Consider the following 69,531-nt stretch of genomic DNA (forward strand, 5'->3'; position numbering starts at 1 on the left):
GCAAAGAAGCTGCAGTTCCTGGAGAGATCTCCAAAAGCTGCCACATTCCACAGTCTATGGGATGTTTCAGGAGGACTCTCAGTACTTCTCTGGTGTGGAGGAGGAGGACATGCTCCAAAGCAGGGCTTCTGTGCCGCACTGTCAGAGGCACAGGGCATGACAGCTGCCTTCTTCCAGGAATGTCCGAAGGGGTGTGAAGGTGGGTGTGGAGGCAGGGGTGCCCAGGGCCATCCTTCCGAGCAGGGTCCCTGCACCCCAGGGGCTGTGTGCTGGGACAGGGACTCTGTCACCTGCCAGGGTCAGCACTCAGCCTGCCTGGAGACCTCCCCATGTAGCTGCGGGGAGAAGCTGTGGGTGGAGGGAGTGACCCCTGTCAGGGCAGGGTCCTTCTGCTGTCGAGAGGGTGCTGTGTGGGTCAGGTTTGCTCTCAGCTCCAGCTTACCCCAGGCGTTTCTGAGGGAACTTTTCAAGATGGAGTTCCTGTAAAGGAAGGTGTCTGTCTTTTGAGGTTTCTCCTCTTGGTTGGCTGGGTGGGCTACAGATGGCACCAGCAGCACCTTTCCAGTCTCATCAGGGTTTGTGGGACCTGCTCTTTAGCCCTGCACACATGGAGAGGCTGCAGGGCAGAGCTGGGCACACAGGGTCTGAGATGGGGTCTGTGAGCACTGGCAGGGAAGAGACGTGGGGCCAGAGCAACAGCTCGTGGCAGGGACAGCTGCAGGCAGTAGAGACGGGCAGGAAAGGAAGGACCTGCTGATGGAAGCCCTCTTACAGGGGAGATCTGGGCACCTCCCGGCCACCCCTGCGATGTAGATGACTTCCCTGAGCAATCCCTTCATCTCTCCTCTCCCACCCAGCACAGCCCTCAGCCCTCACAACCATGGGGTCTCGGGTGGGAGTCACCTCTCTGTCCAGTAGACCAGCAGAAGAAGCAAGGGCATATCCCTCCTGCCACATCCCCATTTCCCACTGACTGGCAATTGGGCTGAGGGCAACTGTCCTGCATTCTCACTGTCTGGGACGTGGCGTGCACAGCTGGGTAAGGGTAACGCTGTCCTGAGTGTCCGTCTGCCTCCCCCCTTGCCTCTCTCAGCCAGACCCTCACTGTATTTTTCCTTGTTTCTCCACTTGCCCATTTTAAAGTCATCTATTTATTGCTGTCAGACTCCCTGGGGATGGGAATTTCAGCTGCAGAGTCACACACTGATCTTGTTTGTCCATTCATGCAGGCATGTCAATGGGAACAAGTGTCTCAGCTTTCCTCTAATCTGTGGGGCTGTGGGCAATGCAGCCTATGGGGCTGGGGAAGGAGTCAATTTTCTCTTCATGAGATGCCAACATTAAGACAATTGGCTATCATCTCCTTAGGGTGTCCTTCCAAGCTGTGAGCTGCCTTCCAGCATGCAAACCTGTCCCATAGCACCTTTGTGTTCTCTGGAAGCCCCACGGAGAAATGCAGAGACTCTATGGCTGAGGAAATGCTGTTGGGTTGGTGAAAGGAGGCATGCGTGTCCTGGGCTAGAAGTGGGGTGCTGAGACCGTGAGAAAGGCTGACATATTTAGTAGTCTGCACTGGATCCCTCTGCTCTCAGCAGTGTCTGGCTGTGTAACATAAGAGTGTGCTTGCCCTCCGTCTCATGAAGGTGCAAGCCCAAGGCAGCTGGGGACAAGACGGAGGGTGTGACCAGATCCCCTCACTGCACTGAGCCACAGGCAGTCGTCTTGCCTCACAGGGCTCACTCTGTTCTCCGTGAGAGCAGCAGAAATGCTGAGGGTTCCTGACATCCCAGGACAATCCTCAGGGGGGATGTGGGGCGCTGTAGAAAACCTCAAACCTCTCAAACTGCCTTCTGCTATGCCAGTTCCTTGGCACTGGCAGTGCAGACGCTGACAGGCCCTTCTGTGTTAGGTGTGGCTTCATCTGACAAAGCTGAAGACCAGGACTGGCCCCTGCCCCCACCATTCCCATGACCCCACTGCTGCAGAGCAGGACTGACTCCTCAGCATCCAGTGGGCAAGGACCCTGCTCCTAATGGCACATTCTGCCAGCACCAACCAGAGCTCCAGTCACAAAGCTGAAGGAAGGTCTCCTGGAAAATGAAAAGGGGGTGTGTGCAGCATGAGCAGAGTCTATGGCTTTGATTTTGCTCAGAGAAGTCTCTGCTAACATACTGTGTTTTCTTCCTTGAATAGTCCACATGCCAAAGTGAAAAAATGTCCAACAGCAGCTCCATCACCCAGTTCCTCCTCCTGGAATTCACAGACACACGGGAGCTGCAGCTCTTGCACTTCTGGCTCTTCCTGGCCATCTACCTGGCTGCCCTCCTGGGCAACGGCCTCATCATCACCGCCATAGCCTGTGACCACCACCTCCACACCCCCATGTACTTCTTCCTCCTCAACCTCTCCCTCCTTGACCTGGCCTCCATCTCCACCACTCTCCCCAAGTCCATGGCCAATGCCCTGTGGGACACCAGGGCCATTTCCTACCAAGGATGTGCTGCCCAGATCTTTATGCTCGCCTTCTTGATTGCAGCAGAGTTTTCTCTCCTCGCTGTCATGGCCTATGACCGCTACGTGGCCATCTGCAAACCCCTGCACTACGGGACCCTCCTGAGCAGCAGAGCGTGTGTCCACATGGCAGCAGCTGCCTGGGGCACTGGGTTTCTCAACTCTCTCTTGCACACTGCCAATACATTTTCACTACCCCTCTGCCAAGGCAATGTCCTGGACCAGTTCTTCTGTGAGATCCCCCAGATCCTCAAGCTCTCCTGCTCAGGTGCCTACCTCAGGGAAGTTGGGCTTCTTGTGGTCAGTGCCTGTTTAGTCTTTGGGTGTTTTGTTTTCCTTGTGGTGTCCTGTGTGCAGATCTTCAGGGCTGTGCTGAGGATCCCCTCTGAGCAGGGACAGCACAAAGCCTTTTCCACATGCCTCCCTCACATGGCTGTGGTCTCCTTGTTTGTTAGCACTGGTATATTTGCCTACCTGAAGCCCCCTGCCACCTCCTCCCCATTCCTGGATGTGGTGGTGGCAGTGCTGTATTCGGTGGTGCCTCCAGCAGTGAACCCGCTCATCTACAGCATGAGGAACCAGGAGCTCAAGGATGCCCTATGGAAACTGGCCCAACGGATGCTGTTTCAGCAACAATAACCTGCCTCCCATTCTCTGCACATTTCTCAGAGTTTCTCTTAGGCCACGAGTCTGCTGTTTCCTCTTATCATAATCCTGATTATAGATAATTTGCCGGGTTCATACTTCTTGTCTTGAGGCTTGATCTTATTGTCTCTGACTCCTGCAGAGCACTGTATGATATGTGGCATGCCCAATAGCATCTCTTCAATAAAACAGAATCTCCCAGGTCCAGTGCCTGAAGGCTGGGTTCTTCCTCCAAAGCTGCTGCCAATAAAATGCCCAAGGAATTAGTGTTTTAAGGAGTCTGTTCTCATTCTCTTCTCAATATTTTGGGAGTTAATCTCATGGTCACATTGGGTTCCACTGGGCCTCTGGATTTAAAAGCTCTCTTCTTGGTGTCCAATGGGAGGGGAGATGGCCCATGAGCTCCCATTCTCTCCTCAGGTTTCTTCATGTATGAAAGGACTGATGGCAAATATGAGATTCTTGGGAAATGAATTTGGAGGGGTGAGGAGAGCCTTTGTCCCCACCTTACCTGGGGGCTCTGGGCACTGCAGTGTGTGGGGCTGGCAATGAGCTGACCCTCACCTAAGGACTCCCTGTCTTCCGGACTTCTGACTCTTTCCCTGGGGGTGCTGCTGGGATGCAGGCTGTCCTCCAGAAGGGCACAGCTCTCCCATAGGCTCTCTGTGTCCCATGGAGAAGACAACTCAGTGCTAAGGCCATGGCAATGTGGCTCATCATCTGTGTGGGCAGCTGCAATGAGCCCTGTGTGTCCGTGGCTGGGAGGGGAGAGCTGAGATCCTGCTCAGGTACGATGAGATGGTGGGGAGGGGTTTGGAGATCTGCACTTGGGAACTGGATTCCTCCGCTCTCAGAAGTTTCCAGTTTCTTCTCAGGGGAACATCTGGTCATCATCCTCCAGCTCAAAGAGCTGCAAGGAAAAGGCAGCTGAGACCAGGGCTGATGGACGGACCAGCTCTCCACACCCTGCACTAAGGGACAGTCCCTTTGCCTGTCAACACCCACAACATGTCACTTGGAGTACAGCAGAAGTGCCAAGGATTTCTGCTTTACAAGCACTTCTCAGTTGTGGTGTGGCAACTAGAACAAGATAAAAAAAACAAAATCCCTTCGGCTCTGCTCTGCAGTGGGGTGAAATGGGAGCAACAATGCTGAAAGCTCATTGATACCCAAAGTGGATTTAATCTGAGATCACCCCACGTTGCTATTACCTATTGCTGTAGGACAGGACTGACACCTCCAGAGCCCACAGCAGAGCCCCCTGCTCCACATGGCACCCTCAGCCAGCACCAACCAGAGCTCATGAAAGGGACCTGCCAAAGGTGTCCCTGAAAGGTGCAAGGCAGTCTGGGGTGTTTCCATGAGAACTGCAATAGGCTTTGCTCGGAGAACTCTACCCTAACTTCTCACTGCCTTTACCTCCTTGGGCAGGTCCCCATGCAGAGAGGCAGATGTCCAACAGCAGTTCCATCATTGAGTTCCTTCTCCTGGCATTTGCAGACACGCGGGAGCTGCAGCTCTTGCACTTCTGGCTCTTCCTGGCCATCTACCTGGCTGCCCTCCTGGGCAACGGCCTCATCATCACCGCCATAGCCTGCGACCACCGCCTCCACACCCCCATGTACTTCTTCCTCCTCAACCTCTCCCTCCTCGACCTGGCCTCCATCTCCACTACTCTCCCCAAGTCCATGGCCAATGCCCTGTGGGACACCAGGGCCATTTCCTATGCAGGATGTGCTGCCCAGCTCTTTCTATTTGTCTTTTTCATTTCAGCAGAGTATTGTCTTCTCACTGTCATGGCCTACGACCGCTATGTGGCCATCTGCAAACCCCTGCACTATGGGACTCTGCTGGGCAGCAGAGCTTGTGTCCACATGGCAGCAGCTGCCTGGGGCACTGGGTTTGTCAATGCTGTCTTGCACACTGCCAATACATTTTCCTTACCCCTCTGCCGAGGCAATGCCCTGGAGCAGTTCTTCTGTGAACTTCCCCAGATCCTCAAGCTCTCCTGCTCAGATGCCTACCTCAGGGAATTTAAACTTCTTGTGTTTAGTACTTTTGTCTTTTTGGAGTGTTTTGTTTTCATTGTGGCGTCCTATGTGCAGATCCTCAGGGCCGTGCTGAGGATCCCCTCTGAGCAGGGACGCCACAAAGCCTTTTCCACGTGCCTCCCTCACCTGGCCGTGGTCTCCCTGTTTCTGAGCACTGCCACATTTGCCTACCTGAAGCCCCCCTCCACCTCCTCCCCATCCCTGAATCGAGTGGTTGCTGCCCTGTACTCGGTGATGCCTCCAGCAGTGAACCCCCTCATCTACAGCAGGAGGAACCAGGAGCTCAAGGAAGCAGTGTGGAAACTGATGACTGGATGTTCTCCAGGAGCTACAGAGTGTCCATCTTCTTCAACAGATGACTCATAATGTAACTCATAACAGGCCCAGCCTTTCTTGATTAATTTTTGTTGTCATTATTGTTGTTGGGTAAGTTTTTCCTTTTCTTGCTTTTTTAACTTGTGATAATGTTGTCCACAAAGACATGTGGACACCCCACTTCTACTTCATTATCTTCCTCACTAGTGTGACCCACCGACTGTGTAAATAAGGAGCTATACTCCTTCTCTAATTAAACAAAATAAATGTACTTGCATTGATTTGTCTGTCTGAGACCCAAGCAACTAAAACTGAACCAAATATTCATCCTCATAGGTGAAGAAAGGGCAATGGGGCTGTCATGGTTTAACCCCAGCCAGCAACTGTGAACCACACAGCCGCTCACTCACTCCCCCAAGGTGGGATGGGGGAGAGAATCAGAAGAGTAAAAGGGACAAAACTCGTGAGGGTTAAGATAAGGACGGTTTAATAGGGAATGCAAAAGCCACGTGCACAAGCAAAGCAAAGCAAGGAATTCATTCACTACTTCCTATCGGCAGGCAGGTGTTCAGCCATCCCCATGAAAGCAGGGCTCCATCATGCGTAACGGTTACTAGGGAAGACAAACGCCATCACGCCGAACGTCCCCCCCTTCCTTCTTCTTCCCCCAGCTTTACATACTAAGCATGATGTCATATGGTATGGAATAGCCCTTTGGCCAGTCTGGGTCAGCGCCCCCCTGGCTGTGCCCCCTCCCAGCTTCTTGTGCACCTGGCAGAGCATGGGAAGCTGAAAAGTCCTTGACTGGTGTAAACTCTGCTCAGCAAGAATGAAAACATCAGTGTGTTATCAACATTATTCTCATCCTAAATCCAAAGCACAGCACTATACCAGCTACTAAGAAGAAAATTTACTCTATCCCAGCTGAAACCAGGACAGGGGCCATGATGGAGTCCCCCATACGTACAGAATGGGGAACGTTCCCAGCCCTTAGGCAAATCTCTTCCCTCTCTCTCTCATGACCTGCATAGTGTTTGTGCTTGAGAAAACCCTCATCATCATGCACGTGGTGGCAAACCAGCATCTGCACACCCCCATGGGCTTCTTCTTGGGCTATTTGTCTTCCCTGGAGATCTTCTACGACCCACCACCTGCCCCAGCTGATGGCCAGCTGTGTGACTGGGGACAGCACCATCTCTGCTCATCACGGTGCTAGTATTGTTTCCTGCACTTTTTGCATGTACCGAGTGTTTACTACCCGTGATCACACCCTACGATCAGTACTGGGCTGTGTGCCACGCCCTGCTCTCTACAAGACTCATGAACCGGCAGGTCTGTCTCCAGAGGGCAGCTGCCCCTTCGCTAGGGGCATTTCTGTCATCTACAGTCATAATTTCAGTCGTGTCCCAGATACAGTTGTGTGGCCCCAGTGGAGTGGGCCACTTCTGTGATTTCACCCCATTGCTGGAGCTCTCACACAATGACACTGCGACACTCGTGCTCTTTGCTGTCATAACCTGCTTTTTAGATCCCATCCTCCCCTTCCTGTTCACATGGTCATCCTGTGTGCATCAGAGATGCCTCCCTGGGGCAGCTCTCCCATCCAGCGTGGGCAGGCAGAAAGCCTTCTCCACCTGCTCCTCTCACCTCACTAGTGCCACTCTTTTCTATGACACCCTCATCCTTGGGGGTGTGATGCCCAGAACAGCCCTCCTGAGACAGTTTGACAAAACCCTTTTTCTCCACCATCCTCACATCCCTGTTCAATCCCTTCATCTACAGCCTGTGGACTAGAAAGTTTGGGGGACACTGAGAAAAATGCTCAGGGAAGCTGTGAGCTGCGCAGAGACCCCACTGGAGCTGTGGGCCTGCAGGAAGAAATCACTTCTGGCTCTCTTCTGAGCTAGGCCAGAGGACCTGGACTGGCATGTGCTGTGTCCTGGGCACTCCCCTGGAAGGGTGGGATATGAAGAAGGCTTCTGGTGTGGGAAGGAGCAGAGAGGTGCTGGTGGAGCTGGCTGGTGTCATCATGAGACCTCTCTCAAACATCTTGGAAGGGGCAGAGAGATCAGGGAGGCTGCAAGGTCCTCAGAAAAGGCAAATATCAAACCCATCCTCAAGAAGGGCAAGAAGGAGGATTGGGAGTGTTACAGGTTGGTCAGCTTCACCTCCGTCCCTGGGAAGGTGGCAGGGCAAATGCTCTTGCAGCTATCTCCCATCACTTGAAGGACAAGAAAAGGATTGCTGAACCCATGTGGGAGGGGAAAGAAGGGCATGCTGTGTACCTGGACTTTTGCAACTCCTTGGATGTGGTTTCCCGTGGTCTCCCTAGAGCGGATTGTTGACATCTGGACTGAAGAAGTGGATGCTGCGGTGGGTGGGAAGTTGGCTGGACGATCAGGAACAAATCTGTCAGTGGTACAAAGTCCTCCGAGGAGCCAGATACTAGCAGCATCCCTCAGGGATCAGCAAAATTTCTTAAAAAGTCATGAAAAGCTGGAAATGAAGACTTTTTCAGCTATTACCTAGATTTCTTTTTCTGAACTCCTGCCAGTACAGACTGAGACCAGTCCCAGTACAAACTGGAAGCCTTTAACCCCTCTCAGTACAGACTGACCCCCCTCCAAGCAGAAACTGCGTCCATTTAACCACTCCCAGTACAGACTGGGCCCTGTCACATTATAAACTGGATCCTGTTAACCCCTCATAGTACAGAATGGACCCCATCCGAGTCCAAACTGGTTCCTTTAACCCCTCCCAGTACAGACTGGGCCCCCTCCCAATACAAAGTGGATCCTTCAAACACCTCCCAGTACAGAATGGGGCCTCTCCCAGTGCAAACTGGACACATTTAATACCTGCCAGTACAGACTGGGCCCTGTTCCACTACAAACTGGATCCATTTAACGCCTCCCAGCACAGACTTTGCCCTGTCCCAGTGTAAACTGGAGCCCTTGGTCCCCTTCCCAGCACAGACTGGGCCTCATCCCAGTACAAACTGGATCCCTTTCACATTGCCCAGCTCAGACTGGGCCCTGTCCCAGGACAAACTGCATCCTTTTATCCTTTTCCATTACAGACTGGGCACGTCCTAGTACAAAATGGATCCCATGATCCCTTCCCAGTACAGGCTGTGTCCCGTCACAGTCCAGCCTAGATCCCTTTAACTCCTGCCAGTACAGCCTGGGCCCCATCCCAGTACAAACTGGATCCCCTGGCCCCATCCCAGTAGAGACTGGGCCCTGTCCCCTGTCCCTGTACAAACTGGATCTCTTTAACCTTATAGACTGGGTCTCATCCCTGTACAGACCCCTAACTGCCCCCCAGATCCCTAAGGGCCCCCATGGACCACTAAGTGCAACCTTGGCACCCCTAAGTGTGTCCGTTGTCCATACCCCTCCCTCCCTTCCCTCCAATATGCCATGCTCCATGTGTCCTCTGGCCCCAGCTGCAGCCCCGCTTCTTGACCTTCACCTTGCTGTGGGCCAGCCTCACCTCCCCCAGTGCCTTCAGCCCTTGGCTGAGACTCCCCCTCACCTCATCCAGCCTTCCTTGGAGGGAAGCCTCTGCCCAGGCCTTCACCTGAGCTTGGGTGGGCTCAAGGCTTGTCCTCCTCCGCTGGTGCCGGGTGGCCATTAGATCTTTAGAAGGTCTCAAGCTCAACCTTGGGTGTTGACTAAGAAGACAACCACTCCAGTGGAGACATCAGAAATCCTGCGATAGCTTCAAGGTCAAATCCAAGAGGAAGAAGAGAGGTTGTAGGTGCTGGAGATCATCTAGTCAAAGCCCACCTTAGAGTGGAGACCACCCCTGGAGATACCCAACGCACGAGCGGTGTCCCTCAGGGGTCCATACTGGGACCAGTACTGTTGAATATCTTTATCAAGGACATGAATAGTGCAACTGAGTGCAAGTTTTGAAATGCCACCAAGCTGAGTGGGGCAGGTGACACTCCCGAGGGACAGGGTGCCATCCAGAGGGACCTGAACAAGCTTGAGAAGGAGGCCCATGTGAACCTCGTGAGGTTCAACAAGGCCAAGTGCAAGGTCCTGCACCTGGGTCAGGGCAACCCCTGGTGTCAATACAGGCTGGGGGATGAAGGGATGGAGAGCAGCCCTGAGGAGAAGGACTTGGGGGCACTGGTAGATGAAAAGCTGGACATGAGCAGGCAATGTGCTCTCACAGTCCAGAAAGCCAACTGTATCCTGGGCTGCATGAAAAGAAGCGTGGCCAGCAGGTCGAGGGAGGGGATTCTGCCCCTCTACTCTGCTCTGGTGAGACCCTACATGGAGTACTGCGTCCAGCTCTGGAGTCCTCGGTACAGGGAGGACATGGACCTGTTGGAGTGGGTCCAGAAGAGGGGCACAAAAATGATCCGAGGGATGGAAAACCTCTGCTGTGAGGAAAGGCTGAAAGAGCTGGGGGTGTTCAGCCTGGAGAAGAGAAGGCTGCTGTAGGAGGGTAGATTTAGATTGAACACAAGGAAAAATTTTTCCCAATGAGGGGAGTGAAACACTTGAATGCGTTTCCCAGAGAGGTGGTAGATGCCGCATCCTTGGAAACATTCAAGGACAGGCTAGATGGGGCTCTGAGCAACCTGATCTGGTTGTAGAAGTCCCTGCCCATTGCAGGGGGTTTAACTAGACGACCACTAAAGATCCCTTCGCACCCAAACCATTCTATGATTCTATGATTCTATGATTCTATGAATGCTATGACCAGGACTAGAGGGGGCACTGCCTCCAGCCAGGTGGAGGAAAGGGACAACCGGGTTTACTGGATTGTATGGATTTGATGGCCTGGAACAGGAGACCCGCAGGATTATAAGGCTCTAATGCACACTGGTACACAATGTACCCTACTGCCATCAAGCTATAAAGGGGAAGAACCCTCTGGATTTCTGGAGTGACAGGGGGATGACCATGGCACTGTAGTAAAAGGAGTGCAGGTGCCTATTTGTAACAGACGCCATGACCGAAGCAAGAGCAATCCCACCTCCTGGGGGTTTGTGGCAGGCAAGGGAGGGAGCTGAGGTCCCTTCCAGCCCCGGCACTACAAATCCAGCATGAGATGCCTCCATTGCCTCAGCTGATTGCCTTCCCTCAGCGTGGCTGAAGGAGATGCCTCCCTGGCAGTGTCCAGGTGTCCTGCCTCATGATGGGCCAAGGCAGGGGGATTCTCAGACCTAACTGTGTCTGGGAGAGGAGAAAGGCCACTGCTGCAAAGAAACGTCTCTGCAGAGGTGAGACAGGCAACATCGGTGATTCCTTCAGTCTCTTCCCAAGCAGGTTCCTGGAGAGCCGCAGGGAGACCTGGAGGGAGCGCCGAGTGGGGTGGGGGGCAGAGAAAGTGACGTCTTGGGCAGGTGCCCTCCTCCGGGGCTGAGACAGGCTCCTGGGGTGGAGGGAGCTCCTGGGAAGCAGGCAGCAGTGCAGAGAGATAGCTCTGCCAAGGAGCAACTCCTCTGCCAAGCGCAGCAGGGCTCTGGGCAAAGGAGTAGGGCAGAGCGAGATTAAAGGCAGGCTGGAGTGGGAGGAGAGAGGAGCGCTGCAAGGGAAGAAACCTTTCCAGCCCTTGACACGGGAAGTCTCTTGGTGCAGGGCAATGCAGCTGCCGTTGCGGAAAGGGTCTCCGAAAGTGTTCATAGCCTCCAGGGTCTGTCAGGAGGCCTCCCAGCCCAGGGGCTCATGTTAGACAAGGGGGAAGGGGTGAAGGCAGGGTGTGCAGCCAGAGCTGCCCAGGGCATTTCAGAGGGGGCTTTTGCAGAGGAAGAGCAAGGCAGGGGATACCTTAAAGGTAAAGAGCTCTCCTGAGGCCATGCTTCCAGTTTCCTGCTGTTTCGGGACAAAGGGAAAAGGTGCTGCTGCATTTGGCGAGGGAGCCTGAGAGTCCTGAGCTGCCATGCTGAGAGATCAGTAGGTCTGGTAGGAGCCAAGGCAACTGCTTCCATCCCCTCCTCTACCTCCAGAGAGCACCAGCATCACCTTTGCTGGCCTCAGCAGGGTTTGTCTGACCTGCTCCTCACTGCCTGCAAACTGGGAGTACCTCTAGAGAGTGGCTGGAACCGGGAGGTTTCATCAGGTCAGAGCTGAGCAGACAGGAGTGGGTGATGGGGTTGGTGATCCCTGACAGGGAAAAACTGGAGGGCAGAGAAACATTTCCCAGCAGGGATAGCTCCAGGCAGCAGAGACATGGGCAGAGAGCTCTAGGAAACTCCAACCCCAAATGGCATGGGAGGCAGAATTTGGGAAGCTCCCTGTCATGCCCTCCAATGCAGACACCTTCCTCTGCACAAGACCCCTGCTCTCGTCTCCCACCCAGCACAGCCTCTGCCCTCAAGGCTGTGTGGTCCAGGGCAGGAGTTGCCTCCTCTGCAGCCAGAGCTCTGGCACAGCAGAGGGGCATCTCTCCTGACACGTGGCCGCTTCCCTCTGCAGGGCAAAGGGGCTGAGAGCGACTGCCCTGCGCTTTTGCTAACTGGGAGGTGCTGTGCTCTGCTGGGTAAGGAGAAGGCTTTCCTGAGTGCCCGGCCGCCTCTCCTCTCCTTGCTTCCTTTAGGAGGAGAGTCACAGCGTTCTTCTTTGTTCCTCCCCCTGCTTGTGCTGCTCTTCTTCCTGCTCGTGGGGTCCCTGGCAGTAACGGTGGTGGTGTGGGGCAAGGGGTGGGGGTGTGGAGTGCCTGCTCTGGCCCTGACCTGGAGGGCGCTGCCCTGGAGGTGTTTCCATGGGACCAAGGTGCCCAAGCCCTCTCTTCATTTTCCAGGCTCCAGACACTGCACTCAGTGCTTGGGCAATGAGGCACTGCTTCCCTTAGCAGACCTCACCTTAAGACACCTGATTATGCTGGACAGGGAGTCCTGCGGGGCTGTGAGCATCCCTCCAGCAGGACACAGCTCTCCTGCAGGACCTAGGAGATGTCTGAGAGCACCCGATCTGCCCATGCCAATCAGCATCCTTGCCCTGTCCTCTTCCTCATACTCCGCAGAGCTGTGCTGGAAAGGAGAGGTGTTTTGAACTCTGCACCTGGAACAGGACCCCTCTGCTCCCAGGACACTCCAGTGCCTTTTCCAGAGCAACGTCTGGGTGCAGTCGTCCTGCAGCTGAGAGCGGTGCAAGCCCAGAGCAGCTGGGCACCAGGCTGATGGACAGAGCAGCCCTCCTGCATGGGAGCACTGACGAAGGTTTGCACTGAGAGCAACGGGGCAATGGGGGAATGTGACCCCTTCCAAGACCATTTCCCAAGTGGGATGGGCGTGTCTGAATACTAAAACACAGTATAACGCAACATATTTGCTGCACCTCATCTCCCACCTTCCTCTGGGGAAGAAAGCGTCCTTCTGGGCTTTTTGCCCTCCGCTCTAGTGCAGCACAGGGAACTCCTCCCCAGGAAGCCTCCCTCCAAACACCCGGGGCTGTTGCTGCCTCCATGGGTCCTTGCTGGAAAGCAGGGCTGACCCTTCCGGAGCCCCTGGGGAGAGGGCACGGCTCTGCACAGCACACTCAGCCAGCACAAACCAGAGCTGAAGCCTCGGAGCTCTGTAACAGTCCCCCAGGAAAGAAAAACACCCTTAGGTATTGCACAATGAATGAATGAAATTTGGCTCAGAGAAGCTTCTCTGAATTTTTCTTTTTTATCTCCTTTGGCAGTTTCCATGCCCAGAAGCAGCAGATGTCCAATGGCAGCTCCATGAACAAGTTCCTCCTCCTGGCATTCGCAGACACGCGGGAGCTGCGGCTCTTGCACTTCTGCCTCTTCCTGGGCATCTACCTGGCTGCCCTCCTGGGCAACGGCCTCATCATCACTGCCATAGCCTGCGACCACCGCCTCCACACCCCCATGTACTTCTTCCTCCTCAACCTCTCCCTCCTCGACCTGGGCTCCATCTCCACCACTCTCCCCAAAGCCATGGCCAATTCCCTGTGGGACACCAGGGCCATCTCCTACTTGGGATGTGCTGCCCAGATCTTTATGCTCGCCTTCTTGATTGCAGCAGAGTTTTCTCTCCTCGCTGTCATGGCCTATGACCGCTACGTGGCCATCTGCAAACCCCTGCATTACAGGACCCTGCTGGGCAGCAGAGCTTGTGTCCACATGGCAGCAGCTGCCTGGGGCAGTGGCTTTCTCAATGCTCTCCTGCACACTGCCAATACATTTTCACTACCCCTCTGCCAAGGCAATGTCCTGGACCAGTTCTTCTGTGAAATCCCCCAGATCTTCAAGCTCTCCTGCTCAGATGCCTACCTCAGGGAGGTTGGGCTTCTTGTGGTTACTGCCTGTTTAGTCTTTGGGTGTTTTGTTTTCCTTGTGGTGTCCTATGTGCAGATCTTCAGGGCCGTGCTGAGGATCCCCTCTGAGCAGGGACGGCACAAAGCCTTTTCCACGTGTCTCCCTCACCTGGCTGTGGTCTCCCTGTTCCTCAGCACTGCCATGTTTGCCTACCTGAAGTCCCCCTCCATCTCCTCCCCATTTGTAGACCTACTGATGGCAGTGCTCTACTCTGTGGTGCCTCCAGCAGTGAACCCCCTCATCTACAGCATGAGGAACCAGGAGCTCAAGGATGCCCTATGGAAACTGGCCCAATGGACAGTGTTTCATTAACAATAATGACCCTTCCCTTTTCTGCACATTTCTCAGAGTTTATCTGAGGCCACATGTCTGCCTTTTTATCTTATTATAATCCTGTTTATAGGTAATTTGTTGGGCTTATACTACTTCTCTTGAGGCTTGATCTTATTCTGTCTTGTCCTTTTAACACACTGTATCACATGTAGCCTGTCAGATGGTAGCTCTTCAATACACAGGAATCTCCCAGGTCCAGTACGTGAAGGCTGGGCTCTTCCTCCAAAGTTGCTGCCAAGAAATTCTCTGAAAAATTAGTCTTTTCAAGAGTCTGTTCTCCTTTTGTTCTCAGTGTTTTTGGAGTTAAGCTCATGGTCGCATTGTGTTCCATGGGACAAAATGTTCTGGATTTAAAAGCTTTGTTCTTGGTGTCCAGTGGCAGGGCAGATGGTCCATGAGCTCCCCATTCTCTCCTCAGGTTTCCTCATGTATGACAGGACTGATGGCATATACCAGACTCTCTGGAAATGAATTTGGAGGGGTGAGGAGAGGAAAGGATGGGGACTCCCCACGTGCCCTGGGGTTGGAATGAATGGAGGCTCAGAAGGTGAAATACCTGCAATGGTTAAGTCCTCCAAAATTACAGCACTATATCGCTGTATCCACGAACAAGGACTCTCTAGTGCCACAGGAGTCAGTGGGGACCCAGCAGGAACAGGGAGGGGAGCCTGGAGAGATGCAGGAGCTGCCTGAGGAGGCCCAGGGCCAGGACTGTCATGCCATCCTGGGGAGTGGGGCTGGTGGGAGCAGAGGAGGGGACAAATTCAGTCAGGATTTGGCATCACCTACAGTATGAATTCAGGAGAGCCAGAGAGTGCCTGGCCTCCATTTTCTCATGCCCTTGAGGTCAGCACCATCCCTGGGGCTGATGGGGAGACTGAACCCCCTCCGCTCTGCCCCCCAGAAGCTGCTGTGCCCTTCAGAGGGGCTGGGGCTGTGGGGTGAGTGCCCAGAGCTCTGCAGCACCCTGCGGTGGGCACTGCCATGGGGCCAGCCCAGACTGGGCTGCTCTGCTGGGTTGGACTGGGGAGAGGGCAGGGGAGGTGGGGAGAGCTGGGGAGGGGCTGGGCCTGGAAGTGCCCAGGAGAGGAAAGCACCAGTGTAGAGCTAAGCTGTGTGAGTGTGCAGGGTGGGGGCAGCCAGCAGGGTGCTGCCAGTGCAGAGTCAGGCATCATGGTGAAGGAAGCAAGGCACCGAAGGTGCAGAAGAGAGGGGCCAGGTCTGTGCCATGTTCCCTGGACATCCTGGGGAAGCTGCCCAGGGAAAACTGTCCCAGATCAGTCCCGCACACTGGCCATTTCCATCTCTGGCCATGAACCACAGCCCAGAGAAGGGACCTTTGCTGCATTGTCACCTCTGTCCTCCTCCGGGGCTCTGTGATACCTAACTCCAACACCAGTAGTAATAAAAAAGGGAACTTTCCTACTGACACTTATCACACACCAAGTCCCACAGCTCTTGCCACAGCTGGTCTCTCAGCCAAGCCAGTTCTCACACGCCTCCAGCTAGATCAGGTGCCCATGGCCTTGTCTCAACAAATGTTAAAAAATCCATTGACTGACATCCCACCAACTGGCCTGCATCCTTGCTCCAGGGTTTCACTCTGAGGGATTTCGCAAAAACCCAGCTCTCTCAGCCTCTCCTTCTCCATAATGTGCTCCAGGCCCCAACCAGTCTATCCCAGGTGCAGGACCTGCCTGGCCTTTGTCCTTCTTCTATTTCATGAAGGTCCCCACAGGACAGTCCTCCCACCTCTCAGGTTTCCCCTGAAAGGCATCCCTAAGGCACAGGAATGGTCCTCTCATTTTAGTAACATTGAAAAACGTGGTGAGAGTTCCCTCCTCTGGGTCTTGGATACGGGTGTTAAACTGCACAGGGCTCAGGAGAGTCCCCTGTGCCACCTCACCAAACCCCACTATGTCCCCTGGCCTCCAGGTAGAGTCTGGCCCCTTCACCACTGCTCTCTCAGCCTCGTCATCCAAGCAGTGTTTTGCCCATCTGTTTGTCTGTCCATCCAGACTGTGATGGCCTAACTTGGGTACAAGAACATTGAGGGAGACTTTGCCAAAAGGCTTGCTGAAGTGGAGGTAAATGACATCACCTGTTGTCCCCTCATGCACAAACGCAGCTACTTCATCATGAAGGCAACCAGGTTGGTGAGGCATGATTTACCCTTGGGAAGTCCACGACGATGCTCTTCTCTTTTGGGTGCCCAGGAATGTCACCCAAAAGCACTCATTCAATGGTTTACTCCTCACCAAAGTGAGCTTCTACAGCCTGGGGTTCCCTGGGTTGCACTTTTGGCCTCTTTCAAAGACAGGTGCACCATTTGCTTGTCCTCACTCACAAGAGACCTCTACCAATCCCATGACCTTTCAAAAGGCATATTTGAAAGAAATATTGATCTCCACCTGTAACTTCAGCATCACTCCTCTGCCTGTTATACGGAGTATTTCATTTCTCTAATCTTTCATATATTTGCACCTGTCCTGATATGAGGACCATTTCATCTTTGCAGATACAGACTCTCTAAACAAAGGCCAGTTCCATTAGTCTCTAATTTTCCCCTCCCATTATTCTTTGTTCATTCAGATACCTCTCACCTACCCAGCTGCTGCTTTGAGCTTCAGGGAGTTCAAAGCTTGCCTGTCTTTCAATAGTCTCATTGTCTCTTTACCTGACACTTTAGTTGTTTTTATATCTATCTTTTTGTACCTATCTATCTAAAACATTTCTCATAAGATTATCCCTTGTAGAAAGGCAGCCTCCTTAGAGACAGCTTGTACTTAGCCTGTGCTTACAGAGTGTGTTTTATTGTTTATGAAAACTGACCATGCTTTGCTTTGCTTTGCTTGCAAATAGGAAAAATCCTTATGTGGCCTGCGTGCAGCCAGTTGTGATGGATGCACTCGACCTCTTAACCAAACTAGCAGTAGTTTGGTACAGGCTTCAGAAGAGGTAAAGGCGTGAGCCGTAGCCAGGCCATGAACTCTAGGTTCTATCTGTTCTCTGAAAACCCACAAAGGAGCCGAGTGGTACATGATGTGTATGAGCTTGGAACACCAATCATGCGACTGACACGGGAATAGTGGGTGGCTATTCCAAGACTCAGTTATCAAGGAACAAAGAAACTGGGGGGTACAAGGAGCCTCCTGCATACCTTTCCTATCGCATGTAATTTGACTGCAAGCCAACCACTTTATCCGATAAATACGACAGCCTCAGTGAGCCGCCTTTGAGCTCTCCCTGCTAGGCAGCGTGGGTGCCTGGCGGTGATCTCCCCTTGCGCTGGGACACCTCTCAAGGTTGCTCCTCGAGGCAGACAGACCTTTTACCAACAACAGATCTTTGGTAAGAGACTGATATCCTGCATAACCGTGTAGCATGGTAACTTTGATTTTGTCTTGGCAACTTTGATTGCATGCTGAATTGACAAATTTTGCCTATATAAGCTCTTAGACATAAATTGTTGTCCAAGTCCGAGACTAAGATTGGACCTAGCCGCACCTAAGCTCCATCAGCAGTTTAGAAAGCAAGGAGGTCTACTCTGAACCTCGTGACTCAACGGGAGGGTCCTCCTTACCCTTTTGTATCCCTGGTCTCTCTGTGAAGCATTTGAACTCGAGTGTAACTCAATTTTCCTTTGTGTGTTTCTTCCATGCAGTAATTAGTAGAGTAAACCTTGTCATCAAACTTATTGAACCTTGAGCAACCACTCTTGAACTTTGTTAAATTCCATCAAATTCATTGAACTCTGTCAAAATTATTATTCTACCTGAATAAAACTTATGCCATAGGAGCCAGTGGGGTTCCCATTTTGAAAGGAGGATGGAGAAACCGGAGAAGGTCCAGAGGAGGTCGGTCATGATGGGCTTTGGGGCCTAAAGCACATGAGCTGTGTGGAGAGGTGGAGGCACCTGGGCCTCTTTAGTCTGCTGAAGGAGAGGCACAGGGCAGTCTAAAAGCAGGTGACACCTACCTGGAGAGGTGGTGGAGCCAAGCTCTTCTGCGGTGTCAGATGGTACGACAGAGGCAACAGCCACCAAGTTCCTCCCGGGAGCTTCACACCGGGCCTTAGGAAACACTGACAAGGCAGGTGGTGCTGCCCTGCAGCAGGACACCCAGAGAGCATCTTTATTTCCATGTTTGGAGGTTTTTCAGGTTTCAGCTCCACAAAGCCACAGCCAGCTTGGCCCTTGGGTTGGTGATACCCCGCCCTTTGGTGGGAGGCCACCATTGCAGACATGGAGACAAGGCACCTGGCCAGCTCCTTGAACCCAGGAATCGGTATGCCATGCCACCTGGGATTCCTGGGAACAGCTACGCTTTTGTCCACAGAAGCGTGATTCCTCTTCATGTGTCCTGGCCAATCTCCTGACCCATGCGGTGCCTTAGGCTCTGAAGAGAACCAAAACCAACTTGATGACTAGGTTAGTTTCATTTTACATGCTGAAACGCAGGGCAGACGCAGGGAGCTCAGAGCTTCCAGGCTCCCTGCTGCACAGTTAGGACTTCAGAGACTGGAAAGGCAGGTAACGGTGTCGTGGCGGTGTGCTCCACATCAAGGTTGTGCCTTCCTTTGTGCCTTTTCACTAACCTGGGATCTGTCCCTTGGATGCCTTTGGCTAAAACCAAAACAACTCCCCCATTCCACCTCCCCGTCCTGATGGAAACTGTGAGAAACAGATGGAGCAGAGATGATTTAAGGGCAATTCTGCCTAAGAGCTGTAAGCATTAAATAATAACAAAGAGTTAGCAGCGAGAGAAAAAGCATTGTTCTAAGACTTGCATGCCAGAGGCTAATCACGGAGAACTTGTAGCTATTTTGTCAAGTAAAGATGAAATGGAAGAGCTTCAGTTCATCATCAAGAATACGAAGGAGTTCCCTTACAGCACTGTCCTGTTACTGCTGTTAGGGACAGTACCACTAATTCCAAAACATCCTTGAGAGCTTCTTTATTTTTCCTCGTCTCCAAAGCTCAGGCTGCTCAGACCTGGGAAGTACTCCCTCAAATCTCTGCAAACCCAGTCTCTCCAACATCCTCTCATCCACACTCTTTTACCCCAGGACACTTTTCCCCATCACGTCAGCACACTGCCTGGTCTCTATTTTTTCTCTGGATGAAGCCAGGGTACTGCCTTGGTAAGCCTTCCCTACAGAAGTCGTCTCTCCCTGCTGATCCCACTTGTGTCACCTGGTGCTAGGTACAGCTCCATTTTCCTTCTGCAGAGCTCCATGGCATGGACAGTTTTCCTGTTTCTTCCATGAGAAAAGGTGACAAGCAGGAGAGACTCCGTGCCAGGAAGTCCCAGCCTTGGGTGTTGCTCACCTGGTTCTTACTGGCATCTCTGTTGGCATATCTGGTACTTCTCTGTGGCTAATCTTTCTGCACAGAAGATCCTAAAAAGACAAAGATTTCATAACGGATGGTCGTAAAAGCCCTGTTCTAGACAACAAAGTTTGCCATGGGCTCTGGAGGGAGCCAGGAAGATAGTTAACAAGCACCAGGAAGATCCAGGAAGCTTAAGGTCACTTCTGAAGAGTGAGTGGCTGTAAGCAACACTGACTGGCTGTGCGTAGGTCTCAGCGAGAGGGTGGAGGGATGTCAGTGAGAAACAAGGAGGTGGCTGATGGCTTTAGTGAATCCTTAAGCATATCTAAGCCCAGAAATGGAAAGCGGTTGATGTGTGTGGATGGGGAAGAGGAGGAGGTTTGTCCTGGGAAGATGTCAGGAGGGAAGACCCCTCTTCTGCAAATCAGGGATGACAGACATTTCCATGTGGTATGCATCCCCTAGGAGAAAGGGAATGCCCGCTGCTGAGGATGGCTGTGCTCAGTCATGCACCGTGAGCTGACCATGCTCCCTTTACCTCCTTCACTTCCCACACTTGGATGGAGCTCAGGAAACATGGATGAGCGTGGAGGATGCACAGACCTCCTGGGCTGAGGTCCTGTCACTGCAGGGGAAGAGGGAAGGGTTTGTGAGACACATGGTAGTGCAGGGAGAGAGCAGAGCATGTAGGATTCAAGCGAGTCTGGGGCTAGGACATCTTGGGTGCTAGAGGAACGTGAACAGGGCTTTGAAAGAAGCCAGATGGGTTGTGGGGAACTCAGAGACATTGGCAAATCCTCAGAAAACTACACCTTTGTGTTTGAAGAACAGTGAGGACACAGAGTTATCAGTGAACCTTGGGATATCATGGGGTCAGAGTGAGCTGGGGAAGCAGAGGTGGTGGTTAAAATCTGCAGAGAAACGGGCACAGACAGAGGACAGTGTAGGACAGCCTGTGGTGGGGAAAGCCAAGGGCTTTGGTAGGGCTGGGACCCAGAACTGAGGTCCTTGTTCTCTTGGCTAGGGCTGCTGACTCTTGGGCTGAGGCCCATGTGAGGACACCAGTTCCTTGCAACCCCCGTACTTTGTTGCCTCCTCACCCCTGACAGAGCCTGGGGAGGTGTCTTAGCACTGACCTGCACTCAGCATCACAAACCCTCCCATCTCTCTGCCCCTAGCAAGAGCCCTGAGACACCCATGAAGGAAAGGATCCCCATTCCTAGGGTCCTGGGGTCAGGGCTTGTCCATCCTCCTTAATGAAACACGCCAAGGGCTTTCACAGCCCCCTCCACTTGGCTTTCTGCATGTGTCACTCTCACTAGTTACCATGCTGTCATGCACAAGGGTTGCAGGCTGTGAGGAGGGTCCAGTCTGAACATGACGTCATTCACCATTGAACCTGGAACCTAGGATGTTTCAGGCCTAAGAGGCAATAGCACACCACGAGGAGAGGCTGGCTCTGGGGATGCCATGCTTGGGGCTAACCCACATGCAGAGAGGGAATTCATGACTGCAAGAGTCGCGGGAGCTATCATCAGAGACAACAGAATCACCGAACCATTCAGGTTGGATGGGACCTTGGGAGGTCTTTAGACTAACCTCCTGCTCACCTTGGGATGAACAATGAATTCCCATTAACTTCCTACGGGCTTCTGTCCAAGAGTGTCCTGAAAATGACTAAGATCTTTGGTGGACTCCTAGAGACCTTCTGAGGAAGCTGAGGGTGCCTTTTGCTGCCTGGTAAGGATGGCTACAGGATTCCTTGACTCCAACAAGCTGCTACTAACCTCGAGCATCTTCTAACGAGCACTGGCCCCTGTCCTTGATCAAAAGGTGCAGTCTTGAGAGGCTGCTAAAGTTTTTCCAAACCTTGGACTATTGCCCCGTGCTGCTCTTCCCTGTAGGCACCAATGACACAGCCAAACCTGCAAAGGATTGAGTGTGACTGCATGGCTCTGGGGGTGATGGGCATGGTGGCACGGGCAGTGTTCTCCTCAGTCCTGCTGGGGAGGGGGAGAGGCTTGAGGACTGGACAGATCCTGTGGGTCAGCAATTGGTTGCACAGCTAGTACCAGCAACAGGGGTTTAGTTTCTGTGACCAGGAGACCCTCTCTGAGGACCACTGACTGCTGTCAGTGGTGTCTACGCTGCTCCTGAGGGTGTTCGGCAGAGATGAAGCTGATCTCCAGCAAGAACAAGGTGCTGCTGACAGGCACACTGTGAACATTGCTGCTCTGTTCCTTGCCTGTACCATCAAGGGGGTGAGTAAAGGGTGGCGGAGAGGAAAACCAGCAGCTTGAGAGTGTAGGCAGATGAGTGGAGACCCCAGTGCGATGTGCTTCCTATTCCTGCACTGTCCTACATCTACTGGCTAGAGCAGGGACAGACCTTGCTGCAGGGCAGTGGTGGCAATCGGTGGCTTGCGCAAAGGCAGTGCTGTCTGGGCTGTGTGTCACACACATGCTTTGAAGGGGGGCAGCTTTCCTGTGCAGGACCAGTGCTGTCCCTGCCAGCTGCATGTAGCTGTGTGTGAAAGCCTTGGCACCTCACATAACACTACAGGCCTTTCTTTGGCCATTAAATTGAGTAACCGTCCTGAAATCTGTTAGGCAATGTGGGGATGAAACGAGACAACTCTCATGATAGTCAGGAGAGCTCTAGGAAGTACAGCTGATGGAGATCAGAGAGAGAGAGACTGAGCTCTCCCTGTGGTTCATGAGTCCATTTGATCAGCTGAATCCCTGTGCAGGCTGTCCAGAAAATAACAAATAGAGAAAGATTCTCTTGTCCTAAACGTGTGCATCTGCTGCCATCTCAGCTGTTCAAAGGAAATCATCCTCCTGCTCAGAAATGATGCCTCAGATACCACCTTCTCAGAGCGGATACATTAGAACATGTAGTTACCTCCATGTCTCTTGGACCAGCTCTGGCACCTCAAATGTCACCAGGTGTTTGCATCTGAACACCTCACTCCTGGCCTCCATCTCCAGTAATTATCACGGGAGCTGAGACAAGTGGCTCCCAAGCAGCAGGTGCCTGTTTTGTGCCCATCTGAACTAAGGCAAGGGGAACCCCATCACCTGTGCGTTTGTGGCAGGCATGGGAGGGAGCTGCGTCCCCTTCTAGCCCCAGGACTACAGACCCAGAATGAGATGCCTCAACTGACTGAGCTGAATCGCTTCCATCAGCAGGAGGGATAAAAGAGATTACACCCTGTCCTTGTCTGTGTGTCCTGCCTAATGCTGGGACAAGAAAATAGGATTCTGAAGCCTCATTGTTCTTCTGATACATGAAATGACAGTGCTGGAAAGAAGTGTCTCTCCCCAGCTGAGAGGGGGAACATCAGTGATTCCTTCAGCCTGTTTCACAGCAGGTTCCCCTGGAGCCCCAGGGACACCTGGAGGGAGCCCAGAGGGGCAGAGAAAGTGCTGCCTTGGGCTGGGCCTCTGCTGCTGAGCTGGGCTGGGCTCCTGGGCTGGAGGGAGCTGCTGGCAAGTGGGCAGCCCTGCAGAGAGACAGCTCTGCCCAGGAGCAGCTCCTCTGCAAAGCACAGCAGGGCTGAGGGCACTGCCTGCAGGCACCGAGGGGAGAGGAGCCAGGCAGAGAGAGGTGTTAAAGGCAGTCAGCACTGTGAGAGCTCACTAGGAGTGAAATCTTCACAGCCCTTGACACGGTAAGTCTCTGGCTGTAGGAATCTCCTAAAGCTGGTACCTCCCACAGTTGACAGGATCTGTCAGGTTGACTTACAGTATCCCTGTTGTAGAGGAGAAGAACATGCTCCAGAGCAGGGCTTCCCTGCTGCACTGTCAGAGGGACAGGACACGATTGCTGCCTTTTCATGGGGACAACTGCAGGGTGTGAAGCTGGGTGTACAGCCATGGGTTCCCAGGGCTGTCTTTCAGAGAAGGGTCCCTGCACCCCAGGGGGCTGTGTCCTGGGGCAGGGACTCTGCTGCCTGCCAGGGTCAGCACTCAGCCTGCCCAGGGAGCTGCCCACGATGCTGCAGGGACAAGCTGTGGGTGGAAGGAGTGACCCCTGGCAGGGCAGGGTGCTTCTGCTGTTGAGAGGGTGCTATGTGGGTCGGGGCCGCTCACAGCTCCAGATCACCACTAGGAAACTCCAAGGGGATGTTTCAAGGGGAAGTTCAAGGCAGGGTTTACCATAAAGATAAGGAGATTTCCCGAGTCTGTGTTTTCAGTTTCGTACTGTGAGGGCAGGGGAGAGAAGAGGGGCAGTGGGGGAGCGAAAGAGAAAAGGACCTGTCAAGTTTGAACAAGCCATTGAGACTCCTGAGCTGCAACTTGGAATGGTCAGGAGGTCTGCTAATAGCCTCCTAAAGTGCCTTCAGCTGCTCTTCTGCCTATGGACAGCTCCAGCATCACGTCTGCTGGACCCATCAGGGTTGTTCTGAACTTTTGACACTCCCAACAGGAACATGTGCCCAGCCAGTCCCTGCAAACAGAAGGGATGCCATCTTTAGGGCACTTGGCTGTCTATTTGAGTTGTTCTTCCAAGCCTTGAACTGCCCTCAAGGATGCAAAGCTGTCCCATAGCACTTCTCTTTTCTCTGAAAGCCCCATGGAGAACACAGAGAATCTACGACCGAGGAAATGCTGTCGGGTTGGTGAAATGAGGCATGTGTGTCCTTGGCTAGAAGGGGGGTTCTGAGACCTTGAGAACAAGTGAGGCATTTAGTGGTCTGCAGTGAATCCCGCTGCTCTCAGCAGTGTCTGGTGGTCTTCAGGGCACCATGGGAGTGTGGTCATTCTCCATCTCGAAAGGTGCAAGCCCAGGGCAGCTGGGAACAAGGCAGAGGGACAGACCAGCTCCCTTCGCTCTGCTCTAAGCCACAGGCAATCCTCCTGCCTCTCAGGACTCCCTCTGTTCTCCCTGAGGGCAGCAGAAATTCTGAGGTTTCTGACATCCAAGAACACTCCTCAGGGGAAACGGAGGGAAACTTTAAGAATAAACTCTGAAATTGCCCTCTACCATTCTGCTTCCTTCCCACAGGGAGTGCAGGTGCTGACAGGCCCTTCTGCGTTAAGAGCAGTTTCATCTGACAAAGTCCAACACCAGGACTGGGTCCTTCCCCCACCTCTCCCATGAACCCACTCCTGCAGAGTAGGGCTGACTCCTCGGCAGGCAGCAGGCAGAGCCCATATTTCTCATGGCACATTCAGCCAGCACCAAGCAGGGTTTCAGAAACGGAGCTGAAGGAAGTTCCCATAGAAAAGTAAAAAGGGGGTGGGTGTAGAAAGGGGAGCATCTAGGAGAAATGGCTTTTGTTTTGTTTAGAGAAGTCTCCCCTAACTTCTCACTGCATTTTCCTCCTTGGACAGTCACTCATGACCAGAGGCAGCAGATGTCCAACGCCAGCTTCATTACCGAGTTCCTCCTCCGGGTTTTCGCAGACACGCGGGAGCTGCAGCTCCTGACCTTCTGGCTCTTCCTGGCCATCTACCTGGCTGCCCTCCTGGGCAACGGCCTCATCATCACCGCCGTAGCCTGCAAACACCACCTCCACACGCCCATGTACTTCTTCCTTCTCAACCTCTCCCTCCTCGACCTGGGTTCCATCTCCACCATTCTCCCCAAAGCCATGGCCAATGCACTGTGGGACACCAGGGCCATCTCCTACCTGGGATGTGCTGCACAGGTCTTTTTTTTCTTTTTCTGTGCTACAGCAGAGTTTTATCTCCTCACAGTCATGGCCTATGACCGCTACGTGGCCATCTGCAAACCCCTGCACTACGGGACCCTCCTGGGCAGCAGAGCTTGTGTCCACATGGCAGCAGCTGCCTGGGGCAGTGCGTTTCTCAACTCTCTCTTTCACACTGCCAATACATTTTCGCTACCTCTCTGCCAAGGCAATGTCCTGGACCAGTTCTTCTGTGAAATCCCCCACATCCTCAAGCTCTCCTGCTCAGATGCCTACCTCAGGGAAGTGGGGCTTCTTGTTGTTAGTGCCTGTTTAGCCTTTGGGTGTTTTGTTTTCCTTGTGGTGTCCTATGTGCAGATCTTCAGGGCTGTGCTGAGGATCCCCTCTGAGCAGGGACGGCACAGAGCCTTTTCCACGTGCCTCCCTCACCTGGCCGTGGTCTCCCTGTTTCTCAGCACCTCATTTTTTGCCTACCTGAAGGCCCCCTCCATCCTTTCCCCATTCCTGGATGTGGTGGTGGCAGTGCTGTACTCTGTGGTGCCTGCAGCAGTGAACCCCGTCATCTACAGCCTGAGGAACCAGGAGCTCAAAGACCCACTGAAGAAGCTGAAGAAACTATGTAGCTGCTGCTTCCAGGTTCAGGGAGTTAAAACCTTTCCTGTCTTCCAGTAGTATGTCTCAATATCTCTTTAGCCAACTCTTCAATTGTGTTTATGTCTATTCTTTTTTATCTCTACGTCTCAAAGAGCTCCTGTATGAATGGTCCTTGAGAAAGGCGGACTGCGTCAGATGCAGTTTGCACTTAGCATAAGGTTGAGGAGAGTAGGTTATGGTGTTCTGAATTACATCATGTTTCAATTTTTTTGTTAGCAAGGAAGTTAAGCATGCTGTGTCTGTGTGCAGCCAGTTCACTGAGGAACTCAATGAACTGAGAAAAATGAACTGAGTTCATTGAGTCAGTGCCGCTCACTTGGCGGCCGGTCACAAGTGGTGTTCCCCAGGGCTCAGTACTGGGGCCAGTTCTGTTTAATATCTTTATCAGTGATTTGGAGGAGGGGATCCACTGCACCCTCAGTAAATTTGCAGATAACACCAAGTTGGACAGGAGTGTTGATCTGCTGGAGGGTAGGAAGGCTCTACAGAGGGATCTGGAGAGGCTGGATTGATGGGCTGAGGCCAATTGTATGAGGGTCAAGAAGGCCAAGTGCTGGGTCCTGCACTTGGGTCAACCCCACACAACACTACAGGCCCTCAGGGAAGAGTGACTGGAAAGCTGCCTGGTGGAAAAGAACGTGGGGATGCTCGTCGACAACCAGCTGAATGAGCTGGCAGTGTGCTCTGGTGGCCAAGAATAGCATCTTGCCTTGCATCTGGAATAGTGTGGCCAGCAGGACCAGGGAGGTGACAGTGCCCCTGTACTCGGCCCTGGTGAGGCTGCACCTCAAATACTGTGTTCAGTTTTGGGCCCCTCACTACAAGAAGGACATCGAGGTGCTGGAGCGTGTCCAGAGGAGGGCAACGAAGTTGGTGAAGGGTCTAGAGCACAAGTCTCATGAGGAGCGGCTGGGGGAGCTGGGGTTGTTTAGCATGGAGAAAAGGAGGCTGAGGGGAGACCTTCTCACTCTCTACAACTACCTGAAAGGAGGTTGTAGCGAGGTGGGGGTCAGTCTCTTTTCCCAAGTAACAAGTGATAGGACAAGAGGAAACAGCCTCAAGTTGGGCCAGGGGAGCTTTCGATTGGATATTAAGAAAAATTTCTTCACTGAATGCGTTATCAAGCATTGGAACAGGCTGCCCAGGGAAGGGGTTGAGTCCCCATCCTGGAGGTATTTAAAAGACGGGTAGATGTGGTGCTTAGGGACATGGTTTAGTGGTGGACTTGGCAGTGTTAGGTTTATGGTTGGCCTTGATGATCTTAAAGGTCTTTTCCAACCTCAATGCTTCTATGCTTCTACAATTCTATCATCTTCCTGACAAGGGTAACTGAGGAGGCAGTGAGGTGAGGCACCCTGTAGGATTTCCTACTTGCAAACAATGAAGAGCTGGTCAGGGATGAGAAGGTAGAGTTGAGGCTCCTGAGAGAGGGGAACAAGGCAAAGAGCAGGACTTCAGGAGAGCAGGCTTTGGCCTGACCTGCTTGGAAGAATCCCATGGGATACAGCCCTGCAGAGAAGAGGGGTGCAGAGAGCTGTTTGATGGTCAAGGGTCTCTTCTTTCAGCTCCAAAATGGTCCACCCTGACAGGCAGGAAGTCCTGCAGAGGTGGCAGGAGGAAGGCATGGATGAGAAAGGAGCTCCTCACTGAAACCAAGCATGAAGAGGAAACACAGAAAAGGTGGAAGCTGGATGACTCAAGAGTGCTGTGGTTCTGTGCTGGAGAGACCTCTTTGCATGTGTGTGTTCTTGTCTGTGCATAGGGGGACGCGGGGATCCCAGGGCCAGGTTCTGGATAGACAGAGTGTCTAAGACAGCTTCCTGGAGGAATCCGTACTGTCTGCATTTCTATATAGGTATACATCTTACACTAACATCGTACAGCATACAAACAGCCCAACCCTTGTTTCCCTTTTTCCACTGACTATGGTTTTGCTTGGCTGACAGACCTCCCAGGGTCCCTTCCAGGATGAGTGACTGTGCATTTCCTTCCACCATGGGTCTTCCCTTGACGATACAGCATTGGTGGGGCAGCAGGGCCGGGTCAGTGCAGGGACAGGGCTGGCTCTGACAGGGGCCATGAAGCAGCTGCCGGGAGGTGACAGCAAGGACAGTTTACAAGGGAGAAATGTATATATAGAGTAACTTCATTGTTTTTAGGAAGGCAAGGCTCTGGCAAAGCTCAAGCTGTCGCTGGCAGAGGTCCCACAAAGTCAATCTGCACTTGTGCCTGTGGGCCTTCAATATGTTGTTGCTGGACTGGGACTTTTACTCCAGTGTAATCTGCATTGGTTGTGGCACGAGACAGACAGTTCCTACACCAGCAATCTACACCCTTCTTCATGTTAGGCCACCACTCACTGTCCTTCACTCTGCTCAGAGTGTTTGCCTTAGCTCATGGATGAGCTTGATTAGATCTCCTTGAGTGTTCTGAGGCACAATCCAAAGCTTATTGCCTTCTGCGTCTACAGCATAATCAATATTACTTTGCCTTACTATGCGGATTGACCTGATGGGTCTTTTCATGTTACTCCCTTTAATGTCCCTCGTTGGAAGGTGACGTTTTCCCAGATTGGGTCAAGATGATGGGCTCTGTCACAGCCACTTGAAGTGACTTGCTCTTGAGTTATTCAGCCGGAGTTTACCATTGATGACCCAGGAGCATTCAGGGATGCTCATGTGTCTATTAATACTAGGGCCAAGTTTCTCAGGCTCCCAATGGCCACTTCAACTGTGGGTCATCCCCAAGAATCTGCTGGCAAGGGTACCAGGATCCATGGTGCCAGCCCACAGGAACCTGGGCCTTCCCAGCAGAACCTATGCATCTTGTCCAAGACTTACTCTTGAGTTCCCAGACTGCAGCGATTGCATTGCGTTGATTGTGACTTATGTTAGTGACTATATGTTGCTCTGCTAGAAACAGAGCTGCTGTTCCAGCTTTCTCTAGCTCATTTTCTAAAACTTTTAGGTCTCTTCCTAAATCTTGTACTCATTCAAATTCTAACTCCAGCTATTTAATTTGTAACCAGAGTCTATGTCTGTGGACCCTAAGATCTTCCTCTCTTTTGATTAAGACGGTTCTCTTAATTTGGGCAATTCCTCTTCCTTCAATTTCTGAATGTCTTTTTGCACGTTCTTCACCTTCTCATCTGTTTCCCTCAGGAGATCCTGTCAATCACATCAGGTACACCACCGGGTTCCAACAGCACAAGCTTCCTTTTTTACTGCCTTTTAAGTTTTCCTGTTTGCAGTGACTCAAGTATGCTTCACAGGCTGAAGAGGTGGGATCTGCTACCTTAAAACAATGGAACCTCCAAGGGCATTTCCCTTGTTTAATCACCCACTGGTGGAGTTTTGTACCACCCTTCTGCTCCTTAACATATATTTTAGCTCAAGCTGCATCGTCTATTTGATTCTGTGCACTTCCCATGCTGCCTTCACACAAGCAAACACTAACAAGAATTTTGCTGCTCCAACTGGCTGATAAGGAGTTTTAAATGTGTTTTCTGTAAGCAGCAATTCCAGATTTACTTTTCTTCAGCGTTCTTTTGCTTCTGAGCATCCAGAGAGCCAGGCCAAAAGATGTATCGCTCGTCATTTCAGTTACCACCCTCACCCATGAACCTTCCACTTCTACTGCAGGGCTTGTCCCTCAGTTTACAGAATGAAGTTGGCATGAGGCTGTTTCTTAGGATAGCTTCCCAGACAAAATGCTCTTTGAGTCCAGCCAAGGGTGTGTTGGGGACAATACCTGAAGTCAGCCAACCAAATATTAAATGAACAAAGAGTTATTTGTTGAGGGCATTCTGTGTGCAGGAGTAAGGCCTGCCTTCCATCCAACAGTGCAGTTTTTTTATGCTATACGGGTAGGGCACCTTAAAAGGGGAATTCCACATTGCTGATTTGCTGCAGTCCATCTGGGAGCTAAAAAACAACCCATGACCCAGACCCTTGGCCCGGGATTTCCAAAAGCCAGCCAATGCAGTTTGGAATGGGTCCTGAGGACACCCGAAGGTGAAGGGTTAAGACAAATACTCAAAAACACAGACCTAGCACAGTAATGGCCAGTTTTCCTGGTGCGTAAATATTGTCTGAGACATATAGCCAACACTCTGGCCAACCCTCATCAATCTAGACCAACGTACAAGAAGAAGACATTTTCTATCTGTCTGTCAAGCAAGTGGCAGTATGAAAGTTCTCAATAAAGGAAAAGAGAATTTTGACTCCAGCACTGCTAGACTGTACGCAGGTGTGGTGGGTTGAGCCCAGGCAGCAACTAAGAACCCACCCATTGCAAGCTCACACTCCACCAGCAGAATGGCAGAAAGAGAATCAGAAGAGCACATGTGGGAGAACTTGTGGTTCCTCATTTTTTATTGCTGAACATGACATCATATGGTATGAAATATCCCCTTGGTCAGTTCAGGTCAGCTGTCCTGGCTGTGTCCCCTCCCATCCTCTTGCTCATCCCCAGCCTACTGGCTGTGGGGACAGAGTAGGTAAAGGAAAAAACCTTGCTGGTGTGTGAGCAATATTCAGCAACAGTCAAAATACTGGACTGTTATCAACACTCGGTTGGTTACAAGGCCAATGCACAGCACTGCACTGGCTGCTGTGAAGGAAATTAATGCCATCCCAGCCAGCCCCAGTACAATCTCCACCACTTATTCCTACTATTTGCGTTATGCTCAGGACCTGTACTATCCAAGACATCCTTATCAACACCCGCTGCCCTCCTCTCCTTTGATATGTACACCGGCATCTGGAAGCCTCATGGTCACAAGTCTTGCTTCTCATGGTGTAGTTTAATACGCCCCAAATCACTGGATGGCCAGTAGGGCTGGGCACCAGCAGCCCAGGAGCATCCCAGAGGATGCTGAAGATAATCTGTTGTCACAGGCATTAATGAGCTGACTTGGGCTGCACTCCGTTACTCATAACAAAGGCAAAACTGGATGGGTATATCAGTGCTGAGGATAGCCACAGCTGCAATGACCGTGAGCTGGTGGAGAAGTAAGAGAAAGAGCAGGATCGTTGCCCAGAATTGCCCAAAAGCAGATTCCAGCTGGTTCAGGAGCGGATTGATCTGACCTACGTAAACTGAGTGGCTCTTCAGAACAAAGTTTCTCCGCTAACAGCGTTGGTGAGAAATGTGGTTTTATGAATGACTACACAAAAATATGCTCCTAGAGTGAGAGAGCAACACCTGTGGTGTGCACACTTGGCGCTGCCAGTAAAATGAAAGAAGAAAATCATTGGAATTGATACCAAAAAAATCATTAGACCTGGCAAAAAAAAATTTAAAGTTTAGAGAAAGATGACTTTTCTTCAGTTATTGCCTAGATTTATTTTTGAGCTAGGTTTCAACTCATGACAAGATCCACATTCGGGTCTTGAATAATTTGGCCACGTAGAGAGTCTGTTTCTGCCTGAGATTCCCTGGGGTAGCTTGGAAACATGACACGGGACCTCCGGGGTCCCTTCTGGAGCATTAGCTGGTAACCACCAGAAAAGCACCTCTGGGCATATCAGTTGAAATAACTTCTTGCTCTCCGCTGACTACAGAGGGAAGTCTAGACAACCTGATTGGTCATAGACATCTGCACGGAATTGTTTCATACAGAGTGAGACCACTCTCATCTATTTCTTTACCTACACCAGTGTCACGCATCACATACCTTGTAGGGGATGAAAAGGAAACGTGGTTTGATGTCTAAGAACTCCTTTAGGAAGCCACTGTAACAGATATGTAAGACGAGCGCAAATGTAGTCATTGAAAACCCAAGGTGTTTCAATGCTACTGGTCACTCTGCTCCCCTGTAGCAGGTGAGAAAGCTGGGCACCCGAATGTGACTTGCTGTGTGCAAAGAGTGAGGAGGGATATGCACAGTCCTGGGCAGGGACTCTTTTGAGGGGGGCACTGGGCTTTCTGCAAGACAGAAAATGATCTCTTTGAATGCTGTAGGCCTGACTAGCATCAGAAAATGTAAAAAACCCAAAAAACCAAAAATCCAAGAAACCAAAAACCCAGACACAAAACCAAAAAATAAAACCAACAGAGAAAATAAGAAAATGACCTAGAATGAAGAAAATGCTAAGCCTCTCAGATTCTTTGTGTTCTTATCCTCCTGGATTTGGTTTGGTTTGTATTAAAGTTGTATTTGCTCATCTTTGGTGATTTCATGTGCTGGGAAGGATGCAGTTCCAGGGACACAGATGCCTGGTGCCAGTGTAGATGCCTGGTGCCAGTGTAGATGCCCTGGCATCCTCTGCCCAGGCTCCATCTGCAGCTCCCGAGGGGCTCTGGTCTCTGATAACTGCCAGTCCCAGGCAAGCACCTCAGATACACTGGGGCCTCTAGAGGTGGCACTGGGTGCTTATGGTCAGACAGAGGGACTCAGCCTGAAAACCTAAGAAAATTTTTCAATATTAAAAAAAAAAAAGAGCACTTTTTAATCAGCTGAAAAGGTTCAATACTTTCAATAAAATGTCAGTGTAATTACTCTCATGCCAAAGTGCCAGAATTTTCAGGATGTGTATTAATCGTGTGAGAAGATACATAGCTTTCCCCCTGTACTTGTGTTGTGGTTTAACCCCAGCCAGCAACTATGAACAACACAGCCGCTCCCTCACTCCCCCTCAGTGGGGTGGGGGAAAGAATTGGAAGGGTGAAAGTCAGACAACTCCTGGGTTGAGATAAGAACAGTTTAATAATTGAAGTAAAATAAAATAGAATGATCGTAGTAGTAGTAGTAATAATAATAATAATAGTAATATAATACAATAATAATGTACAAAGCAAGTGATACACGACACAATTGCTCACCACCCCCTGACTGATGCCCAGCCTGTTCCCAAGCAGCAATCCTTTCCCCCCCGGCCAACTCGCCCCAGTTATATACTGAGCATGACGTCATACGGTGTGGAATAGCCCTGGGGCCAATCTGGGTCAGCCTCGCTGGCTGTGCCCCCTCCCAGCTTCTTGTACGCCACGCAGAGCATGGGAAGCTGAAAAGTCCTTGACTGGTGTAAGCACTACTTAGCAACAACTAAAACATCAGTGTGTTATCAACCTTATTCTCATATTAAATCCAAAACACAGCACTACACCAGCTACTAAGAAGAAAATTAACTCTATCCCAGCTGAAACCAGGACAACTTGCCTTGCTACTACTCTCTGTATTATATTGTGCATTTCATCTCCCTAATGTTTCAGGTATTGTAGCGTTCGTTACATATCAAGGTTATACCAACGGATCTCCAGCCGACCCGGGCTGGGGAAGGAACAGTCAGCACACGCAGTGTGGGTGTTCAACTCCCCCGTTTATTGCGTAGTAGTTTACCTTTATACTCCCAACAGTAGGCGTGTCAGTTTATAAGGGGCGGGGACAAAGGAGGGTCGACCTTTCACTCTTTCCGTACAGCACGTGATCTTCCGGTCGCCAGCCCTTATTTTACTACATTTCCCCCTCCCTTAGCTCCAGTAGTTCTGGATCTTGCTGGGGAAGCTGCGCGTAAAATAATCGATATGTGGTAAGACTTCTTAATATACGACTCATAGAACGCATAATTAAGCGTAACAGACAGGGTAATAGCACAACAAGGTCAAGAACAAGTAACAAGACTATGAGCCCGGTTATTAAAAGTTTGGGCGTTATTAACATTCCAGTTTTGTAAGCCTGGGATAGTGGAGCTCTGGTTTGACTTGTGGCAGCAACTGTCCTCCTTATCTCTAGTGAAGTAGGGGGTGAACAATAGACAGGTAGAGGCTTGTCCCATAGCCGGCATATACAGACACGCATCCGTTACGCTCATGGATTTTGCCCAATCCAGCCAGTAGTTCATCGCAGCTCCCTCATTGCTCCCCCACACCATCAGGATGCATAGGGAAATGGTAACCTGTCAAGATAAGACTCAATAGATTGATTAATGTCTATACGGTCGAATATTTAGACTGGGTACCCATTCTAGCATCCCTTTCTCGGTTTGCACACACGCATACCCACGTCCCAGGCAACGGAGGGAATACGGGCCCCCCCATTCACGGGTTTGCAGGTCCCGTACTTGAACCAAAGGGTAAGGCCCTTCGTTCTCATCGAGCCGGAAATGTGCCTGGGTTGCAGTCTGGGTTTTATAGGTGTTCCCTCGAATGGTATGATTTAAGGTAATTAGTGCCGTTGCCAACAGACGCTGTGCCCGAAATAAGGGAGGGTCAAGGGGAGGGGGAACCCCTGTTTCTGGGCCTATATTCTCCCCCTCCCTTAGTCGGTCGAGTAACCCTTTTAATGTGCGATGCGCGCGTTCTACAATGCTTTGGCCCGTACTGTTGTAGGGAATGCCATGACTCAACTGAATATCCCAGCGTGCGCAGAAGTCCTTTGTCTTCTTGCTAACATATGCCGTTCCATTATCTGTTTTAATTTTTTGTGGAATGCCAAGTTGCGCCATACAGTCCTGCCAATGTAAAATAACTGCGAGAGCATTTTGTTTAGCATGCATAGTGGCTAAAATAACTCCACTGCAGGTATCAACTGTAACATGCAGATACTTACGTGGATTAAAGGGTTCATAAATCGTAACATCAGACTGCCATATTTGGTTGGGCTGCAACCCTCGAGGGTTTACCCCTGCCTCCCAGAGGGGATCTTTGGAACACACAGGATAAGCAACAATCACAGAGCGAGCACCTTGCAAAGTAATACCAGTTCGCTTTCCCACTGCCCCAGGGGTAAGGGGTCCCTCTGATAGCTCAGGTATCACTGGCAGTGCCGGGGGAGCCCTACCACCCCCCCCCAGGTGTCGTCAGCCATGACGCCGGTTCTCCTTGTTCCTCAGATCTTTTCCTGCGCTCTGCTCTCTGTGTGTCCAGCACCCGTCGATCACTGGGATGCAACTGGGCGTCCTCAGAAGGCGATGGTGTCTTGCCCTCCTTTTCTCCTTCCCGCCATCTTCCTTCACGTAGATCGCAATACCGCTGGGATCCCACATTGGCCCCCGGGACCCAATCCAGCAACCTATCAGTCAGCTCCCTTTCCACACATTGTTGCAACTCTCCCCAGGGGTATTGAGGAGGTGGCGGATCCGCTGGTGCAGAAGGTGCCGAAGGTTCCGTGGGTGGCTGCTCTAGACTCCCCACTCGTAACGGGAACACCTTTCCTTTGTTCCCGCTGCGCCATAGCCTCCCTGCGCCTCCCCTTCCTCCGTTGGCTCAGTCCCCAGTAATGACGGCCCCGTCTGTGCCCCACAGGCCACCCCTTCAACTCGAGTTCACACTGGAGTTCCAGCCTGTCCAGCACAGCAGTACAGAAAAACAGCAGAGATGCCCTGGCCATCTGCCAGCCCAGGCACATAGCCATTGCTGTTATCAAAATGTTCCCAGGCACAGCGGAGTAAGATGATAAGCAGTTCAGCAGTACAGCAAGCAGCAAAAGCAAAAAGCAGCCACTAACGAGCATTAGACTCTAATATACAGTAAGGCAAGCAAGCCCCGTGGCAAGCACAGAAACCTGCCGATTAATAGCTAAACAGCAATACCTGCTATAACTTCGATCTAGCACGTTCCAATTAAATCTGTCGTTATCTCGAACCCTTTGTACCCTATATTGGGCGCCAAAAAAAACTGTCGTGGTTTAACCCCAGCTAGCAACTAAGCACCACACAGCCGCTTGCTCACTCCCCCCCAGTGGGATGGGGGAGAGAATCAGAAGAGTAAAAGTGAGAAAACTCATGGGTTGAGATAAAGACAGTTTAATGGGTAAAGCAGAAGCCGCGCGCGCAAGCAAAGCAAAGCAAGGAATTCATTCACTACTTCCCATCGGCAAGCAGGTGTTCGGCTATCCTCAGGAAAGCAGGGCTCCATCATGCGTAACGGTTACTTGGGAAGACAAACGCCATCACTCCAAACGTCCCCCCCTTCCTTTTTCTTCCCCCAGCTTTATATGCTGAGCATGATGTCATATGGTATGGAATAGCCCTTTGGCCAGTCTGGGTCAGCCCCCCCGGCTGTGCTCCCTCCCAGCCAGCCTGTGTCCCCTCCGAGACTAAACCCGTTGGCTTTTCGTTCCCAGGAACTTCATGCCCCATCAGCGCGCTACGTGCGGCAAGCCAGCACCGCTTTGCCGCAAACCCCTTCTTGAGCACCCTTTCTACTGTTCCCCAGGCGCGAAGCCGGTCACTGGCTCCTCCAACATTGCTTATGATCACTTCTGTCAGCTCGTTGCGTATTTTCCCCCAATTTGGGGTGTCCAAAAACTTCTGTGGGAGCGCCGAGCACTCCGCGGCGTAGCATCCATTGGATGCAGTCGCCCGTGGGCCTTTTCCTTATCGCCCCATCCTTGCCCACCTCCGTCGCTACCAATTTTAATACCTTTACGAGTTCCGTGAGCTCCATCGCTGCTACCTGCAGCCGATCACGTCGGGGTCACCACTATGTAGCATTCGTTACATATCAAGGCTATACCGACGGATCTCCAGCCGACCCGGGCTGGGGAAGGAACAGTCAGCACACGCAGTGTGGGTGTTCAACTCCCCCGTTTATTGCGTAGTAGTTTACCTTTATACTCCCAACAGTAGGCGTGTCATTTTATAAGGGGCGGGGACAAAGGAGGGTCGACCTTTCACTCTTTCCGTACAGCACGTGATCTTCCGGTCGCCAGCCCTTATCTTTACTACAAGGTATTTCCACCTGTCCTGACTAAAGTGATCATGTCTGAAGTCACCTTTCCAGCAGACTAACTGGACTTATGCACTTTCCATTGTTCTCCAGGTTCCCCTTCCTCTGCCTCTGTGACCATTCAGATACCTCTCACCCATCCAGTTGCTACTTTGAACTTTTCTTTCAGTAGTCGGCCTAGCTGTCTCTATGGCTAGCTCTTGAATTATAATTCTATTTATCATTTCCTGTCTCTCTAAAACATCTCTTGTCTGGTTACCCCTTGTGAAAAGCGAACCTCTTTGGAGGCAGCTTGGACTTACCACAGAGTGAAGGTGTGTTTTATTGTTTATCATGTCGTACTTTTGGTTGCTTGGGTTTTTTTAACAATTAGGAAAAACCCTTCTGTGCCTCTTTGCAGCCAGTTCTCTTCTGGAGAAGTCTGATGTAAGGAAAAGTGACCTAAGTCCCAGGCGGTGAAGGAGAGAAATGGTGGGGTTGGGGAGACGAGGAGCACAGATGCCCATACAGTGCTGGAACTCAGGGGACTGCTTTTCCTCCTGGTCGAGACCTCCTTAGGAGACCCTGGATCATAATCAACTGGAGAATGCTGCTATCACGTCTTCAAAGTTGTCATTGAAATCTTTCTCTTTAACTCCACTCCTGAAACCCCTCTAATTAGCTGGACAAGACTTGATGAAGATGATGGAAGAGACATGACTCCTTAGGCCTTTCTTCATTTTAATGAGCCCCATGGTGTATTTGGTGCTCTGCGTCCACGAACTTCTGATACTGAGAGGAGACAGAAGTAATCTCTCAAGAAGTCAAAGTCAGAAGCAAAACCCAAGGTGTCTTGAAGCATTAATGGGCCCCACTGAGGGCCATTACTGACAAAGCCTCCTCATGGACTTGTCAGAGCAGATAACTGGAGGCTGTGATTACAGGTAGGCAAAGGCACTGTGCAGGTGGCTCTGATGTGAGTCAAGCCTTGGTTGACTTGATGCAGCAGAAAGGCCAAGTGCTGACCTCCAGCCTGTGGGAAGGGAGATCCTGTCCCTCACAGAGCTCAGGGCTCTTCCTGGGGCAGGGTGATGTGGGATGTGCGATGTTTAGTGAAGGACAAGAGTATGGCAGTGGCCGGCCTTCCCAGGGGCTGCAAGGAGACAATAAGGCCCCAGTGCCATGAGAGCAACCTGTCTCCTCGTAGATGCCAGTAGCACAGACAGCTGCCATGGCCAAGGGGACAAAGACCTCAAGCACATGCAGGCAGGATCCAAGCTTTTTGGGAAGGAAAGGAGAGGGAGCTGCCCTTTACCTGAGAGGTCAGCAGGAATGCATGGAGCTCTGCCTTGGGATGGGTAATGAGCTAGCTAGGAGCTTATGGGTCAGGATTAGCAGGCAGACCAGCATCACTGATGTTGTGCCTGGTACAGAGCACCTGAGCAGGAAGCACCAGAGGAGGCCTTCTTGAGGCAACAGGCAGAAACCTCACATTCACAGGCCCTGGTCTGCATGAGGACTTGAACCACCCTGATATTTGCTGGAAGGACAACAGGGCAGGACGCATGCAATCCAGGCAGTTTCTGGAGACCATCAACGATAACTTCCCAAGACTGCAGAGAATGGGCTTGGAAAGCCAAAGCCCACCTGAAGTTGCACCTGTGGAGGAATTTGAAGAACAAGAGCAGCTTCTACAGTGACATCAGCAGCAAAAGGCAGGCTGGGAAAAAACACGGGCCTGCTGCTAAATGGGGCTGGGGCTGTAGTGACAGAGGATGCAGAAAGGGCCAAGGCACCCAGTGCCTTCTTGGTGAGACCGGCCTTCAGGAATCCCACGCCCCTGAGACCAGAGGGCAAGTCTGGTGGAGGAGGATCAGGTTAGGGAACCTTTAGACAAACCAGATATAAACAAGGCCATGGGAGCTGACAAGATGTGCTCGTGAGGGCTGAGGGACCTGGCCAATGTCATTGTGAAGCCACTCTTGGTCACCTTTGAAAGGTCCCATGGCTTTTGGGTGAGACTTGTGAGGACTGGAAGAAAGCGTATGTCACTCCTGTCTTCAAGGAGGACGAGCAGGAGGAGCTGTGGAGCTGCTCAGCCAGGCTCCCATAACACCCTCCTAGACCAAGAATGGACTAGAGAAGTGGAAAGTGAGGGGAATGGCAAACTGCCTGACTTGCTGGGCTCACGGCTCTTGTGACCAGCAACACAAACTCCAGCGGGAGGCAAGTCCCTCATGGTGTTCCCCAGGGTCCAATATTAGGGCCAATACTGTTTCATCTCTTACTGGTCTGGAGGATGAGACCGAGGGCACCCTCAGGGAGTTAACAGATGACAGGATACTGGGAGGAGTGGCTGATAAACCAGAGGGTTGCACTGGGATTCTGAGGGACCTCAACAGGCTGGAGAAGTGGTTCAGAGGAGATCCTCGTGAAGTTCCACAAAGGGAAGAGCAAGGTCCTTTACAGAATAGGACCTGCAGGTCCTGGTGGACAAGAAGTGCGACATCAGCCAGCAATGTGCCAGCAATGTGTATAGAAGGCAATCAGCATCCTTGGCTGCATTAGGAAGGGCAGCAGGCAGAGGCAGGTGATCCCTCCCCCTCTCCTCAGCACTGGTGAGGCAATACCTGTAGTGCTGGGTCCAGTCCTGGGCTCCTCAGTGCAATGAAATTGAGAACTTGCAGAAACGAGTCTGGCTTTGGGCCATGAAGATGACTGAGGACCAGAGCATCTTTCACATGAAGAGAGGCTGAGAGAGCTGGGACTGTTCAGCCTAGAGAAGAGGAGGCTCGGGGGGAATCTCATTAAAGTGTAAAAAAACCTGATGGGAGGGAGTGAAGAAGAGGGATCCAGACTCTCCTCAGTGGTACCCAGTGACAGAAAAAAAAAGATGAAACCCCATGAAATTCCATCTGAACACAAGACAACACTTGTTTAAAATGTGAGGGAGGTCAAACACTGGATCAGGTTTCCCAGAGAGTCTCCATCCTTGGAAATATTCACAACCCAGCTGGACCCAATGGCTTTTGGCAACCTGCCCTAGCTGACCCTGCTTTGAGCAAGGCTGTTGGACTAGGTGATCTCCAGAGATCCTTTACATCCCCAACTATTCTGTGATTCTCTGGGTCTGTAATGCCTGGCAGGGTTTCTGAGAACTTTTCTGTAGTATCCCAACACCAACGGGACTCCTGGTGTCCCTTGGAGCAGAGCCTCCTCCTGAGGATGATCTCCCTCACCTTGTAACCCTGAGGACAGGGTGAAACAGTGATTATAAATGGCAGCAATGCCTCAACATGCAGCAGTGTCCCCTACCCCTGAGTCCGTGTCCAGCCCCTTCTTCCTTCAGGATTTGAGTCGGAAGGGACAACTGAAGGTCTGCTCTGAGCAGGGAGAAGTTTATGGTTAGATCAGGGAGGTCAGTGCTTTCTCCAGCTGAGTTTTGAAAACCTCTGTGCCCCTGATCCACTCTTTATCAACTATCGTGGTGATATATGTGTATATAGATGTTTAAAAAACTCTCTCTATATGTGTGTGTATGAGTATATAGATGTATTTATTTTTTCTTCATGTAACCTGATAAGAAATTCCCCTTACTGCTGCTTGTCTTTATGGTCTCTTGTCCCTTCCTTCCCTTCATGATCTCCAGCCAGATCATCACACGTACTCAGACCAAGGAGAATCACAACCTCCTCTCCAAGCACAGCCTCACTAGGACCCTCTGGAACCATGCAGGCAGGCTGGGGTGGCCAGATCCAAGCAGAGACATGCCCTACAGAAGGACTGTGGTAGTGAATGGGAGCTGGGTGCTGGGGCAGAGCAAGGGGCCATGGAGGACATCAGAGACGACCTCCAGCAGCTCCTCTTCAACCAAGGCAGGGAGTAATGCACCCAGTGGTGCTCCTGAGAGAGGATGGTGACACAGGGAAAGAGGCACCAGGGGCTGCGGTGCAGGGAACCGATGCTTGCCTCTGTGTCTTGGGCCTCCTGGAAGCGGTGCCAGGGGCTGCACCCCCAAGGCACCCCCAAGCCTGCGAGCAGCAGTGAGTGCTCTCCTGACTGTGGGGAGCTGCTCTGGCTTCAGAGAGTCTGCTGGCAGAGCTGGAGCTGTTAGAGCTCACCCTCTCCCTCCAGTACTATGACTGGGGTGACAGCCCTGCCTGTTTGAGGGTCATTGTGAGGGTCATTTGGGGTCCTGGCAGTATGAGAGCTTCCTGGAGCATCATGGCTCTTGTTCTCATTCCCATCCCATCCCTGCACCAGCGCAGCTCTGCTGCCACACAGCCCAGCTGTGCAGGCATCAATGGGGCAGGGTGCATTTGCGGGTGGGAAAACTTCCCCCTGGTACAGTCTGCCCAATAGACCTCAGCGCCACATCCCTCTGCAGCCCTCCTGCTTTGGCAGCCCTCCCCAGCGCTGGTCCCTGCCCAGATTTGGCTGTGTCCTGTGCAGGGGTTCATAGACAGGGGTCTGCCGGGGTCTGGGCATGTGTGAGTTGGGGAAGGGCTGGATGTTCTCCCAGTGTAGGCGGAGCCGGTCACATTTAAATGATCAGCCCACACCTGGACCATGGTGAATGGCCAGGGCTGGAAAACACAAAGGGTCAGGACTGGGGGTGACTTTGGGGCCAGCATATGGGCTGGGGGAGACTGTCTCAAGGGCATGTGCTGGGCTCAGGGACTGAGGGGCAACAGCAAACTCACGGGGTCACGGGGTCATGGACAGAAAGGACTTCTGGCTCTGCACTGTGAGCATGCTTTAGGGTAACCACAGTCTGGGCACTGCTGCTGATGAGCGCAATGCCAGAATTTGTCTCCCCCAGGCAATTTCCAGCCCACATCAGCTGCCACCCGAATTTTCCCCACCTCTCCTCTGATGCAGCTGGACGTTTCCTGGCCCCCTCCCCATGCTCCCTGCAGGGTCTTGACCTGGATGGGGATCGCTACCGCTAATCTGCCTCCCTGGGGGTCTCTGGATGTGGCAGGTGCTTGAAGGGACTGTGGTGCTTTTCCAAGGACAGTAGGTGTGTTCATTAGGGCCCGAGGGTGACAAGAATCACTCTCCAGTCTTCCTTTTTGTACCTGCTTGGTGCCCACTGCCTCCCCTGGGACTGCAGAGTCCTCGTTCCCCTACAGATCCCTGGGTTTAGCACTTGCCCTTTGGGCGACTCCATTGTGGGGGACCTCTCACTTTGTGGGGCTCATGTCACTGCCCACCCCAAGCACACGCTGTCCAGGGAGATGCCCCAGGCTCCCCAGGCAACTCCAGACTCCCATCCTTAAGGACATCGCCTGCCATATCTGGAAGCCCTGGGATGTGTCCCCCACGTGGGACAGCCCTGCATATGTACCTCGGTGACCATTCACCATCTCCACTGTAACTAGAAACTTGAATCCAAACCTTGCTCTCTAACAGGTCGCAACATGACATTGAGCTCTTTGCTCCTGAGTCCAGGGAGCAACAGGCGCTTTTGGGGTGCAGTTGCTCATGACCACTCTTGGCAACAGCTTTGGAAGAGAAGTCGAGGCTTCAGGCACTGCACTGGGGAGAAGCCATTTATTAAAGAGCTGCTATGAGAGAGTCAGCACTGACCCAGTGGTAGCCATACATAAATACATGCTACAGGCAAGACAGAGAAAGCGCAATGAAGCAATAATGATAATGATGATAATGATAATTATACTTATAAACATAGTGATGTTAATGATAACAGAAAACCTCACAAAGTGAAGTCCTAGAATGGTTTACCGTGGGAGTTATTTGTGGAGACAGAAGGGAAGTTTATGCCTCCAGAAAAAAGCCCTTGAAATCACTTTCCTCAAGACGTCTTTGAGCTCCTGGTTCCTCATGCTGTAGATGAGCGGGTTCATTGCTGGAGACACCACTGAGTACAGCACTGCCATCAACAGATCCAGGGATTGGGAGGAGATGGAGGGGGACTTCAGGTAGGCAAACATTACAGTGCTGACAAAGAGGGAGACCACAGCCAGGTGAGGGAGGCACGTGGAAAAGGCTTTGTGCTGTCCCTGCTCAGAGGGGATCCTCAGCACAGCCCTGAAGATCTACACATAGGACACCACAATGAAAACATAACACCCAAAGACTAAACAGGCACTAACCACAAGAAGCCCCACTTCCCTGAGGTCGGCATCTGAGCAGGAGAGCTTGAGGATCTGAGGGATCTCACAGAAGAACTGGTCCAGGACATTGCCTTGGCAGAGGGGTAGGGAAAATGTATTGGCCGTGTGCAGGAGAGAGTTGAGAAACCCAGTGCCCCAGGCAGCTGCTGCCATGTGGACACAAGCTCTGCTGCCCAGGAGGGTCCCGTAGTGCAGGGGTTTGCAGATGGCCACGTAGCGGTCATAGGCCATGACAGTTAGGAGACAATACTCTGCTGAAATGAAGAAGATTAAAAAAAAGAGCTGTGCAGCACATCCCAAGTAGGAGATGGCCTTGGTGTCCCACAGGCAATTGGCCATGACTTTGGGGAGAGTGGTGGAGATGGAGGCCAGGTCGAGGAGGGAGAGGTTGAGGAGGAAGAAGTACATGGGGGTGTGGAGGCAGTGGTCGCAGGCTATGGCGGTGATGATGAGGCCGTTGCCCAGGAGGGCAGCCAGGTAGATGCCCAGGAAGAGCCAGAAGTGCAAGAGCTGCAGCTCCCGTGTGTCTGCCAATGCCAGGAGGAGGAACTGGGTGATGGAGCTGTCATTGGGCATTTGCTTCCCCTGGGCATTGGGCACTGTCCAAAAAGGAATAGACAGCGACAAGTTAGGAGAATCTTCTCTCGAAAATCACGTACTATTTCTCATTGAAATCCCCCTCCCTGAGCTGAATGAGGAACGAGTCAGCTCAGTCCCCAACCCTGTCAACTGAATGACATGGTGCCTCACAGTTGTAAATACAGCTTGGACACCTAGTTCCCATGAAGACACCTCCATTGAAGGACCCCCAGTCATAGTTAGAAGAGAAGCTGACCTGCAGCCCCACCTCAACCCCAGAGAACAAGAGCATCACTGACAGGGAGGGAATCAAGGAAGGATACTGCTACGCTCCAAAAAAAAAAAAAAAAACGAAGCAAGGAGAGGAAGGCAGAGAGGCATGCAGGGAAGCCTTCTCCATACCCAGCTGTGCTCTCCACCTCACAGACACAAGCACACATCAATATTAATTGTAGGACCCATGTGCTTCTTTTCTGGAGGTCCAGCTGTGCAGGAGGTAACTCCTGCCCTGGACCCTGGGGCCATAGGGACAGAGGCTCTTCTGGGTGGGAGAGGAGACCAGGGAGTTGCTCCAGGGAAGGCATCTGCAGTGCAGGGGATGGCAGAGAGGTGCCTGAATCCCCACCTTCCCATGGCACTTCTGGGAGCAGATCCCTTTCACTCCCTGCCCACGTCTCTGGTGCTGGGAGCTGTCCCTGCCAGGGGCTGGTTCTCTGTCCCCACATCTCCTCCCTGTCTGTGCTCAAACAGCCAGTCCCCCCCACTGTGTGCTCAGCTCTGCCCTGCAGACCCCTCCTGGCAGCAGGGCACTGTCCAGGGGCATCTCTGTGCCTGCAGGGGCTGAGGAGCAGCTCAGACAAGTGCTAATCAGAACTGGGGTCTCCATGCCTTTTCCACAAGGCAGAAGGAAATTCTCATCTCCCACTGCCCACCCAGCCACCTTCTCCTTCGGGTAAATGCTGCCTCAATGTCCTTCTTCAAAAGGACCCTCTGCAAATGTCCTGGGGGTGATCTGGAGCTGTGAGCAGCCCTGGCCCATGCAGCACCCTCTCAACAGCAGAACCTGACGAGGGTTGCTGCTTCCACCCACAGCTTCTCCCTAGATTGCCATGAGCAGCTCGCTGGGCAGGCTGAGAGCTGACCCTGGCAGGCGGCAGGGTCCCTGCCCCAGCACAGAATCACTGCTCTGGAGGACACCCCTCTCCATTGCACCAACCACGGGATGTGCCAGCTCTAGGAGATCCCTCCAGGATACTCAAGTGCATTGCCCTGCAGCCAGAGCCTTACCGTGTCAAGGGCTGTGGAGATTTCTGCTCCCGTGAGCTCTGTGCACCTTCCCACTCACGTCTGCCTTTAACCTCTCTCTAGCTGGCTCCTCACCCCTCGGTGCCTGCAGGCAGCACCCTCAGCCCTGCTGCGCTTTGCAGAGGAGCTGCTCCTGGGCAGAGCTGTCTCTCTGCAGGGCTGCCCACTTGCCAGCAGCTCCCTCCAGCCCAGGAGCCCAGCCCAGCTCAGCAGCAGAGGCCCAGCCCAAGGCAGCACTTTCTCTGCCCCTCTGGGCTCCCTCCAGGTGTCCCTGGGGCTCCAGGGGAACCTGCTGTGAAACAGAATGAAGCAACCACTGATGTTCCCTCCCACAGCTGGGGAGAGACACTCCTTTCCAGCTGTGTCATTTCTGTCAGAGTTAGGTCTAAGAATCGCCTTCTTTTGTTCGGGTATGAGACCAGTCACCCAGACAGGGACAGGGCAGCTGCTCACTTTAATGGCCAAATACCGGCCTGTGGTGCTAGCTCAGATGCCAAAGCTGCCCAGCACAAGGGCATCTGACGAGGGCATCTTAGGACCTATCGGACAGCAATCCCCGTTCAGAGCTGGTCACTAACAGACACCTCTAATGGCATCTCAGACAGATTTGGGGCTTAGGAGCAAGCTACTGAATGCCACCACTGCAGGGAAGCAGTGCCTGTCCCACGTCTAGCCGTTAGATGCATGGGGCAGTGCATGAGTACGAGGCACACCACAGCAGGGTCTCCACTCATGTGCCAACACTTTCAAATGCTGCTGATGCTTCTTACCCCCATCCTTTGTTCACCTCCTTGATGGTACAATCAAGGAACAGGTGAATGATTTTCACAGCGTGCCTGGATAACAGGATGTCCACAGTCAAGGATATTTTCAGCAGCAACCTGTCCTTCTTGGCGATCAGCTTCACCTCCACCACAGCCTCTCTGGGCTGCAGTGACATTGCAGACAGCAAAGCCCTCTCCTGCCAGGGCCGCACAGTCCAAACCTGTTTCTCTCTGGCATTGGGGAGCACAGGGTTTGCTCACCTTGTGGGCCCCTCATTTCATCCTCACATTGCCATCTGCCATCCACGCCAGCATGTCTCTGCTCTGAAGCAAAGTCTTTGCTTGCACAGGATCTTGGGCGCAAGATCTGTGACAAGTCTGAGGTTGGCCCTGGTGGCACCAAGCTGAGGGGCTGCAGCCCAGATGTGCACCAATGGCCTCAGCCTGGGGCACAGACAGGAGGGGATGGAGCCCTGTGTGCTGTCACAGAGCTGTGACATTGATGTAAATACCTGCTGAGGTGTGGTGGGACAGGTCAGAAACCTTAAGGTTCTGTGATGCATGGATAGAGGCTGTTCAGAGGAGAGAGGTGGGGAAGATCAGGAGGGGGATGCCCTCAGTGGGAGGGAGCTGCCTGGATGGATGGAGGTCCCCTATGGGATGGGCAGCAGATTGGGTGAGCTCTTGTGGGTGGCGGTCACAGGAGAGACCAGTTAGGGAGACATTGTGGTAGGAGCTAAATAGCTGGAAGCAGGTGAGGAAGAGGACAAAGTCTTACTTAAGCAATGGGAGGAAGTCCATTGACCCCACATCACCCCCGGGGACTCTAATCACCCTGACGCTCACGAGAAGGCGAAACTGCAGGGTGCAAACAGTCCCAGAGGTTTCTTCTGGTTCCTGGGGCCAGCTTCTTAGCCCAGCTGCCAGATGTGCCAACAGAGGTGATGCTCACCTGGATCTGGTACTTGCAAACAGGGAAAAGTGGATCAGGGATGTGAAATCCAGTGTCAGTCTGACCTGAGCTACGCTGTGGGCATACTGGTCTCCAGCCACAGCCATGGGCACAGCCATGCCTGGCCACGGACCTCGTTGGGTCTGACTTGCAGACTCACTTCCCAGCTTGAGCCATTATGGATGCACAATGGCACAACACCCTGTCCCTCCAAGTGCCAGGCTCCGGCCGATACACAAAGGCCCAGCACAGCCATGGCACCGCAGTGCTTGTAGAACCAGGCCCTGGAGGTGCTCACCAGGCCAGGGCCAAAGGTGGGCAGCTGGAGGGGAGTCCCTTGAACGCTTTCAAACAATCAAGGTTTGTAGCAAAATTAACCTGAATTACACCTGTGAAATTCAGCCGTATACGGACTGAAAAAGACCTCCTCTCTCCTTCTTCTTCTTTTCTTCTCATCACTTGGCTATATTTCAGAGGAGAGCAAATTGAAGAAGGTGATGCTTCTGGGTGCCAATGAGTGAAAGCGGGGAAGTGAGGCAACACACGCAAAATGATGGAAAAGTTTTGCTAGTTCAAAGCTCTTCTCTTCAGATCTCATCTCTGAAGCCTGAAATCCGCAGCAGAGAACCTTCCTTTCCGCAATTAAGTTGAGATTCCCCCAGCTGTCTTGGCTGTGTCCCCTCCCAACTTCTTGCCCACTCCCAGCCTACTCACTGGCAGGGCAGCCTGGGAAACAGACAAGGCCTTGACCCAGTGTCAGCACAGTTCAGCAATCGCTAAACCATCGTTGTGTTATCAATCTGTTTTCATCACAAATCCAAACCATAAAACCATACGAGCTGCTATGATTAAAATTAACTCTATCCCAACCAAAACCAGTGGAGGACCAAAAGGGGAGGTGTTCCCAATACCTGTCTTCAGGGAGCTGGTCAAATGCCTTGTCTCTGATTCTCTAACCGTGGCTTAGATGCCTGGCTCCTCTTTAGAGCCTTTTCATGAATACCAACATTTAGGGAGCAACCTGGTCTGACCTCAGAGCTGGCCTTGCTGGGAGCTGCACAGTGGACTAGAGATCGCTTGAGCTGCTTTCTTCTCTGAATCTTCCCCTGAGCCTGATAGAGACACCCTCACCTTCAACTGAATCCCTTCTTCTAGGGCATACTGCAAGGCACAGGCTGCTGGTGGAAGTGTGGGTAGGAAAGAGAGTGCTGGGGGTCTCCAGCCTGGCCTCCTGCCCAGAGGGTAACTACCACCAACCCCGTGGTCAGGCTGGTGGCACTTTTGGGAGCTGAGACCTGAAAACCTCCCAGGGTGGGGATCACAGAGGCACTCTGGGTGTCCTGCTGCAGTGCAGCACCACACTCGTAGGTTTTTTATTACTTTTCCTGTTGCCCTGTGTGAATCTCCCAAGAGGCAGTTTGCGGCTGTTGCCCATGCCATACCATTTCTGACAGCACAAGAGAGGTTTTTTCCATCATCTCTCCAGGCAGACGTAGGATGCTGTTGGGTGTTCCTCAGGACGCCCTTCAGCAGCAGGCTCAGGAGTCTCCGTTCCCTCACTGTCTCCACACAGCTCATGTAATTAGGCCCCTAACACCATCCCTGTTGCCCTTGTCTCGATCCTCTCCAGCTTCTGCCCATTCCTCCAGAACTGGGAGACCACTGGCTTGCGTGGCATCCATGGTCATGCCCCGGCCCTTTTGCTCAGGGCCACTCCTCACCCAGTCAGGTTGCAGCCCACACTGCTGCAGGGTTATTCTGTCCCTGGTGCAGGGCTTGTCCCTTCTCCTTGATCTTTGGGAGGGTTTTGGGGGTTTTTTGGCCAAATCCCCAAGTGTGCCTGGGTCCCTCTGGACTGGAGCTCTCTTGTGCTGGCATTTATGGTATGTTTGCAGATGGCTCATCCTCATTTGTGCTTCTACCAGGGTAACAGCACGAGGCATTGCAGGACACTACAGGTAAAGAAAAAGCAGGCCTTGTTTACTGGAATGGCTGCCCAAGGCAGAAAGCATCACAAAACCCACATCAGAAACAACAAAGGAGGGCACAAACCCAGAAGAGGCTAGCCAGTGCAGAAAGGGCTAACAGGGTAGGCGGTTCTTTCTGGAGAGTATGAGGATGGTAAAAGATGAACTTGAGAGGAGGGCAAGAGGCAACCAGGACATGAAAGGTGAAGCAAAGGATGGGATCAGGGCTGTCTGGGGGTACCTGTGAGGCAGCCCTGTCCCGGATGGGAATGACTTCCACAGTCAGGGAGACCCTGAGTGCATTCCTTAACATTGACAACATGAAGGAGAAGGAACAACAGCATCGTTCAGGCTGGAAGGGAATTTGGGTGGTGTCTAGACTAACTTGCTGCTCCAAGCAGGGTCACACCAGGTTACTGAGGGGTTTGGTCCATTTGGGTGTTGAGAAGTTGCAGGGATGGAGCCAGAGCACAGCCTGGGAAACAACTTCCAGTGCTTGACTGTCCTCCTGTTGCAAAAGTTGCTCCCCATAGCTAACCTGACTCTCTCTTGTCTCAGCCCATTGCCTCTTGTCCTCCTGTCTTGCACCCCAGTGATGAGCCTGACTGTCTTCTTGAAACATCCCTGTGTCACCATAGGCAATGCCTCTCTTGCATTGTGTGGGGTCAAACCCTGGGAAAGTATTCTGCATGTGGCCTAACAAGTGCTGAGCAGAGGCGGAGAATCACTTCCCCTGCCTGTGCTCCTGCTCATACAGCCCAGGAGGCTCTTGGCCTTCCTTGCCGATAGCTCTTCTTTGGCCTAATGTAACCCAGGGACCACCAGAGCATTTAACACAGAGCTGCAACCCAGCCAGCAGCCCTGAGCCTATGCCACTGCAGGGGCTTAGTCCACTCCAGGACAGGCCTTTGGATCTGTCCTTGCTGGACACCATGAGTCTCCTGTTGGTCCATCCCTCCAACCTGTCTGTATCCTTCGGGATGGCTCGCTTGCTTGCTTCCTCCCTTCCGTCCTTCTTTCCCTCCCTCTTTAGGTGCGAAGCAAGGCTTCTGCATGATGTGTACCATGGAAGTGCACATCGAGGAGGTCCTGTCTTGCTCGGGCAGTGCCATCGAGCCTACGCCTGTGATCAATGAGCTTCCACGTGAGTCATTTCAGACGGTTTCATTTGGAGGTAGTTTGGATTTCTGACAAAGCCCGCGTCCAACTGCTTTTGCCGGGTTCATGTTAAGGAGGAGAGCTTTCAGAAGGGTAAGCCTTTCCTTTTTCTCTGAGATCAATGGGAAAACCTTCTTCTTTCTCCGGAATAGGAGACCATTTCCAGCTTGGCACCCAGGAAGACGCGCATGAATTCTTCTACTACACCGTGGATGCCATGTAGAGGGCTTGCTTGAGCAGAAGCAGCGAGTAAGCAGAAGCACATGACCGTTGAAACGTTCTCGAGCCCTTTTGACTCCTTGCTTTACAACCGCCACTGAAAACCTCTGTCCGGCCCTTTCCTAACAAGGAAAACTCGTGGAAGAGCTCACTCTCTGCCTTCCACCTTCTGAGCTCCGATTACCATTTCTTTCCAGCTGGGACACAACTTCTCAAGCTAGCACGCTCATTCACCAGGTCTTTGGAGGCTTTCTAAGATCCAGAGGTACTTTTTAAAAATATTTCCGTCCTTAGAATGACGCGTGGCTCTTCCTCTCTTTGTGGTAAACAGCTCCTAGCATGCGGCAGGAGGTCCGGTGTGTCTAAAGGCATTGGTCCTTGAAATGGGCAGTTACTCTCCTTCCCTACCTGAGAAGCATTTCTCTTTGCTTCTTTTGCAGTAACGTGCTTGAGCTGCAAAGCCGTTTCCGACACCTACGAGACATTCCTTGATATTGCTTTGGATATCAAGGTGAGATGTTTTGAAATGGTGGTGCCAACTGTTTCAGGGCCCCTGCGGGGGGCCTAGTTTATCTCCAGTAAACTCTGTTGGCTTCCAGCTGTGGGCTGGTACCAGGCAAGAGCTTGGGGGTGGACGGGAAGGGAACTGGGCTTGTGTGCTCCTTCTGCGGAAGCCCTGCAAATGGTCTCTCTGGGCTGGGTGCTGGGTGTCAGCTGGGCAAAGAGTAAGGAAGGTATGGACAGCCATCGTGACACTGTCACACCACCCTGCTTGGGACTCCCTCACTACGCGTCTGATTGATGCTGGAGGGATGGGTTTGATTGCTTTTGCTATTTTGAACCACGCCTACCACAGGAACTCTGCTACCGCCCAGGGGTAGCTGTTTATTGGGATAACGCTGGTACCACGCGGGTAGCTATTTCCTGGGGTTTTTGAGTTTCCAGGAACTTAGTGCTCTCCTTTCTTCCTCATCCAGGCAACCTCATCTGTCACTGGAGCTCTGGAAGACTTTGTCAAACCTGAGCAGCTGGATGGTGGAAATGGCTATAAATGTAGCAAGTAAGATTTCGGCCAGTGCCACCTTCCTAGCAGATACTGGGTTAGGGTATTGCATGTCTGGGAGCACTAGTTGTGTTTGGACTGAATTGAGAAACCCAGTCAGGAGACAGCTTGGCTTTTTTTTCTTTTTTTTTCTTCCCCTACAACTAATCCACGCGAATCATCCAGAACTTGGAAAAGAATGCATTTGTTTCTAAGATGGGTATTTCTTTCCCCTTCTGCCTGAATACTTGGAAAGCTTGGATGAGAATTTTATTGCTGGCATTGTCTGCCCTGGAGGTGCTCAAGCTTCCTAGCTATGAAGTTGCCCACTGAACTAGCCCTATGGCCAGAAGGGAAAAGACATGTCCCATATGCAGTGGTGAGCCGAAGCAAGGCGGCAGCCCTGGACAGTGATTTGGCAACAGCAGCTTCCTCAAGAAAGCCATCAACAGTTTTGTTTCCAAGGCTTTTTGGATGCTTGCGTCTCTGTCCAGGAGACCTCAGTCCTCGGAGCAGCAGCAGCCCCCGCTGGCTCTCTCAACAGCGTCATGCCTAGTTCTTGTACTGTCAAGACTCCAGACCGCTGCTCTCCAAAGGGAGCCGCCCTAGCCCAAAGCTGCCTTCAGGGAGAGCATATGGACTTCAGGGGTCTGAAATGCAAGCGGGCATACGATAGTTGGGCAAAACAAGCCTGAACTCAACCCTACATGGATGGGGGGCGCAGCGGGGAGAAGACAGGTTGCAACAGCTGGGTCTGTGCTTGTTTTCCAGGTGTGAACAGCTGGCCACTGCGTCCAAGAGCCTTACAATACATCGTTCCTCCAATGTCCTGACAGTGTGCTTGAAGAGATTCGACGCTTTCTCTGGCAGAAAGATTAGCAAGGTATGGCCACAAGTGCACTGCAACTTTGTCTGCTTGGAAGGAGACCTCTCCGAAAGGAGAATCCTTTTGGAAGTTGTTACTGTCTACTTGCCCGATGGCTATCGAGTGAGTGCAGCCGTCTAAGAAAAAATCAATGCAATAGCTGCGCCTTGCTCTTTCCCTTGCGGTAAGAGGAAAGTCCCAATGTGAAGATAAGCACCTCCTGTGCTCCTAAAGAGCTGGTTTGGCTGCAAACAGTTTTCTGCCACTTCCATGATGAAATGGCAACCCCTGCTTTGGATGGGCCAAGAAGATCGATTTCTATACTTGTAGCCTGTGTTTGGTGACAAGGTTTTCTCAGGCTGCTTCCTAAAGACTCTCAAGGTAGTTTCTGAGTCTTCGTGGTCTCTCCTTAGGTTGTGCAGTACCCGGAATATTTGGACCTTGGCGCATACATGTCTCAAGCCCCTGGAGAACCGCTCCTCTATTCCTTGTATGCCGTCCTGGTACATGAAGGTTCCAGCTGTCAGACAGGACATTATTACTGCTTCGTAAAGGTAAAAGTCAACTTGGTGATGTGCATTGGGGTATTGTGTCCTTCAGCGGTGTCCAGTCAGTGTTTTTGTTTTAAAACCCCTGCAGTTCATCTGAAGATAGCCTTGCCTTTCTTTGCAGGCCAGCGATGGACGTTGGTACGAGATGAATGATGCCTCTGTACGTCTTTGTGACATCAAGACGGTACTCTGCCAGCGTGCCTATTTACTCTTCTATGCCAGGTACTGTCAAGTGTGAAAGGGTGCTCAGAATACACTCCCTCTCCCGTTCCTGATCTTCTTGTTGCTGTTCTCCTCCGGTGGGTTTTGCTTTCTGTCCTAGCAGAGAATGCCTCTTTGTCCAGCTGAGTTCTCTGTTCCGCAGTTCGCCAGGTCCTTTCTTCTCTCTCCTTGTCTGGCATTAAACAGCTGCGCTTGTGTAAATTGCTACCTGTCTGCTCCCTGAGACTGGCTAGCTGCGAAACGAGGCAAAATGGAGGTGCGAGAGGGTCTAAAGATGAGTCACTGCTCTGAAAGGGACAGGCATGGCTGGAAGCGCATGACCTAATTTCCAGTTTCTAGTGCTGGTTCGGTCTTCTGCGTGTCATATCAAGTGCTGCCGGAACGTGACAGGGGGAGACTGAAGCCACGAGGAGGCTGCAGCAACAACCCTAGCCTAAGATCCCTGTTGTTTCTCCAGGCACCATCCTTTGACCCCTGGAGCAGGCGATGAACGCCAAGAGACAAAAAGCACTTCCGAGGCCAAGCTGGGTCAAGTGCTGAAGAGTCCCTTTCCTGGAGGCATCGGGGGACGGAGAAATCAAGAAGGTGGAGAAAATGTGCAGAGGATGCGAGGGAAGAGAAAACCGTGGGACTCTGCAGGAACTCCCCCTCAGCACTGCGGCAGGAAGAGAGCGCGCTCTGACGCTGAGGAGGGGGAGAAGCCGAACAGAAGCCAGCCAGACTGTCCGCCTCCCAGGCGGAGGCACACTTGCCGCGCGGAAACGCAGCAGCGCGCTCACCGTCAGCTGGCACGTGGCAGGGGGAACCTGCGCGGCTCTTCCCACAGGGAGAGAAAAAGCCCTGGTGATGGCAAAAGCGCAGGAGGGGAAGGTGTGCGCGGCTTGAGCGGCCCCAGAGCAGACTCGCATCCTGGGGCGGTAGGTGATCAGCAGCCGGGGAAATACTCACTTGAACAACGTGCGCTCCCGCCAGCGCCAGTTCACCCAGAGTCTGCAGGCTCCTGCCAGGCAAATGGAAAACGAACGCGCAGGAAGAGGAAACAGTCCTGTGCAGAGGCGGGTGAAAGTGTGCCCGAAAGAAGGCGGCAAAAGACAGAAGCGCGCATTCTGGTGATCCAAAATTGAAAGAGAAAGAACGCAAGAAAGTGAAGGAGAAAGAGAAATCCAGAGAGAACTCTGGAGAGGAGGACTCACAAGTAAGCCACGTTTGCAGCATCACCAGGAAATGTTGACGTGTCCGATCGAAACAATAAAATTGCCATCTTAACCAAAGCCAGTCCTAAGTGGTGCTTCTGATTTCTGTAGAGAGTTTTGATACAAAAATTCACGGATGTTTCTCCTCACCGTCCGAATCTCCCCAAGGGAGAAACGGAGTATCCAGAGAGTCCCTGAAATGAAACTCAAGAGCAACAAAGTCACTATTAAGCAGGTATCCTTTCTTGCAGCGCTGGGCAGCACTGGGGATTCTCCACCACAAGTGCTCCACCGAGGTAAGGAAGTTTTAGAGAATATATCCGATACAATCAGACATATTCATAGGATTTCTGGGAATTCATTTACATAAACATGAGATTTCCAGGAACTTATGAGCATATGTAAATATCCGATTCGCATGCGCAGTCATCTCTCGGGGTGGTCTTCAAGTGGTCTTTGGGGTCTTCCGATGAAGGCTCGTAGTCTTCTTCACTCTGCTCGCTGATCGACCCTTGCTTCTGCGCAAACTCAGTCCTAGGATCACGTAGCCGTTGTCCTTGAAGACTGTTGTTGCCATTCTTCTGTTTCTTCCTGCCTTCATGGTTCCGTGCATGCGTTCTCCCAAGGCCGAGTTGTCTGCAGCGAGATTATCCCGGAGCCCCCTTATCTTAGAACTGTTCTTCTAGCTACGCCCTAAATCACATCAAACCGTAAGGTATTCACAACATCCTTAAATGACACCAGGGTGTCTTCTGATCTAATGAAGGGACTAAGGTATTTACAACATCCTTCTTGCTCTTGTGGTTTTTAACCCTTTCAATACCTCCCGGAGTCTGAGTGCCTTTCTTACCGGGATCATAACAGACCAGCCCCTGCTGGTGAAAACCTCTCTCAGCACCCTTGGACGCAGCCCCTCCAGCCCCATGGCCTGGGAAGGGTGTAGTTTGCTCAAGTGAGCCCTGGCTGCATCCCCAGCCACCGCTGGTTTTTCCCGCCCTGAGCCCTGCCTCAAAGCACAAAGGCCTGGGAGACCTCTCTGGTGGTAACTGAGGCAAAGAGGACATAGACTACCTCAGACCTACCTACCCCTACTCTTTCTAAATTCAGCACTGGTCCCACAGTATATCTCTGTGCCTTCTTCAGCTCTTCCTGAAGTACCAGCAGCTCATCTTGGTGCCTTTGAATTCCCTTTCAAGTTTCAATTCAGTTTTGATAAGGACCGTTGCTGTGCTTGTAGGACGTCGTCCTTGAAGACAAGATGTCCCCAGGCACACTGTGAAAATGATTGGTCTGTTCCTTGACTGTATCATCAAGGGAGCGAGTGAAGACCCCAGTGGGATGTGCTTTGAGTTCACGCAATGCCTGCAGCTGTTGGGTAGAGAAGGGACAGAGCTTGCCTCTCTGATGGCACCTGATGGCCGATGCCTCTGACTGACGGCATTAGTGTGTGGCACACAGGCACCAAATCCCACTCTCTGCGATGCCGTCTGGGGTGGCTGTAACGCACCCGCCCTGAATGGGAATTGCTTTCCTGGAGGTCCTGTGCTGTCCCTGCAAGCCCTGGCACCTCATGGAGCTCCGTGGGCCTGGATTTGAACATGAAAGTCAGCAGATTCCCTGAATGCTGTCAGGCAACGTGGGGCTGAACATGAGGCAACGGCCAATATCTCCACGTCAGTGGAGATATTTAAGTCACCAATTCTGATTATGAAGGTCCAAAGCCTCATTTAGAGTGCAAAGCCTGATTTACGGGGTCCAAACCTGTCTTTTATTAACAATAGCCATTTTTTAGGACACACACTTTCCGGGCTGGCGAGGGCTGGATCCTTGGTGCTCCGTGGCAGCTGGGCAGGTGTCTCTGCTGCCTGGAGCTATCCCTGCCGGGAACTGTTTCTCTGCCCTCCAGTTTTTCCCTGTCAGGGATCACAGACCCCATCACTCACTCCTGTCTGCTCAGCTCTGACCTGAAGAAACCTCCCTGTTTCAAGCAGTCTCTGGTGGTACTCCCCGCTTGCAGGCAGTAAGGAGCAGGTCAGAGAAACCCTGCTGAGGCCAGCAAAGGTGATGCTGGTGCTCTCTGGAGGTAGAGGAGTGGATGGAAGCAGTTGCCTTGGCTCCTACCAGACCTACTGATTTCTCAGCATGGCAGCTCAGGACTCTCAGGCTCCCTCGCCAAACGCAGCAGCTCCTTTTCCCTTTGTCCTGAAACAGCAGGAAACTGGAAGCACGGCCTCAGGAAAGCTCTTTACCTTTAAGGTATCCCCTGCCTTGCTCTTCCTCTGCAAAAGCCCCCTCTGAAATGCCCTGGGCAGCTCTGGCTGCACACGCTGCCTTCACCCCTTCCCCCTTGTCTAACATGAGCCCCTGGGCTGGGAGGCCTCCTGACAGACCCTGGAGGCTATGAACGCTTTCGGAGACCCTTCCCGCAACGGCAGCTGCATTGCCCTGCACCAAGAGACTTCCCGTGTCAAGGGCTGGAAAGGTTTCTTCCCTTGCAGCTCTCCTCTCTCCTCCCACTCCAGCCTGCCTTTAATCTCGCTCTGCCCTACTCCTTTGCCCAGAGCCCTGCTGCGCTTGGCAGAGGAGTTGCTCCTTGGCAGAGCTGTCTCTCTGCACTGCTGCCTGCTTCCCAGGAGCTCCCTCCACCCCAGGAGCCTGTCTCAGCCCCGGAGGAGGGCACCTGCCCAAGACGTCACTTTCTCTGCCCCCCACCCCACTCGGCGCTCCCTCCAGGTCTCCCTGGGGCTCTCCAGGAACCTGCTTGGGAAGAGACTGAAGGAATCACCGATGTTGCCTCTCTCACCTCTGCAGAGACGTTTCTTTGCAGCAGTGCCCTTTCTCCTCTCCCAGACACAGTTAGGTCTGAGAATCCGCCTGCCTTGGCCCATCATGAGGCAGGACACCTGGACACTGCCAGGGAGGCAGCTCCTTCAGCCACGCTGAGGGAAGGCAATCAGCTGAGTCAATGGAGGCATCTCATGCTGGATTTGTAGTGCTGGGGCTGGAAGGGACCTCAGCTCCCTCCCAGGCCTGCCACAAGCCCCCAGGAGTTTTCTCCTTTCTCCTTTCTCCTCACAGAATGACGGAAATGTTGAGGTTGGAAGGGACCTCTGGACTTTCCCTTCCCCTTTGTGAACCCATGTTAAATACAAGTCCCGTTGAACTCATTTGATATCCTTCTGGGATAAGGTCACCATCCTAGTGGATGAAGGCAAGGTGGTGGGTGTAGATTTCCCGGATTTCAGTAAGGTTTTTGGTACTGTCCCTCACAGCATCCTTCTGGACAAGTTGTCCAACTGGGGGATGAGCGGGTTCACGGTGCGCTGGGTGAAGAACTGGCTGAAGGGCAGGGCTCAAAGGGTCGCAGTGAATGGGGCTGCATCTGGCTGGCCACCGGTCCCCAGCGGTCTTCCTCAGGGCTCAATCCTAGGGCCAGTTCTGTTCAATATGCTTATCGATGATCTGCGTGCAGGAGTCGAATGCAGCATTACCAAGCTTGCTGATGATACCAAACTGGGAGGTGCTGTTGACTCTCCCGAGGGACAAGAGGCCTTGCAGAGGGATCTAGATAGATTGGAGCATTGGGCTATGATTAATGGGATGAAATGGAACAAGTCAAAATGCCAGATTCTGCACCCAGGATGCAGTAACAGCGGGCACAAGTATAAACTGGGAGAGGAGTGGCCCTGCAGAAAGGCATCTGGGGGTGCTGGTCGACAGCAGGCTCCACAGCAGTCAGCAGTGTGCCCTGGCAGCCGGGAGGGCAAACCGTGTTCTGGGGTGCATCAAACACAGCAAAACCAGCCGGTCAGCAGAGGGGATTATCCCGCTGCATTCAGCCTTGGTGAGGCCTCACCTGGAATACTGTGTGCGGTGCTGGGCCCCACCATTGGAGAAGGATGTTCAGGTCCTTGAATGCATGCAGAGGAGGGCACCAAAGCTGGTGAAAGGGCGGGAAGGCATGTCCTCTGAGGAGCAGCTAAGGGCTTTGGGCTTGTCTAGTTTGGAGAGAAGGCGGCTGAGGGGCGACCTCATGGCTCTCTCCAGCTGCCTGAGGAGGGGACGTGGAGAGGGAGGTGCTGATCTCTTCTCCCTGGGATCCGGTGATAGGACACGTGGGAATGGCTCAAAGCTGCACCAGAGGAGGTTTCGACTGGATATCAGGAAACATGTCTCTACTGAGAGGGTGGTCAAACCCTGCAACAGGCTTCCTAGAGAGGCGGTCGATGCCCCAAGCCTCTCAGTGTTTAAGAGGCATTTGGACAAGGCCCTTAATAACTTGCTTTAACTTTTGGTCAGCCCTGAATTGGTCAGGCAGTCAGAGTAGATGATCATTGTAGGTCCCCTCAAATTAAACTATTCTGGTCTTATCTGGTCTGGTTTATATGCTATGCTATGCTATTCTACTCATTTAATCAAAACAGGTGACAGTTGTGTGACAAGCAGTGGGCCTACAGCTCTTCCTGGCAGTGCACGTGTGGGCCGCAGCACCTCAGCTGTGGCACCAGGCTGGAGGACAGCCTTCTCACGGGGAAACCTGAGCAGCTCCTGCTGGGCTGGGCTGTGCTGCATGCACAGTGTGGTCTTCACGCCTGTGCTGTGCTGCACAGATCCCTGGGCCGCAGGACAACCTCGGCAGCTCATTGCCACCAAGGAGCCTGCAGGCAGCTCCCACTCTCCACTGGCCAGGAGGCCACCTGCCTGGCTTTGCCTGCACCTAACAGTGCAGCAACAAGTTCTCATGAGAACGTTGTTTCTGTTGGACTGTACAAAGGATAAATAACGTTGTTTCCTGGCACCTCGTGTAGCCCTGGCACCTCATGGAGCTCCACGGGCCTGGATTTGAACATGAAAGTCAGCAGATTCCCTGAATGCTGTCAGGCAACGTGGGGCTGAACATGAGGCAACGGCCAATATCTCCACGTCAGTGGAGATCTCGTAAACACAGCAGAAGGAGGAGAGAGAGACGGAGTTCTCCCTATGGCACAGGACTCGAATCATTCAGATGAAGAACTCTATAAACTGCCCTGAGCGTCATGAGCAGGGACAGTTTTAAGGTCCAAAACTGATGGCAGAGCCCAAAGTCTCCTTTTCAGGGCCCAAAGCCTCCTTTTCTGGATCCAACCCCTCCTTTTATGGTCCAAATGCTCGCTTCAAGGCCCAAAGCCTCATTTTTAAGATTCACATTTTCACCTTAGAATCCAAAGCCTCACTTTCAGGGATCAAAGGCTCATTTTAGGCTACAAAGTCTCTTTTTTAGGCACCAAAGCTTCACATTCATGGTCCAAAGGCTCCCTTTCAGTTTGCAAATCTCCTTTTTAGATCCCAAAGCTGCACTTTCAGTATTATAAAGCCTCCATTTCAGGCTCCAAAGGCTCAGTTTTAGGATGCAGCCAGTGGTATTGAGGGCCCAAGTCACATCTTGAGTTTCCAAACCCTCATTTTTAGGGCCAACTCCCTGTTTTAGGGCTCAGAGCTTCATTTTTAGAGTACAAAGCTTTGATTCCAGGCTTGAAAGCCTCCTTTTGATGGTCCAAACCCTCATTTGCAGGGTCCTCAACCTCATTTCCCATTTCCAGGCCTCACTTTTAAGATTCAAGGACTCATTTCAAGGGCCCAGAGCATCATTTTTAAGTCCCCAGTTCTGACTTTGAAGGTCCAAAGCCTCATTCCCAGACTCCCAAGCCTTCTTTATAGTGATTTCTTAAGGAGTCCAAAGGCTCATTTTTGGGCTCAAAGCCTCAGTTTTAGCTTCTAAAACCTCCTTTTCTGGGACCAAAGCCTCGCTTTCAGGAACTATAGCCTCAGCTTTAGGATCCAGTCTGCAATTTGAAGAGACCAAAGCCTCATTTTGACAGTCCAAATGCTCATTTGGTGGGCCCAAAGCCTCATTTGAGGGTCCAAACTCCTCATTTAGGCTACAAAGCCTCATTTGTTTCATGTCCCAAGCCTCATTTTGAGCCTCCAAAGACCCAGTTTTAGAGTGAAAAGCCTTAGGTTTTGGTCCCAAAGCATCATTTTAGGGCACCAAACCTGATTTCAGGGTTCAAAACCTCCATTTCATTGCCCAAGCCCCGTTTTGAAGGCCCAAATCCTCCTTTGGAGGCTCCAAACTCTCATTTCTATGCTCCAAAGCCCCCTTTGACAGCTCAAAGCCTTCACTGGGGTGCCCAAACCCTATATTCAGGACCAAAGCTTCAGTTCTTGGGGCCAGAGAGGAACCAATGGGTTTCCCTCGTTTTCACGGTCCCAAGTGTCATTTGTAGCGTCTAGCCCATGCTTTCTAGTGCCCAAAGAGTCCTTCTGAGGGCCAAAATCCTCATTTTTTTTGTTCCAAACGTCTCTTTTATTCTGCATAGCCTTTTTGGGAGGCCCACAGTTTCATTTTCAGGGTTTAAACTCTCACTTTCAGGGCACCAAGCCTCTTTTCAGGGTCCAAAGCTACATTTAGAGTGTCCAAGGCCTCATTTTTACTTTCTAAAGTCTTAGTTTTGCTCTGAAAGCATCATTTTGGACTTCAAAGCTTCATGTTAGTGGTCCAAAGCCTCTGTTTCAGATTGCAAAGTCTCCTTTATAGACTCCAAAGCCTCATTTTGACTTTCTAAAGCCTCAATTTCAGGCTCCAAGGTGGCATTTTGAGGATCCAGCGAGTCGTTTTGAGGGCCCAAGCCACATCTGGAGTGTCCAAACCCTCATTTTTAGAGTCCAAACCCCTCTTTTAGGGCTCACAGCCTCATTTTTAGGGCCCAAAGCTTCCTTTTTAGAGTACAATCCTTTGATTCTAAGATTGAAAGCCTCCTCTTTAAGGCCCAAAGCCTCATTTTCAGGTTCCACACCCTCATTTGCAATATTTCCAAGCCTCGCTCTTAAGGTTCAAGGATGCATTTAAAGGGCGCAGAGCGTCATTTTTAAGACCCCAGTTCTGCTTTTGAAGGTCCAAAGCCTCACTTTTAGAGTCCCAAGCCTCATTTATAGGGTCCAAACCTGTCTTTTACTAACAATAGCCTTTTTTCAGGACACACACTGTACGGTATGGCGAGGGCTGGATCCTTGGTGCTCCGTGGCAGGTGGGCTGGATCTCCAGGCACAGGCGGTGGCTGCTGGCATCGGGTCTGACTCTCAGGGGTTCTGGGGCATGCGGGACAGCTGTCTGGGCGTGTGGGGTGGCTGCTGGTGTCAGGCCGGGCTCACGAAGCTGCAGAGAGGCGCCTGTGAAGAGAGGAGGCTGCTGAGGCCCCGCCGCAGCTGCGGTGCCACGTGGGTGCCAGGGTGCGGGGCAGCACTGGGCACCCTGTGGGGTTTGGGCACCTGGCTGCACGTGGGAGCTGTGGGCATGGAGAGCTTTGCGCAGAAAACGGGGCGCCCCGCACCCCTCGGCTGGGGCTCTGCTCGCCTGCCCATGGCTCGTCTCCTCTCGGCCCTGACCATCCTGACCTGCCTGCTCTGCATGTGCTGGGAAGGAGACCTGACCCCGGCAGGCCGAGGGGACCAAAGCCGGGCATGGCACTGCAGGGCCAGGAGAGCCTCCTGGTCGCCTTTCTCAGCGTGCCTGGCAGGGACCAGCGCTCGCCTCCGTGCCCATCCCTGACCAGGCAAGGGGACAGCCTCGGCTCGCTGTTCGCTGAGGTGCTCTCCATCCTCTCTTCACAAGACCTATCCAAAGGGATACGTACCCCTGCACAGACAAAAGCCCTGCCTGTGCTGAGAACGCCCACGCTGGCAGTGTTGGGCTGCAGGTGGGACAGACTGACTCTTTCTCCAACGCAAGGCACAGAGCTGGGAAGGTTCGTCACCACAGTCTGCGTTGCTGGGACACCTTGGCTGCGGTGAACATCTGGGATTTACGGCATCACCTAACAGAGTGATTTCTGCTGCGGGGTTCACTGGTAGGGAGATGTGACTATTGCAGTTCTCACTTTCTATGCCAATGTCATCCCTTGTTGTTTTTACTTTCTGACCTTGCTCTGCCTACGTCTCTCGCTGGGTCTGCTCTTGTCGAGGGAGGGTCACTTGTAACCCACACTTGCCACAGTAAGAAGGGGTTTCAGAAAAGAATGCCCATGAATTGAGAGGCCAGTTAAAGCAGCTTACAGCAGAAACCTCAGCCGAGTCTAGCCAATAAGGAACTCGGCACTCCAGAATACTCTCAAAGCTTCGTGACCAATAGCAGCCATCTCCTACAGAAGTTTGGCAAAAAAACCTCCCAACAACTCACCCTTTTCTCTTCCTCCACAGACAGATCACACCACACAATGCCATCCCAAACAGCACCGAGCCCAAGACTGCCATGGCGCCTTCTATGCAGTATTTCTGGAAATCATTGGGATCCACAGCATTTGAGCTTCTCCTGCCATCCACACCTGGAGGAACAATTCTGCACGTTAGGGTGTCCTGCGCACGACTGGCACTCTCACAGGAGGTCTGACATTGCCAGGAAATGGTCTCTCTCACTTTGTTAGCATCTCTGAAGGAGTGAACATCCTGGGGCTGCGATGTTTCAGTAGAAACAAAGGAAACTCCCAAAGCCATTGCAAACCAATGCACTCTGGAGCCTCTCTTTCTCCATCCCTGCATCAGGGAGTGCCACCCCCAGCTCTCCCTCCCCAGCCCAGCACCCACACCCCAAGGGGACGGACTCAGGCCCTCTCACGAGACACCTCAACATTGCTCTCCCCCTTTGCCTTTTCTCCACCGTGGGCACCACTTGCAGGCAGAGGTGCCCTCTAAGCCTGTGCCTCATCTGCCAGTGAATCCCTTTGCCCCTCAGCTCACAGCAGGGATCCCCCTCTGTTGGGCCTAGGGCCTCTAGGGACGCACGGCAAGCTCTGCAATGCGGGTACTGAGGGAGGTCCATTCAATCAAGAGTCACATTTCCCATTGTCTACTGAACGTGGTTCAGATGGCCTCCTTCCCAAAATGGCAGGGTTCTGAAATCCCGGGGAAAGGGGTGCGGTGGGAGGCGAGCACTTCACCACATCCACAGAGGGTTACCGGTGTCTCTCTGGCACACTGCTGGCAAGAACCTCCACACCCCCGAGACGACAGTCATCCTCAGAGAGCCGCTCCTGGCTCCCTTCAGAACACTTGCTCTGTACTCATAGTTCGGCTGCTGACACCATGTGCAGTAGCCGGCACCAGGGGAAGAGCCTGCAGACACCCAGGGATTTTGAGATCTGACACTGGATGACCCAGGGGCAGCAATTACCTGGCACGCCGGTTGGTTGAATTGCCCCTGTTTTTCCATCAGAGACTGGCAATGAGGGACTGCCTCCTTCCTCAAGCGCCTCCTTCTCCACGGTCTCACGGTCCACCTCTTTAGAAAGAAACAGGGTCAGTTTAAGTAGAAGTAACCGTTCCTCCTCAGGAACATGGTATCTTCAGGAGGCAAAATACATTAATAACACTCAGAAACAAAGCCTGGGCGTTTGGGGGTGCACCTCATCACTGGTCCAAACAATGTGTCATTCACGGAAAAAATTTAAGCCCTGGACACTTTCCAGTTTACCAGTAGATGGGAAAACCTGACCTGCTGAGAGACTGGGAGATTGCAGGTCATCTTCCTGTTCACATTCCACTCAGTTCATTTTGGGCAAACTGCAAGGTGACGGTAAATTACTTCCTTCAGAGAGGACAGGAGGACGCTGCAGCCAACTCAGCTGGGGAAAGAGCCCTTCGGAGCAGCACGTCCCATCATGCCAGCCCCATCACACACTAAGGGTAACAGCCCCACGCAGTGGAATGAACCCCAAGCTCTTGCAACCATGTTCTGGGCACTTTCACAAGTGGCAGTGAAGAGCCCACAGCCCCCCAAAACAAGAGGAAAGCCACAACCAAGGTATCTAAAACACAACTACACACAGAGAGCTAAAATTCACAGCCTTTCATTTCAGCTGCCTTCAAGGTAGCTGTCCGGCCTCAAGCTGGGTGTCCAGCTTTCACCTGTCCCTGACCACGAGCTGTCACACACAGTCCTCAAACATCAAGGACAACAACGGGGCTGGACCAGGCGGTGAAGTCGGGGCTGCTCCGACCCTGGCCAGGGCATGCCTGCAGCCCCGGCAAAGTCTGCCGGTCTCAGCGACCCCAAGCTGCCTGCGCATCCTCTCTGCCGCCCAAGGGCTCTCTCCCCTCCGGCCACTGGCAGCAAGGTGTGAGCACCACCAGTTCCTGCCAGCTGGATACCAGCGTCTGCCCAGAACAGCTCTGGCCAGCGATGGGATAACTGGGGCAGCAGCTGTGCCTGGCACTCAGCTGGAACCACAACTGGCAGCAGAGACTCTGCACCATCTCTGCAGCTCACCAGCACCTGCGAGGTGTGCAATCGAGTGTCAGTGCAGCGAGGCTCTCATCGAGCCCTTTCTGCTTGTGCTGCCTATGGCTTGTCCATACAGGTGTCTACAACCTCAGCTTCCCAAGCCTCCTGCTTAAGAGTGATATACACCCACCATGTGCCGCTTTCTCCAGTTGTCCCAGGATTTCCTTTAGGACTTCTGATGACTGCTGGGAAGATTGCCCTAGGCTGGCTTTATACTTTGCTCTTTGAGGACCTTAACAGAAAGGATCCAGTTAGATTTCTCACTACTAAAATACTGAAAATGAGTGCTTAGCCTGTGAAGTCAGCCAAGACTGACTACTCACCCCTGGGATGCCAGCTGAGCTCCAGCGCAGGATTCAGCCGAGGAGCTGGAGCCACATCTGCAACCAAACACCCATGACACGTTTCCATCATACACTGTGATACACACCACCATAACTGAATAGCAGAACATACACGGGGATCACGGAATGTCACGGCACACACAGTGCAGGTCTATATTCTCCCACCCGCACACATTTGGGCTTTGAGCTGGCAGCTCTCAAAGGCAGTAAAAAGCCATGACGTACCCATGCGATCTCCCTGCGCCTCAGCCCTGGCACCCAGCCGGGAAGCTGGATATCCATCGCCCCCCGCCACCTCTGGAAACAAACAGAAGAGAGCAGCTCCCGAGAAATATTTCAGTAGACTTCCTCAGAGCTGAATGGCAGGGAATGCAGTTCAAACGCGGGATTGCTCCATGGCACTCCGCTCTCCCTTCCACTCAGGAGCATCGTGCAGACAGTTCCTGGGTGCCTGGACCATGCTGATCCAAAACAACCCATGCACGGAGCTGTCGGGAGAAAGGACTCACTGGAGCTCCCACCAGCTCTAAACTCAACCCCAACAAGCCCGCTGGCTTTGCAGCAGGCACCTGAAGCAGCACAGGCTCGCAGAGTCTGGCAAAGACAGCTTCCCAAGGCAGAGTGCCCCAGGGGACATCACTCAGCCTGACCCATTCCCTCTCTGCTCTTCTGCATGTCTGAGCACAGGCCAAGAAATTATTAAGTAAAATTTCATAGGAACAGAATATGAAACCCTAAATGCTTGTGCATTCACGTGACATACCTGTGGGATCGCCCTGAGGCTCCCGGACAAGGTCAGGCTGAGAAGTCTGGTGGCCGTCGCCTACAGGCACAGCTGTAATCAAGCACATTTCCATTAGATGTTGTGAGCTACTTCTTTCCCAGTGACCTGCAGTGACCCCTGCAAAAGCCCCCTGCAGCGGCTGCAGCCCCTGTGCCTCCCTGCAGGGCGTCTGCCTCCCGCTTGCCCGAGGAGCTGGCCACAGCCCACCCGTCTCAGCCCAGCCCTGCTGCTCTCCCGGCCCTGCCCCACTACATCCCTGGCCCTGCTGCCACCCCGAGGTGCGGTGGGCTCCGCTCCATGCTGCCCAGGGCTGGGTGCCATCCCTTGCCCGTCTGCCTACCTAATTCCCGCGCTCGCCACGGAGCAGCCTGTGCCTCCCAGGCTTGCAGGGCCACCAGGAGAAGGAGAAGAAGGAGGTGGGTGGGGGCCACAGCCCCCCACGCCTGCACCATGCTGCTGCTGCTGCTGCTGGCAGTGCCAGAGTGGTGCCCGCGGCACAGCAGAGCACATCACGGAGAGGCACAGCGGGGGTCTGTGACCTCACAGCCCGGCCTCCCCATCGCAGCCACGCCCCCGGCGTTTCACCCCTCCCCCTGGAACGCCCCGCCCCCACATCTCCCCTCCGGAGGGCGGGGCTCCCGCAGGGGAGGGAGAAGGAGACTGCCCAGCTGGAACTGAATCTGGCTGCTGCCCTCAAAGACAATCAAAGATGTTTTGAGAAATGCATTACCCACAAAAGGAGTCTAGGGAGAATCTCCATCCTTTACTGGAGGCAGGGGGAAACAGGGCCAAAGGCCAAGGAAAAGGCTGAGGTACTTAATGCCGCCTTTCCCTCAGTCCGAGGCTCCTCAGTCCAAGGAGCTGATTGTTTTGTACTGCACTGACACAGGGCAAAAAGGAAAGGCTGTTTGTCTTGTCTGAACGAACGGCTGGAGAACTGTTACTCACTTGGGCCAGCTGTGAGCTTGGTGTTTGCCCTGGCACATCCAGAGATGGGATACACTGGAGGCACACACTGCCCGTTCCTGGTCACGGAGGGCTCCAGACAGCAATGAGGACCTGGAGAGCAGCTGTCTCCCACGGCGCGTTTTGCCCCTTTCCATGTGTAAGCCGGGGCTTTGGTTTTGGTGGGAGTGAAATGAATGAACCTAGGAAGAAAGGCATATGCAAGGTCACCGGCAGGCAACTGCCCATTTAAAGCTCCTGTGTACCTGGAGCAGTTGGAATTGCCAGCCTCATCAAATTGCCTTTAAATTATTCCCTGTAAATGACCTTAACAGGAACCGGGGCCTTCTGCCAGCACGGTTCCAGCGAATATTGGCCGGGGCAGGGAGGGGGAAGGGAGGATGGGGTGGGAGAATAACCCTTCCTGAAAACAACACTAACCACCATACAGACCCTTGGTCCTGAGATGCAGCGCCGGGCCGAGGGGCAGCCCAGGCGGGAGAGCGACCCTGCGCTCAGCAGGACCAGGCCGCTCTCTCCTCTGCCGCCATCAGCAGCGCTGGCAGGATGAGCCCTCCCCTGCCCGGCCTCTGCCTCGGCTGCAGCCGGCAGCCAGGGGGGCTGGGAAAAGGGAAAGGGGTTTGTGCTGCTCTCACCAGGGCTGTCCTCAGCCAGGGCTGCACTGGTGGGAACTGGTTTCGGCTGCTGAGCGGGGCCCCCCCGCCTGCCCCCGTTCCCGCTCTGCCCCCATTCTCCTCAGGCCGCTTGGCCGCTGGCCCCTGCGGCCCCGCCCCAGGCTGCCTGGCCCTGAGAGGCCAACACCGGCTCTGCTGATTGGCTCAGCTGTGGCCAATGGTGCGGCTCTGGCTGGGTGGGCGGGAGCAGCCCGGGCCTCTCCTCCCAGAGCCGCCTGCGCCCCCTCAGGGGCGAGCAGGGCCTGAGCGGGGCCAGGCTGATGCAGTTTGGTGCCAAGGGAAAAGGCAGCAGGAGAGCAGCACCAAACCCCAACCCAAAGAGCTTCCCCCAGCCCCGCCCTTCCCAGGCTCAGCCTCACTCCTCCTTCCCGACTCCTCGGCCCCCTCTCCCCTCCCAGCGGTGCAGGGGGACGGGGAATGGGGCAGCCCCATGCCTCGGCTCTGCCGCCCCTTCCTCCTCATGCCATTCCCCTGTTCCTGCCTGGACCCCACGGGCCGCAGCTCCGGCCAGAGAACCTGCTGCTGCCTGGGCTCCTCTCCAGGGGCCGCAGGGCCTGCCAGGAGCCTGCTCCGCCCTGGGCTCCTCTCCAGGGCTGCAGCTTGCTGGTGGAGCTGTCGATGGCCGCCTGAGGGTGACAGCGTTGGTGGCTGGATCCTCTTCCAGGCGTCCATTTCACAGCCGCTTGTCCTTGACCATGTCCAGAGGGCCATGGAACATCGCCAGGGATGGAGACTCCACAGTCTCCCTGGGCAGCCTGTGCCGCTGCTCATCAACCGCACAGCACCCTTTGCACGTCCCCTTTCTGGTCTGGGCATGAGGTCCCTGTCAGCCCGTCTCTGCAGCCTGCCCAGGTCCCTCGGGACGGCAGCACGACCCCCTGGCCTAAGTGCCGCTGCTGCCAGTGTGCTGTCATCAGTCAGCTTGCCGAGGGTGCACTCTGCCCCATCCTCCAGAACATTAATTAAGGAAGATGATAAACAGGATCAGACCCAGTCTTGACCCCTGCGAGACACCCCTGGTTACTGGCCTCGCACTAGGCTTGGTGCCACTGAGCAGCACCCTCAGGGCCCGGCCGTTCAGCCCGTTTCAGTCCCACTCGCTGTTGTCTCAGCCAGCCCATTTCTGTTGGAGTGACTTGAACTCCATATTTAAAAAGAAGAGATTGCAAGATGGGCCCAGGCAAGCACACAGCTTTCAAAATCCCAAGACATAAACCTCCCACACTGGGCATTTCCTCCAATTGCCCCAAAACCTACAGAGAAGAAAACACCCCAGGAATTACATATGCAAGGCCAAGGAGTGTTTTTAATTCTGGCTTTGGCTTTTCTGACTGTGGGTACCAAGTGAGTGTTGTTTTTGCAAGGCGATCCCAAGAGCTGACCAGGGCTTAAAACTCTTCCTCGAGGGACCTGTGGGCAGGCGGGCTAGCCGGCAGAGGTGTCCAAGTCTCTGGAAGGTCTCTCTGAGCTCTTGCTGGCCAGAGGCAGCACTGGGAGGGGGGACAGGGTGGGCTGCTGGTGCCCTTTGTGCAGCTTGGGTCCTGCTGGGGGCAGTTTTGGTGCTTCCTTGTTTTCTCCTCTTCCTCCTTTTTCTTCTGCTGCTCCTCTTCTCTGGCACAGCAGAAGAAAGATGCTGTGCTCCTTCTTCAGCCAGGGTCACAATCTGTCCCCGTCACCGCCGCAGTGCCCCGAGTCTTTGTCTGGCGTGCATCGCTGGGGCGCTGAAACCCTCCTCCTCCTTCTCCCTGCTGAGGCATCATAATCTGTGGTGTCCAGAAACTGGCTGCAGACATCATAGCCCCGCTGTGGGGATCTGCTCCGCTCTCTCTGCCTCAGCAGGGTTTGCTCCCGAGCAGCCCTGCATGCGGGAGCCCACTTGGAGCTGGCGTTGGAGGGCCCTGGAGCTGTCTCATCCCTTGGGGCTTGGTCACGACATGGAGGACTTGTTCTCAACCTCTTCCTCCCCCTTAGTGAGCTGTCGTAGTCCATGATCTCCACAAACTGGCTGCAGAGATCATAGCCCTGCTGCAGGGATCTGCTCTGCTCTCTCTGCACTGGCAGGGTTTGCTCCCGAGCAGTACTGGGTGCAGGAGCCGACTGGGAGCTGCCGTTGGAGGGCCCTGCAGCTGTGTCATCCCTGGGAGTGCAGTCACACCTTGGAGGACCGGTTGTCCTCCTCCTCCTCCCTGCTGAGTGGTCATAGTCGGTGGTGTCCACGCACCAGCTGCGGGGATCTTTTCCCCACTGCGGGGATCTGCTCCGGGCCCTCTCTTTGGCACCACTCTTCTGGCAGTGGGAAGAAGGGCTGAATCCATGCTCCTCTTTGTTGCTGTCTTCTCGCACGGTGTGCAGCACACGCTCACATGGTTGAGAGCAGAGCGGGCACGCAGCTTTCCTTCTGGACACCAGCCTTATGCAGCCACAGAAGAAGCGATGCAAGCAGGAGCCAATGTAGGAGGCAATGTTGAGCCTGCCTGGCCAGATGAAGCCCGTCCAGCCTGCAGATGCCTCCCGTGCACCTGCCCAGGTGAGCTGGCTCTTGCTGGCTGTTGCAGAGGAGCTGCTGTCCTCTGCAGAGTCCTCCATGCCCAGCGCCACGTCCTGCAAAGAGAGCTGTGAAAAGGTCCTGCCCTTTCGTCCTGAAAGGAGCAGAAGAGTGAGGCAAGCCCAGAAGCTGTGGGAGGGGACAGCTAAGGGCCTCCCCAAGGCTCTCCTGGAGGGCTGCAAAGGCAGAAGGGCCAAAGGCAGACAAGTGGGATGCTTTGAGAGGGAGCAGTGTTGGGGCTGTGAAGAAAGCTGCAGTGTGGGAGGGAAAAGAGAGCAATGCCAAGATCCCAGAAAGAAATCCACTGTCCACCTGCTGCCCTGACCCACCTCCCCAGAGTTACCTTAGTCCGACGAGGCAGATCCTGTGGTCCCACAGAGCACGCCTGTTTGCTGTCGGCCCCCCGCTGACTGAGGAAGGGACGGGCATATGATGGTGCTGGTGAGGAAGAAGCCCTTTCTCCAGTTTTCAAATCAGTGCACCTGGAGAAACAGAGTGATCTCCATTTA

The 69,531-nt window shown here is 52.9% G+C and overlaps 4 protein-coding genes and 1 pseudogene across 4 annotated transcripts; 4 read left to right on the top strand and 1 right to left on the bottom strand.

Moving 5' to 3' along the window:
• Window positions 1–2,214: 2,214 nt before the first annotated feature.
• LOC148051281 (olfactory receptor 14A16-like) lies at window positions 2,215–3,150 on the top strand. The gene has a single exon (XM_087738180.1). It carries the CDS (start codon window positions 2,215–2,217, stop codon window positions 3,148–3,150), a length of 936 nt encoding a protein of 311 aa, XP_087594306.1.
• A 1,457-nt stretch (window positions 3,151–4,607) lies between these two features.
• Window positions 4,608–5,573, top strand: LOC148051282 (olfactory receptor 14C36-like). Its single transcript, XM_087738191.1, has one exon. The coding sequence runs from the start codon at window positions 4,608–4,610 to the stop codon at window positions 5,571–5,573; it is 966 nt and encodes a 321-aa protein (XP_087594317.1).
• A 7,617-nt stretch (window positions 5,574–13,190) lies between these two features.
• Window positions 13,191–14,120, top strand: LOC148051283 (olfactory receptor 14J1-like). The gene has a single exon (XM_087738190.1). It carries the CDS (start codon window positions 13,191–13,193, stop codon window positions 14,118–14,120), a length of 930 nt encoding a protein of 309 aa, XP_087594316.1.
• A 2,920-nt stretch (window positions 14,121–17,040) lies between these two features.
• Window positions 17,041–53,086, top strand: LOC148051284 (ubiquitin carboxyl-terminal hydrolase 42-like). Its single transcript, XM_087738184.1, has 9 exons — window positions 17,041–17,099; window positions 17,395–17,492; window positions 49,962–50,032; window positions 50,499–50,581; window positions 51,335–51,446; window positions 51,842–51,982; window positions 52,101–52,201; window positions 52,659–52,786; window positions 52,938–53,086. Exons 1-9 carry the CDS (start codon window positions 17,041–17,043, stop codon window positions 53,084–53,086), a joined length of 942 nt encoding a protein of 313 aa, XP_087594310.1.
• LOC148051285 (olfactory receptor 14C36-like) lies at window positions 42,194–45,502 on the bottom strand (annotated as a pseudogene).
• Window positions 53,087–69,531: the final 16,445 nt, after the last annotated feature.

The sequence above is a fragment of the Nipponia nippon genome, unplaced genomic scaffold (genome assembly GCF_047370975.1).
Source record: "Nipponia nippon isolate SJK-2023a ecotype South Korea unplaced genomic scaffold, ASM4737097v1 scaffold_60, whole genome shotgun sequence".
NCBI classification, from domain to species: Eukaryota; Metazoa; Chordata; class Aves; order Pelecaniformes; family Threskiornithidae; genus Nipponia; species Nipponia nippon.

Bases quoted from the DNA above. Each gene is read 5' to 3' on its own strand.
- LOC148051284 (XM_087738184.1), top strand. From the start codon at position 17,041: ATGGATGCACTCGACCTCTTAACCAAACTAGCAGTAGTTTGGTACAGG. The intron at 51,447-51,841 runs GTATGGCCACAA...GTCTCTCCTTAG, and splicing joins CTGGCAGAAAGATTAGCAAG to GTTGTGCAGTACCCGGAATA. The intron at 52,202-52,658 runs GTACTGTCAAGT...TTGTTTCTCCAG, and splicing joins TATTTACTCTTCTATGCCAG to GCACCATCCTTTGACCCCTG.
- LOC148051282 (XM_087738191.1), top strand. From the start codon at position 4,608: ATGTCCAACAGCAGTTCCATCATTGAGTTCCTTCTCCTGGCATTTGCA.
- LOC148051283 (XM_087738190.1), top strand. From the start codon at position 13,191: ATGTCCAATGGCAGCTCCATGAACAAGTTCCTCCTCCTGGCATTCGCA.
- LOC148051281 (XM_087738180.1), top strand. From the start codon at position 2,215: ATGTCCAACAGCAGCTCCATCACCCAGTTCCTCCTCCTGGAATTCACA.